At 33.4% G+C, this 52050-nt stretch overlaps 5 protein-coding genes and 2 non-coding genes across 7 annotated transcripts; 5 read left to right on the top strand and 2 right to left on the bottom strand.

The window, feature by feature from the left end:
• Positions 1-5709: 5709 nt before the first annotated feature.
• Positions 5710-8941, bottom strand: LOC134256744 (dynein light chain Tctex-type 5-like). Its single transcript, XM_062739420.1, has 4 exons — positions 8900-8941; positions 8291-8389; positions 8164-8199; positions 5710-6931 (listed from the first exon to the last, which is right to left on the bottom strand). Exons 1-4 carry the CDS (start codon positions 8939-8941, stop codon positions 6305-6307), a joined length of 804 nt encoding a protein of 267 aa, XP_062595404.1. The 3' UTR covers positions 5710-6304.
• Positions 8942-14168: 5227 nt separating this feature from the next.
• Positions 14169-27458, top strand: LOC134256746 (large ribosomal subunit protein uL13-like). The gene is made up of 7 exons (XM_062739422.1): positions 14169-14245; positions 14827-14899; positions 17223-17288; positions 17555-17656; positions 17923-18068; positions 26584-26706; positions 27353-27458. The coding sequence occupies exons 1-7, from the start codon at positions 14228-14230 to the stop codon at positions 27434-27436; spliced, it is 612 nt and encodes a 203-aa protein (XP_062595406.1). The 5' UTR covers positions 14169-14227; the 3' UTR covers positions 27437-27458.
• LOC134256748 (small nucleolar RNA SNORD34) lies at positions 16169-16245 on the top strand. Its single transcript, XR_009989778.1, has one exon. It is a non-coding gene; the product is annotated as a small nucleolar RNA SNORD34 (small nucleolar RNA).
• LOC134256749 (small nucleolar RNA SNORD34) lies at positions 17078-17151 on the top strand. The gene has a single exon (XR_009989779.1). It is a non-coding gene; the product is annotated as a small nucleolar RNA SNORD34 (small nucleolar RNA).
• A 7866-nt stretch (positions 27459-35324) lies between the features above and the next one.
• LOC134256739 (uncharacterized) lies at positions 35325-41494 on the top strand. The gene is made up of 7 exons (XM_062739414.1): positions 35325-35862; positions 36716-37387; positions 39650-40105; positions 40274-40441; positions 40540-40604; positions 40726-40968; positions 41127-41494. The coding sequence occupies exons 1-7, from the start codon at positions 35856-35858 to the stop codon at positions 41163-41165; spliced, it is 1650 nt and encodes a 549-aa protein (XP_062595398.1). The 5' UTR covers positions 35325-35855; the 3' UTR covers positions 41166-41494.
• A 4993-nt stretch (positions 41495-46487) lies between these two features.
• Positions 46488-50421, bottom strand: LOC134256747 (iron-sulfur cluster assembly scaffold protein IscU-like). The gene is made up of 5 exons (XM_062739423.1): positions 50265-50421; positions 50021-50134; positions 48153-48263; positions 47428-47506; positions 46488-46966 (listed from the first exon to the last, which is right to left on the bottom strand). The coding sequence occupies exons 1-5, from the start codon at positions 50349-50351 to the stop codon at positions 46884-46886; spliced, it is 474 nt and encodes a 157-aa protein (XP_062595407.1). The 5' UTR covers positions 50352-50421; the 3' UTR covers positions 46488-46883.
• A 129-nt stretch (positions 50422-50550) lies between these two features.
• Positions 50551-51934, top strand: LOC134256742 (uncharacterized; the record flags this gene model as incomplete). Its single annotated transcript, XM_062739418.1, has 3 exons — positions 50551-50989; positions 51320-51440; positions 51786-51934. Coding segments are annotated over exons 1-3 (450 nt in total), but the record flags the coding sequence as incomplete, so codon positions are not given.
• Between the last annotated feature and the right edge of the window lie 116 nt (positions 51935-52050).

Genomic DNA, 52050 nt, shown 5'->3' with positions numbered 1-52050 from the left:
TAAAATTGTTAACAAATAAATTGTTGCATGTTCCTTCTGAAATACGTTCTGAAATCCAGAAAAAGAAAATACGATTGATTTATTTTTTCAAGGTAAGTTGTCCAACAAAACTAGTCATTGTCGCTGTAAATATCAATATCTCGTACACCCGATTGTATATGTATAAAGATCATATAAGTGGGCTTCATTGTTTTCAGTGTATTACGTAAAATGAATAAAAACCAATGCCTTTATGTATATTTAGTGGTACATATTGCATAATACATGTTACAAGTTAATTACTCTGTTTATAAGTATAGAATGTAATTTAATTATAAAATTGGGGGGGGGGGGGGCATGCCCCTTAATTTTAGAGAACCGGTTTTTTTTTTAATTTTATTCTTTTTATACAATTTACCTGTATAATAATCTCAAATAATTCATCACGTAACATTTAGAAACCTAGTTTTTTGACTGATTCATAAACATGTTCTTGCAACAAAAAAAAATCTTAACCTACCCCCCCCCCTCCACCCTTCCCTTCCCGTGACAATTTGTATGTACCTTGTTTTTCCTTCTATAAACAATACTTGAACTGACTCCGCATTGTTGTTTTCCCCCATAAATTGCAACAAACTTGTAGGGGATTATATAAATGAGTTATAAATAAATAATATATATAAGTGCGTGCGAATAAACAGATGAGTAATATTCAATTTCTGGCTTGCACTTGCATTTTGTCTTATTACGATTTGCTTTCCTTATTTTACTCCAGCAATTGCATTTTAGTGTCATTGTTCAAAAAAGTTGTGTAAAATCGGATTCGGAACTTTCTTTCGTCGACTTGAAAACAGATAGCGGTAAATAAGTAAATACAATTGAATTTCAATTGACGACATTATAAGTAAATGCATGCTGCATAAAAGGTGTCTTCTATAAATCTTTTCAAGAACAATTGGACAAGTAAATGAAGTATATTCTGACCTTGACTGGGGGTATCTACACCCGTCCAAAACACTATACGTAGTTTTGATTTTTATGCTTGTCAAATTTACCGGGAATTAAATAAAATGGTCTCTAAACATCTTGGAAAAGCTCATTTTGTCATACAGCGGTTTAAAAGTAAATAATCTAAAAATTGGCGACCCCTACCGTATATTAAAATAATGGCCGTCCCTTAATTAATAACCAGGAGTTCAGTTTTATTGATATTGACTTATATTCTGTTTTGATATATATTACATGTACATATATCAAATATGGCAGATTGTTAAAAATGTTAAATAAAGATATTTTTTTGTATTAAACTTGATAAAAAGACATTAGTTTTAGCTATGCTACGAAGATATTAATTGTACGGAACGGTTTTCATGTCTCAGAAATATAGTGTTTTGGGGGTGGCGTGGGGGGGGGGGGGTATGTAATGGGGGTGTTCTCTTCTATGATGTGACCTTGTTACATAGTTTCCCAAGAAGACTCTAAGAAGTTCTGAATACACACAACAAACTTACAATTGACTATATGTGCAGTTGCATGCACAAAGTTGTGGGTTATAAATGTAGAGCTGCGAGAATGTTTTGTAGCATGGTGGGGTCTATCACATATTTAAATGTTCTTTTCACAGTTTCTCTTTTCCGCGATTCGACACAACTTTTCCGCGAAAAAAATCTTGCGTTTTCAAAACAAGTTTTACTGCTTTTCCGCGATTATATTTTTTATTTTCCGCCACTTATATTTTACCATGTACCTCTTAATTCAAAGAGCTAAGTTAAACCTGTTTCTCCTTGATCACCACTGTCTTAAGTCATTTTCACATTTTTTAGATGTTTATTATTTTGTTTCAATTGCAGCAATCTCTTTTACACCGGTTTTTATTGATCGGTAAGACACATCGACATTCCTTAAATTATTGAACTTTCTGAAAATAAATGCATCATACATTATGTCTTGTACGTGTATGCATTTATACACATGTAAGGAGGGAAATGCATGTAAATGCAGGTATATTTTGGCAACCGTTTGATGATAAGTGCTTACCGTACATGTATAACTATTTAAAGTCGCGGAAATTCACAAAATTGATGGAAGCGTTAATTGTGACTCTGCTGTTTGGCGACTTTGCTTCAGGCAGTCTTAGAGCTAGCATCCAGAAGCTCTAAAGTTAGGACTTTGTGTCCAGGTACAGAGTTTGTATTCGTGGACGACATTATATGCCGGTACTGAAGAGGTCCAGACACTCAGAGAGAACTCATGCTAAGCTTAGGGTCGGGAGGGGGGGGGGGCTGTAGCGGACAGTACACTGTATATATGCAACTTATACTGCCTCGATAGTGAGTCAGGTTTTCAGCAACGGCGAGCCTGTTTAACCCTTGGATGGATGACCGCTTCACGTCACAATTATTAATACATGTGCAATGTATATTATTATAGAAGCATGATAACAGACCCGACTACCACAAATACTAAATACAGATTATGTGTGATTGTCAAAAGGACAGGGGATGACATTGCTGTCGTTGTTGGGAATATTTTCTCTTTCATACACTTAAGATGAAATATTTGTCTGTTCTTTGTTTTTAAAAAAATATGTAACGTTATTAAGCTTCATATCAATAATGAGTATATACTATTAAAAAGTACTATACTGTAGTAATAAAACCGAAACAAAGTAATGCATAGATAATGTCTTAGCTTAATCAAAAATAAATCTTAAATAGGAAAAAAAATTCAAGGAAAATGCTGGCATAAAATATGTGATAATTATGTTGCAGTCAAGATTTTATACGCAGTAAAAGCACATCTTGCGCTTTTAAGTGTACATACATAGAATTATGTATGTATATTCTCATACATGTATGGGTCAATATAAAAAAAAGCAGCTAAACGTGTCACTTCTTTGTAAAATCCTATTTCTTATTTTCTCCCTATTTTGGATTGTTGCTTTATAATCTATGTCATCTGTACTTTCTACTTACTTATAGAAATTTTCACATAATTAATTTCATTTAAGTCAATAGATGATTTTTATCATACCAATCAGCCAAATTCAGCTGTCAATGGAATTTTTCTCTTCAAATAAGGATAAATACGTCAAAAATTATATGAAATTTTTTCTGAAAAATCATGTATGCATAAAGTAAATGTTAAATAGAATATATATTGGAATAAAAAAATATGAACCCCATCTTCCATTTAACTGATACAGCATTAAATATGACTGTACAAGAAATTTGTGTCATTGGTGTTACTATTTTTGTTTTTGCTACAAAAGAGTTATCATTCCTGATAAGAGAATATAAACAGTCCTAAGTCATATTACATCACTTCTAACCAAAAACAACAGAAAAAGTTCTTTGATATTCATGATCAGAACATATTGATGGACTTCAGAAGTAAAAAAGTACACTAGTACAGACTTTTTTTGTCAGTGGTGTTTCCATCGTTATTTCAAAACGATTTTAGATATTCATTGGACTCTTTTACGTAAGATGTTCTTTAGGTGAAATGATAGCAATGTGGACAAAACTTTTACTTTATCCAGGGTAAATTAGAGATACCAGATCATTTTATGACTAATACGTCTTTGGTGTTACTGTCATTGGCATTACTTCCTAACGTTTAACACCAATGACAGGAATGGTTACACCATTGACAAAACAAGTACTTTTGAGACAAAATATATTCTTCTTATTTAGAAAAGTTATTTATTTGTATTCTACTTTGCAAACCTAATTTATGGTGTTTGAAAGTATTTTGATTTATTTTCCAATAGATATTTTTTCCCACTTACAGACGTTTCAAATATATGGTAATCCCAATGACAACTTCAGATCATATACATGTAACACCAATGACAAACATTTTTTTATGCTCAGAAAATATTTTTTCCCCTCTGAAAAATTCACAGGCCAAGTATGAATGTCAGAGGTTATCACCTAAGTAAAGTAAAATTAGTTAAGTTAAACTTAGTTTGTTTAAATCTCTCTACAAATAGTTACCTTTTTATGGTAACACCAATGACTAGTGAAGTAACACCAGTGACAAGAGATTTTGATTAATACATTTTAACCACTAGTACTTTAATGAAGAATATGGGATTTAAAACGTTATATCCGACACAGTTGAGATCCTTTTATCCTACCCACATTATTTTTTTTCAAACCAATGATAAACCAACACTGTATTTCTTTCAGCTTTTACCATGCACTTGTATACAGTATACATGTGGGGCTTTATTGAAGAAAAGTATAATAAAAAATTAACGTTTGCAACAGGGGGTTTTCTCCTTTATATTTTTTAAAGTTATCTACATATCTACATAAATCACATATTCTTTAAATGATTAAATGACAGTACACCTCATGTAGCTCTGTATTATTCTATGGTCACAATAGGATAAGTCTCAGTCACTGGTGTTACCAGATTTCTTTTTGTTGTTATAAGATCATTTTAAGTATGAAATCCCAGAAACTTATTTCATTTCTGTAAGTTAGTCATGCAGTGTATTCTGTCTTTCACATAAAATTTCATGTTGTATTATGTTAAATTGCTGGTTTTTAAGTGCTAAGTCATTGGTATTACTGATTTCAATCATTGGTGTTACAGTTGAGTAAGTGGAGTAACCAACCTAAAACGTGTTATTTTTCCCTTTTAATAAGTTTAAATGTAAAAAATAACTTTATATTACCTAATTTTACTCATTGAAAAAAATCATAAACTATTTTATTTTGATTTATACACACATGGCACCACATTTACAGCATAGTATAGCGTGTGTCTTTTTATTTTTGTCTCATGTCAATGTCCAAATATGATTGAAAACTTAATTTTCATCACTGGACAATGAAACTTTTGGACTTATCAGTCAACTTGAATAATCCTAATAAATGTTTATCATAGCTTGCATTCATAAGTTTTTCACTTGATTCTATACAACAAAATTTTATAAGGTAACACCAATGACAGAAAAACACAGTTTGATAATATTTACGAGAACATTCTGAAAAAAATAGCTTCCCTACTGTTTGCTAAATGTTGTTTTCCCAAAATATTGTGCAGCTTTATCAATTTAGATACAAAAAAGAAACGGAAATATTTAATTGTATTTCCAATTTTCACATGAACCATTTAGCTGCTTTTTTTTATATTGATCCGTATATACCTAAATAAGTATATAAAAGGTAAGCATGATTGTATGGTATACTGGTATTTCAAAATTTAATTCAGTATTTTAATTAATATCATGAATTTTAGGGAAATGGAGAGGGGAAAAATTCTGACAATATATACGCTTTCTTGGTGAAATAGTTTTTTCCCGAAAATTGTCACCTTAAATGACCCACGGTTATTGTAAATATCAATTTATATAAAGAAAAAAAACTGAAAGGTTTAGAATAGATTAAATAAAAAAGATATAAGTAAAATAGACTTAAATATGAATTTATTTCAGAGAATATATCTTTTTAGGTTGAGAAATGTACAACTCTTTACGCTGTACCGGAATCATTACGTCGAAATTTCAGAGCGCCATGTGAACGTCATGGCGTCGTCAGTGTTATTTTCTTAAGAAAGCATTGCATTTTTAGTGAGTTGTGCAGGGAAAACGGTTTGAGATATTTTCAAAAAATAAATTGATTTAAAACAGGGGTATCCAAGACACACTATTTAAATATTATCACCAGATTTTGGGACTAGGCGGATTTTGGTGCCTAACGTACCTTCTTTTTAGACATTGATCATGAAGTTTGACCTTTTTTATTAAATTAATTTTTTGGAATAATTTTTGAATGATTTAAGCTAGGGCTTTTATAACTTGCATGATAATTTTAAGACCACTGAACAATTATTGATTGGAAATATGCAGCTTAAGTCATTAGGAACCATTAGATGCGGACAAAATATTTTGAGACAGACAATGGAATCGGCGGTTACAATTACATATTAATTCAACTTGCAGATGATTGAAGATTATATTTTTATCTGGGGAATAATGGTGTATATACCTTAAAAGTACTCCAGGGAATTATTCCCATTTTGTGCTTGATTACAAGTTTTCGCTTTCAAAGACACCAAGTGCATTTGTTTCTTTAAAAAAAAAGGAGGGTTAAGATATAATTTATGCATGTTTCACTTCTAGACTTATACCTTTACCTTGAATATAATACAAATCTTTAATTTAAACACAGTCACTTATAATCAACTACTGATTAATATGCATATATTTTGTCACACGAAGTCTTTTTCAAGGAGCAATCAACAACCTTTTCACTCAAATACTCTGCAGCTGCTTTAATTTTCTAATATTACAAAATTCCGTTATGATAATTCATTCAAAATATACACAATGAACTGTAACCACTGCACACAGCGAGGTATTACTGTAGGTCACCTGACTAAAGCTGTCCGTCGTGGTATCCCACAAACATCGGCTGGCGGTCTGCATGCTCTGGCTATCCTTTTGGCTGATGATGACGTTGCAGATAATCTTATAGCGTGGAAGCCCTAGTTCTTTTACTTTGTTCTTTATCAAAATTGAGAGATCACATGCAAGCTTGCTACAGCTAGATGCCGAATATGTCTCCTTCTCTAAGAAATGATTTAAGATGGACTTCACCATAATCTCAATTTTGTTAGTGCTCACTTTTTTATCTTCGTCGGGTTTCATTTTGTAGGTATTTTCGTATCTTACTTTCGGTTTGGCGTCCTCTGGGTTACTGATACTCAGTCTGTATTTGCTCATTCTGCGTATGGAGAGGAAGGAATTTATTGAATTGGCCACTCCTTTAAATGTTGACCTTCGTCTGGTGGTTTTTTCCGGGACCTTTCCATCTTTTACAGTAGCCACGGCTTTTGAACCATCATCAGATGACTTCGCCAGAGAAACACGCCTCTGTTTCCAGCCCGCAAACACTTCGTCATCTTTCTCCTCGCTATTATCTCTATGGAACATAACCTTCAAAGTGGGAAGTAAATTATCAATTATATTAAAAGATTGTCGCATTTTAATTTTTCTAATGATAATGATAAAATATATCTTGCACAAAACCCAAATTGATTTTTTTTTTCAAAACGTGATTTGAGAAACGAACATGTGGTAGATGATCCAAATACTTTTCACTTTTTCAAAATCATAGATATAACAAATAAAAGCAATGTTTCATTAATATAATGAATAATTTTCATCACGTAGATTCAAGTGAAGAAGAAAATAGAGATTTATGAGAAGTGCAGCAAAAATGCAGAATTTCATTGCACGTCATAGAAAGTTCACAAATCCTAATTTACAAATAAATATATTCTCGTCATTTACAATCAAAACTGGTCCTTAAATATTTCCCAATCTAGGCATCCTATTTTTTTTTTTATCATCTTCCCTTAAATTTTAATTCTCTCTTAAATTCTCATTTGTGACTTTTAAAGTTAATAATATTATGTTAATTAAACACTCATGCAAATGAGAAGAATTAAAAGATTTAATTAATACATCTAACTACTTAAAAAATGGATTGCACAACAGTCATTTTTAAGGAATTAGAAAATTGTATGTACGATTCTTAAATGTTTCTACGACTTTTAAATCTGTTTTTACGATTTAGAAATATATTTAACAATTTGCACGGTTTTTAGAGCTTAGAAGTAATTGTGATTATCTCAGTTGAGTTGATACATGTATATAGTTTATTGAAATCCATGTCTCATATTTCCCTCTTTACAGCAGTTGGCTTTCTGAATCAAATTATATTTAAAATTTAACTGTTCTAAATAGAAATCTACATTAGACTCTTGTGCTTATTTTAAATTTTTAAATTATTGGTTAAATCATTGAAGTACGTTTTCCAGATTACCAGTTTATTAGTGAATATTTAGTCGAGATCAAAGCAAAATACATATACTACAACTGCATTCATGTAACAACATACTTGTATACATGCAAATTGAATAAATATATGATTTTTAAATGACATGATAAATATTTTATATATACATGTACGTTTAAACCATTCTGATTAAAACTTTACGATAGGTGAAGGGGGTTTGCTTTAAAAAGACTGTAGATACGTTCAATCAAGGATAATGTTTTTAAATGTATATTAGTATAAAAATGAGATCTACAATACATTAAGGAGTATAAAAATAAGTGAACATTTCAGCAAAAGAAATTGTAATGGTAATAGTAGCTCTCACCTTGGGGATGGTTGAAGTGGAGTCAAGGGTCAAAGCCTGCAAGTAAGAAAAAAATATGAAAATAGAAAGCAATTTTTACACCAAGTAAGTGTGGTATATAAATATCTGACGCGGATATAAACCTTACATTTATGTTGTGCCAATCACAAATAGCTTTGTAAACCGAGAGAGTGTCGGTTAATAATGAAGTTAGTTTACAGAAAAACTGATTCAGACATGCTTTTGTCTGATAAATAGAAAAAAAAACCTAATAAAAATTCCAGTTCATTCACTTGAATATATTCTGAATGTCATTTTGTGGAAAAGGCGTTAAAAGACGGAAATCGTTTTATTTAAAAGGACAATAGCAAAAAATAGCTTTACACCCCTGTGAGACTGTGCTTTATATTAACTGAGCCAGTTTTATATCCTTTGTGTGTAGCAAGAAAATTGAAATTAAATTAATCTATTTGCGGGGGTATTACTTTTTGCATTAAATCTGAAAATCGAACCTGGATATTTATTTCTTGCGTGTAAACTTGCTTTGAAACGTTTAATAATTTCATCTCGATGTATTATTCATAGACAAATCGATAGTAATGCTCCGATCAGACTTCAGGTTGAGCAGGTATTTTTAAAATAATATGTCCGTAAATTAAAAAAACAGACCTTCGAGAATTTGTGAAGTTTTTTTTATAATGAACTTTTTTTTAATTAAAGGAAGTGTGTTATTGCATTTAGCAGATATTTATCTCACCTGGTATTTTCTATTGAGAAGTTGGCAATTCATTAACGACATACGAGGGTTGATCCAAAAGTTCGTGGAATTTCTTTCTAAATTTTTATCGTGATTTGATGAAAGCAAACAACAGGCATATTCCTAATATAGAGTCATAATGCAACAATAATGAAAATTTTCACCAGTTTCCAATTGCCTGTAAGATTACACTAGCTTTCTGAAAATGGATAGTTGTGAAACCCGGGGGAGACTTCGATTGATTGATTGTATATTGTTTAACGTCCCTCTCGAGAATTTTTCACTCATATGGAGACGTCACCGTATGCCGGTGAAGGGCTTCAAATTTTGACCTTTACTCGGCACTTAGGGCCATTGAGCAGTGAGGGATCTTTATCGTGCCAACGCCTACCGCTGACACGGGGCCTCGGTTTTTAAGGTCTCATCCGAAGGACCCTGGGAGACTTCGACGTTACGTCAAATTAGATATGTAACGTCACGTTATAGAAGCATCTCGCCCTAATAAGGCTAATGTCCAATTCTAGCAAGTAATTCTACAAAATGCTGCCTTTTTCTCCATTTCTTTTCTCAAGAAAAACCTGCGTATCCTCTCGCATCAACTTATCTTCAATTTTTACTCATATTTCAAAATACTACCCATCTTTTCATATGATATTCCAATTTCAGTAGCAGTATCAAGGACAGTACGGCAGCCGACAACGCCCATTAACGCTTTTAATTTTCTAGGGGGATACACACTTAAAACAGAGCCTCAGAAAAGCAACCACACCTTTAATCAACGTCCATGGAAGTTCTATTTTTCTTATATTTTCTAACCAGTAACTAAATGAATTTGTCAATAATATACGCATTTAAGATAGAGTGATCCCGGGATTTTCACAAAACGTATGACTTGGCCGAAATTTTACGTTGTCTAACAACTTAAAGATGAACAATAAATCATAAACTCATAGACTAAATATCCAGTAAAATCAGTAAAACTCTCACACAAAGGTTTATAAAAGATCAAGAAATTGTAATAATGACATAATTTTTGTTTTATATACCACATGGGGCGGTTTAATTCTCATTTCACGTATTTAGAATTTAAATGATAACGAACGCGTTAATGTCTCCCCCGCATTTCCAAACAACCGTTTCTATGGCAACTGCCATAGAGTTACTTTTAAAGATATTTTAAAAAAATTTTAATTCAAATATTCATCAAGTTTCTATATTTTTATTTGTGATTTTCAACCGATTCTACTTTTTAAAAAATAGAATATGAAGAAATTCCACGAACTTTTGGATCAACCCTCGTATATAACGAGCTGTCAACTTTTCGATATAGAATAGTCGCTTGGTCTTACTCTTAGCCTTCAACAGGTTTATCTGACCAAAGTTTGATCTTTTTGTGCATTTTCTACAGTGCGATTATTGATTTTGAGAAGTTCTCTAGGTGATAATTATCAGATGGAACATATACATGATATACATGTACTGCAATGTATATGAAGTGTTGTTTTTCATTGCTTGGTGGATTAATTTAATCTTTAAGACTTTCATCTCTTATTATCTCGTCATTTTACATACAATAGTATTGGTAAAATCATCTTTAACACAGATGGGCTGAACAGAAAAAATATTTGTTATAAACAGTTAGTTTGTCTCTTAATTAAATGAGGCATCGAATAAATAATTTCGAATTCTGGTGTAACATTTATAAGTGTAACTTATGATAGTATAAATAGATCATTCTTATATTTTTACATGCACATGTAATTGCAATTGATTCGTTTAGGTACTGTAACAGTGTCTCTGCATTTCGACATTTTAATACCCCCCTCCCCCTTCCAAACCCGGTAGATAGATATTATAGTGTCTTTTAGTTTTCGGGTAAAGTCCCTTTTTTTATCTTTTCGAAAGGGATTTGGACAGATTAAAGTTAACAAAAAAATAGAAAAACTTTAATCCATCAACTTACCATGGCTCTTTATATTTCCGCAGGTGCTCTATCCCAAAGAGTTTTTTTTTTTAATTTGGGAATATCGGAAATTAATTATTCACATTTGTAAATCAGAAGAGAATCTGCCTCAAAACAGCACACATGTTTGTTTGTCCATTCGGTTCGTGTTGTCAATTCATTACTGTGTTGCTGGCAATTAATTATTCTCAAGGACTATATTAAATATATATCTTTATAGAGCACCTCGTATATTATTCAACGTATTTACACTTGCTGTGTTACCAACAATGGCAAGTAATAATAGGGACTACATTCAAAGGAGATTTATACTTCGATAGAGCCCTAATCTTAAGACTAAGCCGCGTCGTTTTATGTTTATTTACATTGCCTAGATTGCTAAATCATACGAATGTCAATTGTCAATTATTAAGAAAAATGATTTTTTTTTAATTTCTAAATTATATTGCTATATTCATAAAATCCATTTTAAGTAGTCCAAGAAATTTGCCAAAAGCTTTAATATCAATTTCTGCTCTCTATATTTTATGGTATATTGAAATTCGTGTTTATGTTTTCACAGTTGCAAATAATTTTTAAAAGTCTCAATATAGAAACATTTTCATTTAGTAAAATGAAGTTCATGTATATGTGGAAGCAATGTGGATCCATTTAAAAAACAATATTACTAGAAAACCTTAAAATATTATGTGCCCCATTTTTTTTTATTATTATTATTTACCTAATTTAAGTTGCATCTACATGTAGAGTTCTAGATAAATAACCAAAAAGAAAGAATGACATCAAAAAGAATTTACTTACAGAAACTGACATGGTTGTAGATAGTTTGTATCTTCTACAATTTATATGTACTGCAGCCTTGTGTGGAACAGTGTCCAGTGAAATTAAGACTAAGGCTCGTCATATATATATCAGACCCATTAAACATGTAATGTTGCGTAGCCATGTTGTTCTTTATTCGACTTATTCAATGGATTAGAGCTATTTAACCAGACTTCAACGATGTATACATTGTACAATGAATGTCTGACCATATTTGTAAATAACGCCCTCTCTCTCTCTCTCTCTCTCTCTCTCTCTCTCTCTCTCTCTGAAGGGTGTGGCAAAATAATTGAATAAATAACCATCTCTCTAGCCTGAACTTCCACATCGCTACTATTTACCTAGAACCTTTTAAAATAAATGTAACCTTTTCTGCTGGCATTTCATTTTATGAATAATATTCAACTGAAATCCCATCTTCCCAGGACATTGGTTTCTGAAGCAGATCAGACCAGAAACTTTTGACAAGGAAAGATCATGACAACCCCCCTTTCCATTTTTCCATCGTATGATATTGTGTTTATTTTTGCTCTATGAAATTAAAAGGCTGTCGGCAAAGTATTGATACTTACCCAGTGTAAGAATATTGTTTATTCGAGTACTTTATTTAGATACATGTAGATTTAAAAATATGGAATTAAATTGATTTAATATTTATTTATTTAATATATTTGTTTGTCTATTTTATCGTAGCACAAAAGTATTACAGTTGGTAGGTAATAAACACCAAGGAGTTATACAGAGCTAGAGCTCTTAGTATCAAAATATTTAGTCTGAACATACTTAAGCTTGTTCTACTATTTTGAGAGAACTAAATGGAGAATAAAGTAAGACTTATCAAAGTACAAATAGTATATCCTATAAACGACTATATTTTGAACACATTGTATGAGTTACCGGTATTATATATTACAGGAAATAAAATCGAATTTGTAATGATATACGGTTGGGTAAGTATTTACAATTAATCCTCTGCTCAAGAAAATCTTAAATGAAGCTTGCTAAAAGGGTTTACAAACTAATTCGTTAACGAACAGTATTAAAGCATCTTGTATCATACCTGTGATTAAAATTACCGAGATTGGATAGTTAAAGTTGTAGCATATATACAGTCAAGGTTAATTTGTTCTTTTGAAATGCAGGAGCTGTTCTGGACACTGAAAGTAATAAATAAAATGAAATACATTGAAAGAATGCAGAGAATTGATACTATAGTGTGTTTTAAATACTAGTATATATCATATGTATTTACCCCCAGCTTTAATAGTTCAAAATCGACATCATTGATACATATATGTATACCAGGGTCGCTCAATAATGAATACAAAAGGTAACCTAAAGAAAAGAAATTGCATAAAACAGATTCGAAATATACTTTTTCAAAGTGTCAAACCTTCAAAGTATTTGATCCTGTTACAGTTTATTTTCCACTTTTCTTTCAAATCTTAATGATATACTACCAGAAAACCCCAGCAATTTCTCATCTTTAGGGATATCCCAAAGACACTGATAGTAATGGAACTTCTGAAACTGTACATGTAACGTCTTCCTTTTATTGTTTTCATGCGATTGTTTATTATTGGGTGGGGGGTCTCATAATGGCTGAAATCTAGCGAATACGTGAGATGGAAAGATCTGCAAAATGTTCTTTCTCAAACAAATTATTTCTTTAGCTATATACGCACCGGCTTACATGTACTTGCAGGAGAGCTGATTTTAACAGGAAAATAATTAAATCTGGGAACAGTTACCGTATTTGGCTTCTTGGCATGTTCCTTAGTACAATTTAACATATTTAGTCACCGTTGATAGTGTTTCCTGTGGGTGTATGCGCACGTATAATTTTATTGGACATCTTTAAAAGACAAGAAAAAGATTAAAACATGTTTGGAGCCCTTTTCTCTCTTTAATAAATAGTACAACATTAGTTTTATTATCTCTGATTTCCTATTTCATAATAAAATTGATCAATTAATATCCTTTTAGAAAACTTTATGAAGTATTTATTTTTAAATGTAAATCACAGGCACCTAACGTTACTTATTTTTCTTTTAATAAAAAAAAAATATACCCGTACCTTATAATAAATATTAGGTATGGGTATATTTTTTTTTATTAAAAGAAAAATAAGTAACGTCAGGTGCCTTTGATGTAAATGTACCATTGACACATTTAACGCATATATACATTTCAGTTCTATTTGGGATTTGTAGGGTGTTTTTCTATTTAATTAAAAGGGAATAAATTTCTTTGCGATTGGGTTTTCTGTGATTAGGATCTGGAGTTCCAGGCACTTCCTAAATAGAAATTGTCAACTGTGAAAATCCACTTTTTAAAATTAGGCTAGTATTTTGTACCTGATTGGAAGAGATATATTTTTAAACGTACTACTGCTCCTAAATATTCTAATTAGGCTTTTTTTTTACCTTTAGTATAGTAAATATATATCCGGAATCTTGTTGCCCAGGTTTTTGTATTTAATCTCTTCCGGTTTCCCTCTGTAACGGAACACGTGGAACCCCATTGCACTTCCTTTTTCAACCATGGGTCTTCTAGCGAAGGTAGTGAAAGAAGGGGGGTTATGAATTTATGTTAATTCTGAATAAAATGTACCTCCAAATTAGAATATTTTGAACTAAAACATGAAGCAATGAACGAAATAGTTTTCCTTTAGTGAGAGCAAAAGTCAAAGAAGTTAAATAAAAGAGAAATGAGCTTTCTTTACCGTCTTTTCAACATGGCAGCCTACTGCAAAAAACGTGGTTGTAATGTTTATACTTTATATAGCACACGTAAACTAAACCAAAAGAATTTAACCCTTTAGACTAATTAATTAGTCCTGGTTTCCATAGACACATTTCTTTTCATGAACCTGTGTCCTTCCAGAACCAGGAAAATTAACATTCTTTGACTGAAAACAATATGAAGTAATCAACTATTCATATTGTGCTTATCAAAGTACATCTATAGCAATGAATTCTGGACAAGTTGATGGCAACTTCATTTATATTTATATTTATGGGGTTAACTAATTTGTTTAAATAATTTGGAATTATTAGTTCTGACATATTGATCACATACAGAACACAGGTGTTGTTGAGTCCATAAATGAAAATTGATCCTAACGTATGTTTTATTTCAGCCCTTGTTAATTGATGCCCGAGGGCATTTATTAGGAAGACTCGCAGCCATTGTGGCCAAGACCATTTTACAAGGTAATTTGTTGTATACCTCTTATTTAAACCAGCTTACTGTAATGTGAATAAATTTTTGAGTGCGTGATTAAGCAAATTATTGAAGAAATAAAAGAGAAACTTGAGAAAATAATTTCAGCAGAGTTTTGGCATATTGTTTCAAGCCACAATCTGGAGTCCTCAAATAGTTCTCTCCTACCCTTGGCTGCTTGATCAGAAAAAGTCTTACTCTTGAAGTATAACACCTCTAATCTGCCTGCATGTGCAGTGATTAGAGCGTCTGCTCTAGAATTGCGATGTTAGGAGTTGATCCTTACGTCCCAGGTTCGAATCCTACTTTGGATTGTTGAGACACAGAGACAGGTCCTCTGGATGAGACCATATAAACCAAGGTGCTGTATCGCAGTAGGTGTTGGTACGAAAAAGATCCCTCCCTGCTCAATAACCGTAAGTGCCAAATATTGGGGAAAATTTGCAACTCTCCAGTGGCAAGTGCTGGCATCTCCATATGAGTGAAAAATTCTTGAGAGGGACATTAAGCAAGCAAACAAACAAACAATGATCATTTTCAACACAACTTGAATTAAAAGATGACAAAATCATCAAAAGTAAACAATTACTGTTCCATAAAATGCGAATGAAAGTTCATTTTCTTGCTGCTTTATTCACAGTCAAGTAGGTAACAAAATATTCTCAAATATTTCCATTTCTAAATTTTTTCTCTATGATAAACCTTTGAAAGTAAGCGGAGTTGATTTCCTGATAATTCTGCTGGAATGTAAATTAGGCAGGTCGATAGATCAGGAGCTAAGGAGGCCTAGTACGCATGCAAATCTCATGTGCATCTGTCATGAGTCTGACGCTAAGGAGGCCAAATATGCATGAAAATTTCGTGCGGCTGCTGTCGTGTTTGATGTCAGTCGGCGAGGCCTATTGAAATTGGGATGGGAATCCTCGTGTAATTTAAATCTATGTCTGCATTTTTAAAGTCTAAATCTACAATTTTATTTCACAATGAAATGGAAATATAAGGAATCAATGTCTAGTTAGTATAGTATGCCAGGGACATCAACAATAGTGGGAAACATGGGATAATTTATGCATAACCGGCTTCGCCCGTTATGCATAAATTATCCCATGTTTCCCACTATTGTTGATGTCCTGGCATACTATACTAACTAGGCAGTGATTCCTTAAATCATTCACAGTATATTTTGTACACAAACATCCACTATATTCTATGCAACAACAAATATTTCAAAGAAATAGGAGAGGGGGGATTATCCATGCAGATTTTGATGATGATCCACTTTCTTACCTACATTGTATGAAAGAAAGATGATTGAATTTGATTGGCTGAAAAATCTGCTGTAAATATAGTTTTCTAGTTATCTTCCCAAGTTTTATGTTTTAATGGAAACATTTCTTTGAATGATGTCTGTTTGAAAAATGATTAGGAAAAAAAGATATTTAAAAGGTTCTTTTAGAATTCTGAAACAGAGAAATGACCAATGTCTTGGAAAAGGTAAAAAAAGTGGCTCTACCATTTCACTAACCGGACACTTTTAGTTTTCTATCATCAATATACCAAATCATTTTAATTTGAAGAATGTCTATGTCAGGGAAAGTAATCCTGTCGACAGTCCATTTTTTTTCACGTCTTTATATTTCAGTGATTGAGTAGTGTTAAAAATAACCTTTCGTGTATTTAACAAGGTATCATCTTCTTTCATAAAATATTCTTCACACCTTGTTACAGTTTGAACTTAAGTATGTTGAACACTAATACAGTAAAACACATTTAATACGAACACGGATATTGCGAATTTACAGATGAAGTGAAGTTATCTTGGATCCCCAGTTATATAAATTTAACAAATTCCTATATGGATATAGCGAAATAATTTTGTAGGTCCCGGTAACTTCGCCATAACCAAGGTTTTCTGTATCTTGAATACATTGTATTATGGAAATGTCAGTCCTATAGACTTATTCTTTCAGTATTTTGGATATCTTGAATAGATTATTTTTCTTAGTCCCATCAAGTTGAGACAATAGGATTTGGTTATATTTAAATAACGCTGTTAATTAATAGGTTATTCAAAGTCTGGATTGCCATTAACCTTAAAATATTTGAGGGATTTCTCATTCTGCAAGTGCACCTGCTCATGTTATACAAATAAGTAAAAATAAGAATGCAGATTTCTATGATGATTTATTTCTTACCTACATTGTCTGACAGATGTGATTAGAATTTCCTGTCTGAAAAATCTGCTAAAATGAAGAAAGGTTAAGTTTTCAATATGCTGTTATGTTGTTTTAATATGATAGTGATGGTTTGCAGGTCAAAGAGTTGTGGTTGTAAGATGTGAAGGAATCAACATCTCTGGAAACTTCTACAGGAACAAGTGTAAGTGCATGGAGTTAAGAAGAGTTATATAAGGCTTTTCTGGGATAGGGTCCCATTTCCATTTATTTGGAAATTTTATGCAATATTTTATGTTTTTGGAAGATATTTTTCATTTGGTACTTTGAAATCTCTTCTTAGGTCATCTAAATTTAAAAACAATTCATTAAAACAAAATAAAAAAAAAAAATCACATGATATACATTTATTTGTTAAAACTTGCTTTGTACAGTTTTCAACGGTTTAATGTGTCTTAATATATATCACAGTGAAGGTATTGAAATACCTGAGATTACGCTGCAATGTAAAGCCAACAAGAGGACCATTCCACTTCAGGGCTCCGAGCAAAATGTTCTACAAGGCTGTTAGAGGTATGTCCAAAGTAACAATAAAAATGATAGATTAGAAGATATTTGAAACAATCCCTTACAGTATGAAAATATAACTCTGGTTTTTATTTGGACTGAAATGATGAGAAAACCTTACCTACACTGATGTAATTCACTGAAGTAAAATAGATTCTGATCAGTTCAATGAAGCAAAAAATTACATTTTGAAGAATCCAACAAAAAAGAAAACCATTTAAAGCACACTATATAGTATTGGATGATTTTTACCTAATGCAGCTATATTGTAGGTATGGTCCCTCACAAGACAAGCCGTGGGGCTGAAGCTTTGGAGCGCCTGAAGGTGTTTGAAGGAATCCCACCCCCGTACGATAAACAGAAGAGGATGGTGGTTCCCTCAGCTCTCAGAGCAAACAGGCTCAATCAGTCAAGAAAGGTATGTCATACTGGGGCAGTTAGAACCTTTCCCATACCCTTGTGAAAAGTAAGAAAATGGTTTGGGTTTACTCTGTGGTTTGAACACATGAAAAACGCTGAGGGTTTACTATAGGGGTCACATGATCAAAAGGCCCTTGTGTTGAAGGCCTTTGCACAAAGTGCACAGCTTAGATTATATTTGAACAGGGATGTGCAATTAACATCGCCCGACGCCCGGGGCTACCACTTTTTGGGGTCGGGCTAGTGATTTTCTGCATGGAGGTAGCCCGTTGGGCTAGTAAAAATCATAACCACACACGCAATACATGAAAAGCACAACCTGAATTTTCACTCGTTTTTGCTATCTAATTCCCAACCAGTGAAAATTTTTCTGACAACATGCTCCTACTCTCAATAAATCTCCATAATCTTATCTATTTTGCAGCACTACTTGACTTATTTACTTCCAAAAACGATCGCTTTTTTCTTAATCCAAATTTCCTCTATTCTTTCATTATGGTAAATACATAGGGCTGGGTATTGGCCCAAGATTTTGTATTGCAATATATTGCGATATTTTTAACTGTATTGCGATATGTATTGCAATATTTTCATTGTAATTAAAGTGGCATTTTCTTACTATATTTACTTTAATTTACTTGCAGAATGTACATAACTATAGGCCTTTCAACTAATTTTTCAAGTTGCACATATGGTAAAAAACATTACATAGATAGATTTATAGGTACATAAAATTATCAAAAAAGATGATAACTTATGCATACTTTTCATTACATTATTAAAAGGTTTAATCATTTATAATTGACTTTTCCGATGTTGTGTTTAAGGACAGGTAATTCAGGTGTGAAAAATGACCAACTAAGTGCCGATTTATGAGTTATCGTTTATAGGAATGACATATAGGCTGCTTCAGCATTGGTATTGTTATATACACAAAAGGGTTCCTTACATTGTTTTGTACACAAAAAGTTTTGACCAAGAGAAAGAGAATGCCTTCACTCTACCTGAAATAACAGGGTCAAATGAATGGGGAACAGACTATATTCAATAGTTTTAACTCTCTTTGATGATTATTATGAAGAAGAAAATTTAATGTCATATTTTTTGTGTTCGCGCTTTTTCGCTTCCTGTGTAAATATATTTATTTTTACAAGTAAATGCAACAATTGATCATCTTATTTGTGTTACTAAGCACGAAGGGGAACGACCGAGCATAAAAATTTAAATAGGTTAGAACTGAGAAGGCGGGTAGATTTCACTTTTTATTTTAATTAAAAATTTTAATTACATGCAGTAAACCGGTGTCCGCAACTATACAGTAAATACGTGTAACATTGGTGCTAAATTTTAAAACCCCTGGATTCTACTGAGAGCAAAGAAACACTTGGGAAATGCTAAAAACTGTCTTGCGAGTAAACAGTTAGATACCCCGAGCCTGCTCTAAACAAGTTTCAGCAGTGAGTTATCGTTCTTAACACCGACCCCTAGCGGCAGTTGAAAGGCCTAATAACTATGATAAGTAACCAACACAGAAAAAAAATCTTGTTGATTTCATTTAAGTTATGCTCTGAAATACATCCATAAAACAGCTTCTGTCTTACTGTTTGGCTTAATAACAAACCTTTCATAAGTCCATTTTTATATTTAATGACAAAATTCCTTAATCTAAGCATATTGCCAATATATCAATATTACAAAATTGTATTGCAATACGGTATTTTTTGTCATTGTATTGCAATATAGTGAAATATCAATATTTTTGCCCAGCCCTATAAATACATGCAGATATCTCATTAAATTATTTACGATCACTCAATCAACTAAAAGATAAGTGTTTTATGTTTCACATAAAATATATTTCTAGTGTATTTAAAGATATGTATGCCGTGTTAAACAGTATTTTTCCACAGCTGAAACCGAACAAAAATTTCTGAAGTATGATAAGCTATCAAAAATGAAGCATTCTTGCTAATTCGACGAAATATTATTCGGTATAAACAAAGTACTGGTCGGGAAAAGAACACGATATTTTCATGCATATTTATGAAGGACTGACGTTTATCCTGGATCTGCGCATGTGCGCGGGAAAAGCATCACGAGAATCCCATCAGGTCGAGGAAAATATTTTTTGTGACGTCTGTTCAGTGAGGAACACAAATCCACCAATCAGCTCAATGAGTTGCATTTAATGCATTTATGGGTTACTACATAAAATACTACTGTGTAAAATAATACTGTGTTATTCGAAAAGGCTAGTTTTTAAAAAATGATCTCGGAAAGACTTGATGCATTTTCTCAAGCATTTATGTACATTATTATCTACTAATCCCATGTTCATATTTGCACACAAATGATTAACAATGAAAAAATTGAAGTTTTCCCCACTCCATTATACAGGTCCTTTTGTTTAGAGTTTCCCCGTGTTGTACTGCTAGTGGACATTTTCGGTTAGGTGAGCATTTACAAAATAGCGACTACGGATCTTCAGTATGGAGCGCATTATGGGCAAATATATTTTAAGTCATATATAAATGTAGATGAAACTTACATACCATACAATCTTTCCTTCTTAGAAAATATAGTTGGGCTATAATTAAATAAAATTGGGCCAGGAATTCCAGGCTCCTAAAAACTATTCCAGTTTGAGGGCACAACCAAGCATTTTGGTGAACACCATTAAGAAAAATTAATTCAGGTAGGTAGCATCGTTTCTTTCAAGTGGGCGGGGGGGGGGGAGAACAGTTAGAATAAAAATCGACTAACAAGTAAAATAGGTTCCAATATCTTTCACTACTAAATTTTATTCATCCACTACAACATTACCCTATTTAACTATACTGCAACAAAAATTGGGAAGGGGGGGGGGCAACCGGGCAAATGTTCAACGAACATTTTCAACAGTAATTTTTTTTTACATTTGGGGAACAGGTCCCTTAGCCCACTGATGCTACGTGTATGTTCCTTCACAGGCTAAAAAAGGTCATCAGATGTACTTATATGGGGGGGGGGTCCATAAAGTAGCTTCTTCTGTAGTTAAATATATATTGAATGATTACTAGTATATATAAGGGGGGCGCCACTGCCCTCGTTTAAAACCATGAATTTCAGATGTCATTCTTAACAATTCATTCCTAAAATCTCGAAAGTTTTATGGAATGCGTTCCCAGTATTTCATTTGTCAGAGAAAAGCTCACTCCAGCTTTCAGCATCACACGTGTTATTTACTCGTAAGTTTTAAAACCTACATATCGATCATGTACTGATTTCAAACTTATAATTCAGAATTTGAAGCCAGGATTTATAATCAAAGATTATTTAGAGCCAAACTCCAAATTTCACTTTCGAATTTGCCCAAGCCAATGCTAATATACTACTTGCAAGATTTTTTGTATTATTTCAAGGGGTCAGAAATAATGTGGTTCATATGTAAAGAATATATTTATATTTATTAGTAGTATTCTGGTTTTGGCATTTGGTATTTTGTGCAGATGTAAACATGATATACTGTGGAATACATTTTTGTCTCGCCTGCGACGAATGTCGCGAAGCGAGACATAGCGACCATAGATTCCGTCGTCGTCGTCGTCGTCGTCGGCGTCCAACTTTTGGTTAACCCAAATGTCAAAGTTTTATAAACTGCAATAACTTTCTCAAATTTTATTCAGTCTTCTTGAAATTTGGACACAATATTCAGTATGGATAAAAATTTATATCCCAAGTATGATTTTGAAAAAAAAAATTCAAATTTTTCCGTATTTTTTCCTTAAGCTGGACTTAGTTTTTTCATGATAATTTATGGTGAAGACCTATATTCCAGCAACTATAAGTTATAGGGATATGATAATTAGTCAGTGGATACATCATGGGTAACCACAAACGTCAGTACCAGAATTAGGTCATCTTGACCTACATTTTTCTGCATGAGTGACTTTGGTTAAATTTTTGGTGGAGGTCCATATCTCAGCATCTATAACTTATAATGGCATGATGATTTGTCATTGTACAGGTTATAAGTAACCAACAACATCAGTACCAGAATTAGGTCATTTTGACCTACATTTTTCTGCATGAATGACTTTGGTTAAATTGATAATGGAGGTTCATATTTCAGCAACTATAACTTATAGTGGCATGATAGTTAGTCAGTGGATACATCATGGGTAACCACAAACGCCTGTACCAGAATTAGGTCATCTTGACCTACATTTTTCCGCATGAGTGACTTTGCATAAATTTATGGTGGAGGTCCATATCTCAGCAACTATAACTTATAGTGGCATGATAATTTGTCAGTGGATACATCATGGGTAACCACAAACGCCTGTACCAGAATTAGGTCATCTTGACCTACATTTTTCCGCATGAGTGACTTTGCATAAATTTATGGTGGAGGTCCATATCTCAGCAACTATAACTTATAGTGGCATGATAATTTGTCAGTCTACACATCATGGGTAACCAACAATATCAGTACCATAATTAGGTAATCTTCACCTACATTTTCTGCATGAATGACTTGATACATATACAGTGGATTTGATTTCAAAATGCAAGTTCAAATTATTGCGACTCATAACACGTTGCAATATTCGCAATAATAAAAACATCACAATAATTTGTGAATTTACAGGGTATATGTATATATATATAAATGCCAATATAATCGCCAAGGGATTAGATATTAAGTCAGCTGTTCCATTTCTTTATTATTGTATTTTTGAGTTATTCCTTCTGAAATGTCAATAAATGCTTCAGTTTATCAGACAATCATTTCTTACTAACCACAGCGACAGCAGGCGAGACACAGGGTTGCGGGCAACCCTTACGTACTTTTTTTTTGTTTTGAATCATTAAAAAATGCAGAATCGATTGTATCTAATCACCATGTTGATTGATCAGATTGCTAGTATATCATTTGTTTGTATTAGTTATTTCATTTTGGCACAACATGGTTTCCACACTTCTTTATCCATAGTCGCTGACAGCTGTTGAAGTTCACCCAACCGAAAATGTCCAGTGAAAAGACACTTGCACATGATTATTCCTTGGTACAAAAAGCAACCAACTCTGAGGTGTGCTCACGTATTGACGATCCCTAACTCACGTGTTTGTAGTAAAAACGTAGTAGACCATCATGCTTTTCGGTTCATTCACGAGATTGGACCATTGTTTGCTGTGAGCATGTGAGACCACGTGATCATGAATATTTCAATTAGAGGCGGTTTATTATCCGATTCGGAGAGAAAATAATTTTTACCAAATAATATTTCATAACTTTTAAAAGTGATGGAGTGGAATTGTCTTATTTGCAGAAAGTATATAACTTATGTAACTTGATGAGACACCACATATATTTATTCATTTAAAAATAAAACACTAATACGGCATATATAGCTTTAATGATTTATAATGAAAACAAAATGAATTAAATTTCATTCTAAATGAGCTAAGTGCAATGTTCAGAAAAAAGGGAAGATAATTTATTTGAATTCGCTGAATTTCATTTTAATCTTCTTTCATTATAATTTATACATGATTTAATTTCAGAGTGAGAATTAAACTTTAATTTTAAAAAGAATGACTTCAGTACCCTGACTTTTTCAAATATTAATTTCTTTTCAACATATAGTTTTTATTTTAATTTTTGCCCCTATATTTGGGCTAGTAACTTTTCACTTGGGGCTAGTAACTTTATGCTGCCCGTGGGCTAGTAATTGATTTTTCTAATTGCAAACCCCTGTTGAAATCAATTTTGGATAAAATTTTCTGGAAGTTTACAAAATATTGAAAGCAAGACCCAATTTCAGTTAGGGTATTTGTGTTAGGAAATGTTAACACCTCTACTTGGAAAGAATACTCGATTAGACAGTCGACATGGAGACAGTTTTTTTCCAACCTTTTGATTTTCAAGGAACTTTACCTCACCTTTTAGGAGTGCACATTCTAGGTAGCATTTTGAATTCTAAATACTTTTTAAACCAAATATTGCAGAAACATATGCAGTTACACTTGAGAATGAAATTTTAACTTTAGTTGTTGACCTGTTGATGATGATTTACATAATCACCGAATGATTTGATATGTAAAGTATATGTAACCAGAACATGTACCACCAGCTGAAACAGGTCTTGTACAGCCAATGAAAATATGCTAGAAATCAGACCATTTCTGGTATTTGAATATAAATACTGTAATTTACAGTTTTGTGAAGGAATGGCAAATGGACTTGATATTAATTGTTGATAAGTATGCCTATTGCAAGGTAGTCCCTAAGAAAAGAAAAAAAAGTCGGGTATATTAAAAAAGTAGAAGGGGATCAGGTAATAGGGGTTTAAGGGGGAATAACGGAATAACTGGGGGATTTCAACGTAATAGGAAAATCCCCAGACTCCTGGGTCTTAGGGACAACCCTCCTATTGTTAACCTCTCATTTTCGCTCTCGAAACCTAAAGATCTGATATTTTATTTGGTTTGAGTTTGTCTAGTATTATAATGAAGAAAATTAGTTCATAAAAGTAAGAGGTACAAAATTTTATATATTAAGAGTTAGTCTCTTATAATACTCACCAACAAATTGACAAATAACTGTTTTGTGATCTCTTTTGAAAGAGAAAAGTATCTGGGTGCATGATCTAAGAAAGGCTATTTCTCTCCCCCCATTTTCATCTTCAGGACCAAATTTTAATTAGGGCATTATGTTACGATATGTCTATGGATTGCACATGAGCAGATCATTCAATTACCATGTAAACAACTTATTATCTTTTTAACCAAAAGTAACAGAATATTGTGCAGTTGCAATATCTGTGACCAAAATTATGAAGAAAACCTGTTGATGATGATTTACATAATCACCGAATGATTTGATATGTAAAGTATATGTAACCAGAACATGTACCACCAGCTGAAACAGGTCTTGTACAGCAATTTATAATTCTCTAAATATTCAGACCATGATAGTGTCATAATATGGTTGTATGAGACTTTTATGGAAGGGATAAGATGTCAAAATTTGATTTTGTTAATTATTGATATGTATGAAATAATGTTGAATGGCATCGTCTTAGTTTGCCTTTTGTAGCATAGAAGTTCTGATATTTTGTTTGTTTGAGATTTGATATTATAAGGAAAATTAGTTCCTAAAAGGGAAAAAGACCCAACATTTTATTTTCATATTCACTAACCTATCCACATACCAATATGCTGTTATCTCCATTTAAAGGTTAAAGCATTAGAAAGGCCATTTTTCATCCTAACCCCCCCCCCCCCCCCTTTTTCAGTCTAAGTTGGTCATTTCTTTCTTCAATCTCTCATTCTTCTTCCCCTACAGATCAATATCTTGAAATTCAGTGCTCATTTCCATTCATTCCAAGTTGGGTATTTTCCCTTGTTGTGTTGAATGATGACACATTTTAGGTTAGAGTCCCTGACAACAAGATCTAACATAACTTGTTGTGTGACGATTGTTTTATCACCTGACAACACAACATTGTAGACAAGACTTAATGATAACAACAATTTCATAGTCCATCCCATGTCAGTAAAGAAGTAAACAATTTTTCACACTGCATGTACAAGTTTATCTAGCATTGTAATTGTATGTATCAGTGTTTTATCTTCAAAATTGTCAAAGACATTGAAAGTTTAACCTTGATCAAATATGTTTTTATCCATGTGCATTATTATGTGAGAATATGATCATTTCTGTCGTAAGAGTTATTTCCCTTCCCCTTTCCTTTCCTTTTGTTATTTAGAAATTCTTTGGTAGTACCATGGAAAGATGTAAATTGTACTGTAAATCACTTTTTATTCACGAGAACTTGATTTTCGCGTAATTACGCGAGACTGTGTGCTCGCAAAAATTTCATTCTCGTGTATTTTAGTATTCCTTAAGATTACCTAGGACAATTGCTACAATTTATGAAAATTTTGTCTCGCTTATAAAGTCTTACTGATTCCCTCGCGAAAATAAGGTGTCGCGAAAATTAAGTGATCTACAGTATGATAAAACAATCTACCTTCAATCATAGTACTAATTTATTCATAAGCCTTGGACAAAAAAAATAGCTTTTTTTAGGTCAGGGTAGATTTGTTTTACTGGAATATCCCATATTTACAACTTAATACAACAGTGATTTAGCTTTTCTAAAATGCTGTATGAACACATGTATTTCCAAGTATGGTAGCAAAATAATCACATTGTATTTCTTTGTCTGCTTGTGTTGAATGATGACACATTTTAGGTTAGAGTCCCTGACAACAAGATCTAACATAACTTGTTGTGTGACGATTGTTTTATCACCTGACAACACAAAGCAGAACAATCACACTTTAACTTTGAAAAAAAATAAGAAAAATCTTGAGACGAGATGATTTGTACTTAACTCTAAACAAAACATGGCAGATTTGTTAAGAAATAGGTGTTTGCTTGTAATTTTGAATGTAACTCTGCTGTAAAAAAAAATCTAAAATTTTTTTCACTTGATGAGGTTTCTGCTGTTTATTTTTTCCAGTACTGTGATTTAAACAGACTTGCACATGAGGTTGGCTGGAAATACCAGAAAGTCATCTCTACACTGGAAACCAAGAGGAAGGTCAAATCCAAGAATCACTTTGAAAGGAAGAAGTTCTTACTGGTAAGTTTCCTATAGGGTCAGTGACACTGTCCTATACAAAGATCACTAATGTAGGAGGGAGAGAAATGTTTATGTTGAAAAGCAAGCATTCTGAGTGTTCCATAAGTAGAACTTGTCCCTGCTGACAAGTGTAATCTTGTGCCCAAATAAACAGCCATGTAATGGCAGTAACTTCATTCGAAAATGATAAAATGAGGACAAAGTATTCTGTTACTCTAATACCAAAAGTTGGCTTAATTTGCAAGTGTGTAGAGAAAATGTTTGGAAACCAAGCAGGACAAACAGAAATAATGACAGATGGACAGACACACAGGTAGACAAATCTTCTTTGGTTTCACTGGGGGAGTCTTAATAACGTCTATTGGTCCTGCTAGGTCCATTTCAAGATCCAATATATTTCATGAAACCTTAAGAAGTACCTTTATTTTCTATCTTCACAGAAACAATCATTGCATTTATACTTTAAATGGTTAGAAGGAATCTGTCGATGATGATTTACTTATAATCACCGAATCTGACACTGTCTTATGATTCACTGTGATATCAAGCATGTACCACCAACTGAGACAGATTCTATATTGTAAAGGTGTACCATTCAAATCAATGTAGACTCGGTTCTAATGCCTTTTGTTTGTTGTCTTTACAGGCTCTCAGAGAAAAAGCTAAACAGAATGCTGCCAAGAAGATTGCTCCATACCAGAAAGTTATTGAAGGTTATGGATTTAACTAAATAAAGACGATGTTGAATGTAATCATTGTTGTGTTGTGTTGCAGTAGATCATGGCTATGTGGATATTGCAGAGTATAGCGAAACATTTGATTTGATAAAAGATTTAAGAAACAGTTGGTAAAAGAGACGAGATATATTTGTGAAATACTGATGCCCCTATATTGCAGCTTATGGCGAGGGTTGAAGTTTCTCAAATGCAAGTCAGATTCCAAGTTTCTCGAATGCAAGTCAGATTTCAAGGTTTAAAGGTCAAAATAGTTGATCAAAAAAAAGGTCCTGTCATAAGTAATAAATCTGCAACAATAAAGCACCAAGTATTGACGGTTCTTGAAAAAGTTATATCAGTAGCTAAGGTTAAAGTTTTTAACTCACCTGAGCCAAAGGCTCAAGTGAGCTTCTTGTTGTTGTCATTGTAAACTTTTCATATTTTCATCTTATCAAGAATCACTAGGTAGATTTCAACCAAACTTGTGTAAAGGGGATTCAAGATTGTTCAAGTAGAAGGCCATATCATCTTCCAAAGGGAAATAGTTGGCATCTTAGGGTGGGCGACAATGGGCGATCAAAGTTTTGCATACATCTAGGAATACCCGGGGTATATAGGGAAATTCTTTTAAAATCTTTTCAAGAGCATTAAAGCCATGATTGATCATAGATTTAGGGAAGCATCATCAGGTACATGTAGTGTAGATTCAACATGTTCAAGTTTGTTCAGGCTCACAGGGGTAGGTTGGGGCCACATTGGGCAATCAAAGTTTAACAGGAATAAATAGGGTAAAATCTTCTCAAGATCAGCAAAGCCATTATAGGTCATATTTATATGGAAGCATCTTCGGGCAGTGTAGATGTTTGTTCAAATCATGACCTCCGGGGGTAGAGTGGGACCACAATGGACGATCAAAATTTTACTTGGGAATATTTTAATTGGGAAAATCTCGAGAACTGAACAACAAAGCCATGATTGGTCATATTTATATGGAAGCATCCTCAGGTATAGTGTAGATTCAATTTTGTTCAAATCATTTATTTTCTCCCTCGTTTCACTCCTCCGCAAATAAATATTTTCTTGACTAATTTATTGAAAAACAAAGAAAAAGAATATACTGTAGGATTGTTGCGTTCGTTACAAATCGCATTTTTATTCAAAACATACAAATCAAACTACATGTAATAAATTTTACACGATAAACAATGCAAGGGCTGGGAGGGCAGGGAAAACCAAAGACACAAAACAACCTGCGATTCTTTGTAACGAACGTCGCATTAATCGAACATTCCCTGGTTAAAGTATTTATAGTGAGCGCTAAATCGCTCGTGCATGAAAAACCAGTTTCTTAAGAAACGAAGTTTCACGGAGAATACCGAAGTAAAAACGTAAAGAAATAAATTTATTTTCTCCCTCGTTTCACTCCTCCGCAAATAAATATTTTCTTGACTAATTTATTGAAAAACAAAGAAAAAGAATATACTGTAGGATTGTTGCGTTCGTTACAAATCGCATTAAACAAAGGACAGTAGGTGCAATAAATTAAAATAAATTTATAATCCAAGATTCATTGAAACCAGAATTTTATGTTCAAGATTGGCTTTTATATAACCGTCTTTGGCTTTATCCGTGACCCACCGACCATGTATTTTAAGCAATCGAACAGACACATTATCATTAGCAGCGGCTGTAACTCCGCCGCTACGTAAACTGTGTAAAGAATATTTAGAAATGTCAAGGCCAATTTCATTTAAAGAAGACAACAATATTTTCCTAGCTCTTGTATATGACAGAGGTTTGAGTTAATTTGAAACTTTGCATTTATTGAGGGATTTACAAAATTTACATCTGTAAACATGTAATCATTGGAAGACTTATCCATCTCAGACATGACGATGTTTAACCAAAACACAGGACACAAATCGTTTCCCGTTTTTGCGTATATCACCGAATTTCCTCTCCTGTAGAAATCCGTTTTGCTTCTGGGAATATCAGTTTCGATGTGAGCACTTTCCCAATTGGTATCACATAATCGAATATTTCATACCAGAAAAACACAATAAACACATCACAAAGGAACTTATCCTCACATGGGTACAAGTTTGAAGAAAATTCATGAGTCCGACTTATACTGTAGAAATACGCTTCCAGAAACGACGTTGATACCCTCTGTTGCACCAAACCTCCCACAAAAAGAGCGACAGTAGACACTGATGCAGGAGGAGGCGTAAATGAATGCTTCGAACACCAGTCTCTGAATTTAGAGAAATATATGTCGTAGATCTTGTTCGTTGACTGAGATTTTGTATTTCTCACGATATGCGGCAAAGACTCCACTATGTAGCTAAAAGGAAAATCGACTTTAAACTTGTCAATATTTATCCATTGGCCTTGATAATTCTCCAATGTCTGAAATATATATTAACATGAAAGCACATTAAAATTCAAACCAAATTTGTACAGTAACCAATAATAGCCACGATATTATATCACACATATTTACAAGCAACTTTTTCATCAAAATCATAAATTGGAGAGGAGTCCTCCATGATTAAAAATCAGTCATCAAAATACTAGTATATGATTTTCAGAACCAGCATGTTAGATTATAATCTTATATTAGTATTGCAATCATTCAAATCTAGGAGAGCAGTCCTCCTTATTGGATAACAGTCATCCAATCATTTCATTTCAGTATGCATGCATATTGTACACTGGTTAACAGTCAACCTTTGTGTACTATTCTGTTCATATTTCACGATCAAAGCATGCAAATGAACATATAAATATAGTGTTCAACATCATAAATAGGAGAGCAGTCCTCCATGATTAAAAATCAGTCGTCAAAATACTAGTATATGATTTTCAGAACCAAAATGTTAGATTATAATCTTACATTAGTATTGCAATCATTCAAATCTAGGAGAGCAGTCCTCCTTATTGGATAACAGTCATCCAGTCATTTCATTTCAGTATGCATGCACATTGTACACTGGTTAACAGTCAACCTTTGTGTACTATTCTGTCCATATTTCACGATCAAAGCATGCAAATGAACATATCAATATAGTGTTAAAGTGACTTAATTACGAAGCATCCAATCCCAGTGCTATAGCATTACTGATTAATTTGTAAATACTCTTACTCCTTATTGGATAGCAGTTATCCAATCATTTCATTTCAGTATGCAATATTGCATGCACATTGTACACTGGTTAGCTGGTTAGCTGTCAACCTTTGTGTACTATTATGTCCATATTTCACTATCAAAACATGCAAATGAACATATACATACATCTGTATGGTGTTACAATGACTTAATTACGAAGCATCCAGTTGCGGTGCTATAAAATTACTAAATGTTAGCAGCAAATACGTTATTTTTATCAGAACATGAACTTTTTTTTTTTTTTTAAATTTTTTTTTTTTTTTTTTTTTTTAATATCTTTCACAAACCACAAGAACTTTCATTTTTTGTCGATCAAAGACGACCAAAAAGCTGCTGAATTCCATTTCGGAACGAATAAGGCGCCATATACACTGTAGAACCGTAATTTAATACATGTAAATGTTTTAGTGACCTCCCTATCAAATTAATAAATGGGAGGAACAATCCAAATCCTGTGACCAGTCGAAAGAAAATGCGTCGAATGCGCTTGTTCCATGGATCCTAAACAAAGAAAAAATTGTTTATTTACTTATTTTTTATTTTATTTTATTATTTTTTTTTTTGGACATTTTTTCAATTCGCAAAGAGATATCGCAAATATAACGTCCCCAAACCTTATTGAAAAATGCAACAATATAATTGCTTATGCGCCAAGCGACAAAGTTTGCTTCCACTTTTTGCTCTCGTGAAACCCAACCTACAGAAAAAGTGAATATAGTAAAAACAAAAGATAATAAATCCGAATTCATTGTGCCGATCTGCGAAATTCTACATGTAACATGTTTTGATTGTGTATATGTAGTTTTACAAGTTTTATCTAAAAAAAACCCAAAAATTTTCACGAACATTTCAACAGGTTGGGACCAATCGCCCAAATGGGATATAATAGTCCGTTTGGGATATAATATCCCAAACGGACTATAAATTTACAGTGCAAAAATTGAAAAATTTTATTTTGGCAATAAATATCATAAATCCGCATCAGGACATTTAAAAAGGAATAACTTTTGGTAAGCAAGTTTTTCTGCAACCCTACCGTTTGTTAGATTGATCCCCAAGAAGTTGAGGAACTTCCGAGGGATCAATCTCCTAAATAATGGGCATACAGGAAAACTTGTCAACCAAAAGTTGTTCCTTTTTAAGTGTCCTGATGCGGATTTGTGATATTTATAGCCAAAATAAAATTTTTCAATTTTTGCACTGTAAATTTATAGTCCGTTTGGGATATTATATCCCAAACGGACTATTATATCCCATTTGGGCAATTGGTCCCAACCTGTTCAACTGTTTTATTAAGTTCTCTAAAAGTTGAACTTCGAACTCTCTCTGGTTCGGCCCACATAACATGCAAAACTTTCTTAGTCGAATCTAACATCACTCCACCCCCATCAAAATCACTAGCATCAGTAAAAACAATGCGTTCCGTATGCGATACCGTGGGGAAATAACCCTGGCGGGAATATATATAGGCTCTAGCTCACACTTTACGAGCAGTGGAATTCTAATATTTTCATCCCAACATGATGCATTAGCAATAAACATTGACAGTTTGTTTGTTTGTTTTTTAATATCATTATCTTGCTATACAAAACTTTCTTATTTATGTCGAGGGATACCAATAAAACCGACTTCTTAAATCCACTCAAAACTGAACCATTCTAACTTTGCATAGGACTCTTACTTGTAGCATCAATAATAAGAAAACCGGCATGCAACAAATCTTTCTGAATATTCTGTAAAAATAAAATACAGTTTTGTTTGGAATCGCAATCCCAGCCATCGTCTAAATACATTAAAACTCCATATGCTTTAGCTCTCCAATACAATTCTAGTGGTCTAAATACTTTAGTAAAATATAACCAGCACTATTGAGACCGAAGGGTAGGACTGTGAATACGAAATAACGCTTTGAGCCATTGAAGTTCCAGGTTAAATTTACATGATGTTAAACACTTGTTAAATAAAATTTGATCATGAATAAACCTTTTTGGCAAAATTGAGATCCTCTGAAGACCCCTCGAATTTGAAAATTTCTCTTTAAAACGCATGCATTCACTTGTCAAAAATCAACAATCAACCTTTGCTTTTTATTCAATGGCGCCGAAACGGTCAGTGGATTAACAAAATTGGCGGTTCAATTCATTCGATGGCTAACTCTTCTCATCAATTCTAAAATGTACATGTACGTTTCAATAACGGGGGAGGGGGCGCTCTGCAATATTGATTTATACAACTTTAGAATATGATATAAATTCTATACTCTAACCAAATTTGATAACATTTAAAATATTATTGTTTTGTTTTATAGCATTCTTATAATTCAAGAGATTTTTTTTTTTTTAAAACGATCTTAAACTGAAACAATTGAATTTTCAGCAGACACTGTCAAAGTCAGATTTATAGTCTTATAAATGACTATTATACTCAACTTCATTCTGAACCTCGCAATCTCTCCTCGTTGAGCTGAAACTGCTGTTTAATAAACTGACAGCGTCAATGACATCAAAATCCTGTCCAGAATTGAAGCTTGTCTCTGTACGTTGTTTTTAAGGAATATCTCTTTTAGAAGTTGAACTTGAAAATAAAACTCTGTAATCTAAACATGCCAAAGACACAAAACAACCTGCGATTCTTTGTAACGAACGTCGCATTAATCGAACATTCCCTGGTTAAAGTATTTATAGTGAGCGCTAAATCGCTCGTGCATGAAAAACCAGTTTCTTAAGAAACGAAGTTTCACGGAGAATACCGAAGTAAAAACGTAAAGAAATAAATGACCTCCCGGGGGGTAAGGTGGGGCCACAATCGGTAATCAAAATTTAACATAGGAATACGTAGGGAAATCTTTAAAAATCTTCTCCAGGACAGCAAAGCCATGATTGGTCATATTATTTGTAAGTATCTTCAAGTAGTGTAAATTCAACTTTGTACTGTACATGTGAAAAATCTTCAAAATTCTTTTTTTTTTCCCAGAATAGCAAATCTATGATTTGTCATTTTCATAATATGGAAGCATTTTCATTAGCTGTAGATATAAGTTCTTTCTAATCATGACCCCGTGGTGTAGGATAGGGCCACAATGGACAAGCAAAGTTTAAAATAGGAGTATATAGGAAAAATCTCAAAAGATATTCTTCTCAAGAATAGCAAAGCCATGGTTGGTAATATTTATATGGAAGCATCCTCAGATAATGTAGATTGAGGTTCGTTCAAATCATGACCCTCATGGGTAGGGTGGGACCACAATGAAAGTTTAAACTTGTAGGGAAAAAAGTAAAAAAAAAAATTGTAAGCATCCTTAATGTAGTTTTAATTTTTTTCAAGTCATGTATGGGACCACTTTTGCATTATAGCTTAATTTTTAATAAACTGATTTTTGCTTTTTCCTAGCCACAATGCTCTTGTGAGCGATGCGGCCTTTGGATCTCTTGTTTAAAAGTAGGTCAAACTCTAAAGCCAAGGTCAAATTTGGTGGTACCGAATGAAAGATCTCGTCCAAATTAATACACATGTGAGGGCCCTAGCATTAACTATTCATAAGTTATGGCCAGAGTCAAAGTTCGGTACTTTTGTGAAAGTTGGTCAAACTCGAAGGTCAAGGCTAAGAGGTTAAATTTGGTGGTGCAGAAAGGAAGGTCTTCTCACAAGGAATGCGTCCTGAAATATGAAAGCCATAACCCCAAACACTCAAAAAGTATGGCAGTGTTAACGTTTTCGCGGATAAACAGACAAACGAACGACCAGGACAAAATCTAAACACCCCTGAGTCTTCGATTACGTGGGCATGAAAATTGGTAAAACGAAAACAATGCTGAATAAAATCAACTACGTATGCTTTATTTATTTATTTATTGACAACTAATAAAATATTTAGATTAATTTAGTACAGTGTACTTGCAATTTATTGTTATCATGACGAATAGACCACTGCGGTTTCCTCGCCGTATCTATCAGAGTTATTAATACATAGGGTGTTAACATTTTCACGTATTTACATATGTTCATTCAAAATTGTCTCAAGAACACTTAAACATTGTTTGGTTAATATGAAGTAATTTATGTCTTAACATAGGACAATGATTTGAGAGGGAAATGCATAATTCAATTTCAATTAATTTTTATAAATTTTTTCAGAGCATAATCGTTTCATCCCACTTTTTAGTAACGAGGAGGAATAGATATTTCAGAGGATATATTATTTTTTTAACATATATCGTTTTTTTTTTTTTTAGGGTAACGAATCTTTAAAAGGGCTGGGGGTTGTGTCCATTTTAAGAGCTCCATATAAAGATATAACAAAATGATCAAATCTTAAAACAAAAGGTGTGGAATTTTTCTCTGCCAAATGATAGTTGACAGCTTTAGATATTTCTAGAAAATTAAGTTATAACTGATGGTTAATTTGTTGACCCCCGTCTCCTTACCTGAAGACATATCTTGAAATTTGATTTCAACATAAAGAGACTGATATTACATATAGCTCCTATAGTTACTCACAAATGATATAATATATTTTCTATTTTCAGGGAAAAAGTAAAGAGTTGTATTATTTGCAAAAAAGATGCTTTAGCGTTAGAAATATTGAAATAGGAATTCTTTTTGAGAAATATTAAACATCGTGTATTGCAGTTCGATCATTTTGACTGCATGGCTGCATTTAATTTTAACATCCGCTCCTGTAGTGGACATTGCACTTTCAAGTTGACCCTTCCAGGGACATATTCCTGACTTTCTATCCTGAATGTATCACCGCAACATTAAATATTTGGCGTGTTATCAATTTCATTATCTTAATTATTAATTGAACAGCACTTCCCATTCCAGTCAAAAACACACCGGGTGGTGACAAAACCCTTAAAATATGCAAGGATTAATTTTAATATCAATGGATTATATCATGTGGAATTCTTTCCTGGTCTATTAATGTTTTGATATCTATTTTTAACATGCCACCCTAGGTACGTACCCTGTCGTCATTTGAGGAAATTTTTATAAATATACCCGATAAAGAGCTGGCGATTTGATAAACTTGTGTTTTTATTTTGAGAGATCGCCCCAGTTTAAAGACAGCAAGTGATGTCAGGCGAGGAATTCACCTGAGTCACAATCTTTTATCTCACCTGTGGAAATACTAAAAGCAGAACGAGAGAGAATTTATTATTCAGACCTATACACCATCAAGTAAAAGTATATTCTGTACAGTGCCATGTTTTATGGGAAGATAGAAGATAGCTGAGAAAAGGAGATTTCTGTTTCGAAACCCAATGCCAGGTATACTATGACGTAAATTGAATTTTAAAGGAATAGAATGACTAACGTTTAAAAATAATTAAAGGGGTATTTACAATATTGGGTAACGTTGGTTCCATTGATATCATGTTAGAGGTAAATTTCATTTGCTTTTATATTATTATACATTTCATATTCAGTTTACTATGAACTAAGACCAGAGATCTCTCGTTGTTCAATAAATCACCAATTTTAAATAATTTGCTGGAGTGTAATTTTAACCTATATTGTAAACCCCCGATATAAATAAGAGATCAAAAAATATTTGAGATTGGGTTAAATTAAATCAGTACATGTTATAAACATTGACTATTTTATTATTCAAAAAAAGATAGAGTTGGCCTGTTATTTTAGATCTTCATTATTTTGTTAAATGATCAAATAATCATTATGGTTGCATGTAAAATGACGCCATGTTTTTTCGTCATGGTCCAGTAGAGCTCAATGTCAACATTGGCTAGCATTACCTGTACAATGACTCAAGACTTTAACTATATAAATATATCCTTGTGCAATTCCAAAGCAAGATATTAAAACCAAGTTTTTTCAGATTACTTCATTTCAAAATGTACCATGATACATGTAACTTCGAATTACTGTCTAAGTTGGTAAAAGAAATTGTATATGTAAAGTAAATTTTGAAAAGCGTTCTATTTATATACACATAGTCTTCTGCACTTATAACCTTTACTTAGTTTTTGACTTGAAAAATTGTTATTTATATTATATAAAGTTTATATATAGCAGGGATAAGAGGTCAGGAAGTGATATTTTACAGAAAGAATTTCAAACATTTTACAATTACTTTACATGTATTTACTTTTTTCCTCCTTAGAAAACACAATGCCACAGCGAATTGTACAGAGACGACCTACTATACCAATGAGGAAAGAGGACGAAAAAAGACTGCCTGAAATAGAAAAGCTAGTCCCTCTACCAAAAATGGCCGAATCCCCCGGAAGTGACGGACGCGCAGACTATACTCTAAAGCGATCAGACAGCTACAAAAGAGCCATATCAAAAGAAAATAGAATATCTGTGTTATTTGGACAAGATAGTGACTTTCACAAGAAAGATTACGATAAAGAGAAATACAGGACACTTCCCTCTCAGATTGGGACTGTTAGACTGACCAGCCGGACTACTTCCGGTCATCGACGAAATTCGTCATTGTCGCACGTGATCTTTCGCCAAGAGTCCGGAATTCTGCCGTCCCCCGACACGGACGAAGATCAAAGAAGTTCTGGATCCACCAGAAAGAGAAAGAGTCGTTTTCAACAAGCCAAAGAGCGAATTTTTCACAGCTTTCAGAAGCAGACGATCACCGACGAGGAACGGCGCCAAAAGAGAAAAGAGAAGCAAGACAAGCAGAAGAAAGCGAAAATCAGAAAAAAGAAAATGAAGTCTTCTTCTCTCGAAGTTATTCAGGAACATTTTGTTGAACCTATTCCCAAAAGTCGGCTAAAACGTATATTTTCCTTTCGGAAATCTCACAAAGTATACGATGGTAAGTCTGTTTTATGTACTTTTAAGATTTAATATTCTTTGTTCTTACAGTGTTTTGGTGTAAAATATTTTAATATTAGACTTTAACATTCCCTTTATAACTTCTCTACAAAGATGAAATTGTCTCCATAGAATTTTTCAAATATTGCAATTGGAAATATGATTGATATACTTTTTGGAACCCTTTTTTGGATTCTTTCTGAAAAGAAAACAAAGATAACATATTTTAAAAAATCGACATTGGTTCTGAATCTCACAGGGCTTTGAAAGTGAAGCATACCCAACATTGTCATTTTTTTTTAAAAAAGTTGATTCCTTATCTTTGACATAGAGATGCTGTAAAAAAAAAGTTATTTCTCCAGCATCCTAAACCTGACAGGCATATACCTCATTTAAGAAAAAATAGTTAAATATGAAAAAACAAAAAAACCCCAAAAAAAACTGTATTTTCTTTTCAAAAATTTTGCGGGATGTTGTAATAGTTTTCTGAACTCCTATTGATATTTTTAAACATAAAAACCCAGCACACATACAAGGCATTTTTATATAGAAATGGCCAGTGCATGATTCGACTGATTTTTTGAACACCACCTGCTACTAGTATAGTCGACATCAATTATTTTTCTTACATTCTAGAATAAATATTTCAGCTCCAGTAATTTTAGTTATTGTAATTAAGCGAAGAAAAAAGAAGCACATGTATATCGATTTCATATTTTATTATTTGATGCTGATCTGATATAACTATTCACAAAATCGGAATAGAATGGTGATTCCCTGAAAATTTTACAGCTGATGATTCATTTGGCACAATATATATACAACCGAATTACTATATTGATGTTAGTCGGACACAGTAAGGTGTCGTCCATTGATCGAAGTACATTATTCATAAAATAATCGGATGAGCTACTAAACTGTGCACCGATTATAATGGGATTAACACCGAAAAAAATCTCTTAACAATACCCCTGACTCTAATTTATAATCTCGTTATTTAAGTTGACAACAATCACTTTATGACGAATAACTTTTTTCCTCCCCAGAGAAAACATTAATGACATCAGCTTTTAATTCTGAGTTGGTTGTATACTGCGAAGTGTTTTATGTACTCATTGTTGTCATCTCTTATGCACATGTTACCGTCAGTGCACTTTAGGCGTTTGCGGTTTTAGAATTACCGGTTTTTATGATCCTGCAGAACATATTGCAACATAGAACGAAACGAAGGGTCATTCGTGGTCACTTATAGATTAACAACACCGTGTTAGATTGTTGAACATGTTTTAAATTTTATTGACCACAGGAAAATCTGTGGCATCTATTATTAAAAATTTGTAATTGTGTTTACAAACTGTATAGTGTTTGTTTTGGTCAGTCTTCGTTTTTAAATATAACACTTGTTTTTCAATTAGATTTTCAAAGATAATGAATCTAGAATAAATAGACCGTCTTTCAAAGAGGTACTAGTATATGACGTATTTTAGAGCTTTATTTTATTTAAATTTTTTAAAGTAAATAAAAAAACATTCTTGTTTTGGATTCTTTAAATCAGACTTTTATGTAAATTAATACCAAGGTATATATTTCATAAAATGTTGAACATTTTATGACCGTAAGTCCATTTTGTAGATCATAGTGTCAAGCCCCCTGACCTATCATTCCCTCAAAAAAATTGTTCTCATGAATTCAATACAGTCCTATAGCTGATCAGGATTAATTGCATTAGCATAGTTTACGGTCGTATATCGCGGTTTCTTCATCACTGATTTCCCCGACAGCCGCTGAATCCGTTAAGTTACTGACTTAACATCGATCTGTTGAGAGCAATGTCCTCTATTCTGCTGGCCAAGAAACGTTCTACTCACTTCTGATGTGCCCGTTAGCACTATACGTTATTGATTTCGTATGTATAGAAATGTAATCCGCGCGGTCACTCAACTTTTACATGTCCTACATATTAGCTAGTAATTAATTGGTCGAAGACGTAGGCTGACATGCGCGAGCATGCATACACTGTAAGCTTATATATATAATCTAAATACAACTCATTTGCATCAGACTGTCGCTTGACAGCCGACTGGTTTTTCTACTTTCACTTCTTTCATATCAGAAGTGATAAAGTCATTATTTGTATATATACGTGCGCTATCGTGTACTTAAATTAGTTATAGATAGCTATCCATACTGTCATATTGTACAGTCATGAAGGCCAGGAAACTACGTGTATTTACTCAAAAAATTTATTTATTTTTCCATAAAGGTGAAAAGGATCTCAGAGTTGGTGAAACAGTGAACAAAAAGGCTATCAAACACAGCGAGGAAAAGCCTAGAATTCGGGAATCTGTTCAAGGACCTTCTCCAAGTCACTCTCATGATCATGTCGATGGACACACGAAACCTGTGGATGCAGTGTTTAAATCTCTGATTTTTGGTGAACTTCCAAATGATTCTTCTGTGAAACGTGAAAAGGACGCATATATACATGGAAGTAACAGGGCTGGTAATAGGAACAATCTCTCTTTGGACTTAACGCATACGGGAGGGAGAAGGGTTGTGCGAAGGTACTCATCCAAAAAAGAAGAGAAAGTTACCACCGGAAATGGATGGTCTCAGCATACAAGATACGTCCGCCAGGTGTCAGTGTACAGTGACATTGAGATTGATGGCCATGGAGACGAAATTGATTCCCCCAAAACGACAGACAACCACAAAAAAGGTGAGCGGTGTCCCAAAGCACTTTCCTAATTTGAAACTTCAAACTTACTGATTTAAACTGAGAAACATATCTATATAGTGATTACTAGTACTTGCATCGTTCTTGAATTGACAAAGATCAAAGGTTTAATTTGTAGTAACACAACTGCATATCCTTAAAATTTTGTAGATGACCGTCCGTTTGAAGAGCTTTCAGCAGAGGAAAGAGAACATAGAATATCAGAGGTTGCAGACCGACTTAAGTTTATTGGGGACAAGGCAGTAGAAAGGTATAACACCGAGAGTTCGTCATCAGCAGTGGAATCACCCCAGGCGGAGGCCGGAGGTCACAGCGCAAGTAAGTCCTCTATATAGCTGCATTTCTTCAGAATTTAACTAAATTAAAAGGCTTGGAGAATTTTTTCTTAAGTTACTGAAAACATTCTTAATTTTCAGATGATCAACTTGTGCAACAACTCATTGCAGAATTTCGCCGAGAAGGAGATCGATTCTCCCGAGATGTAAGTTTTGGAGATTTTCTACTAGTATAGATTTTGACTTTCACTTGTAATGTTTCTGCATTTATTGAATTGTAACCCTAATTTAACAGTTTAAAAACTTACCGTCATTGACCTTTTTCAGTTCAACCTTGGCTCACTCACTCCTGTTGTGCTAGACATTGCCAGACAGCACACCTACACACAGTTCAAAAAGGTCATTCATTCGTCCCTACACAACACCATTGGCTGGGATCAGATCGCGCTCTATTTTTATCTGACCAGGACGGCGGTCCACGTGGCCAAGGGAAGTGTTGGTCTTGCTCAGATGGCTTACGACTACTTCAAGGAGACGTACTCCGGCTGGGTAGAGGATCGGGGTGGATGGGTAAGTCTGGTTAAAATGCTATTGGACATATCTTTATTTTAGTTTCTCTTTTAAAAAAATCTTGAAGATATAGATCATCCTCTATTTATGTTTTCTGTATATGAGTCTACGCAAAAGGAATTTTCCCCCCAAACTTTAAGCGTCATTCTTTTTTGTAGGAAACGATGTTGGAAGAAACAGACTGCGAACTGGATTAGTTTTTTTTTCGTGATGACGTCATAGCTGAAGAAAAACCTAGCTAGTTACAGTGTATGTGATACCGGGCAAACATCGACATTCCGTCCTTTAAGGACTTGTGAAATCCATTTTCATTTCATATTTTTCTTATTGATCTCATTTTCTTTTATATTATGGGTAAATCCAGAACATGCCAGTGCCAAAAGTCGATCATGTGATGGTTAAAATTAGTCACGTGACCTGCTTTAGAGAGAAAATATGTTGTATCCTGGTGCAATATTTATGTTTTTTGTTTGTTTTCATTGTACATGTGTTCTTCTTTACAATAAAATTGGTACAATAACCCATTCAGATTATGTTTTATTTATAGAAATCTATTCTAAACATTTTATTGGAGTTGGTCGAGCTTCCGGTCAGGTATTCATAAACCCTAGGCCTGGAACAATGAAAACTTGATTTTTGTTTTTGCCTTTTGGACGCTTATTCTGATTACCGCGTGGTGCAGTGGTAAAGGGTTAACTCTAGAGAGTAAATGGCTGTGGGATAGGAGACTGGTCTTAAAATGAGACCGTATAAACCAAGGTCTAGTGTCATAGTAACTGTTGGCACGAAAAAGATCCCTCCCTGCTCAATGGCCCTAATTGCCGAGTATAGGACAAAATTTGCAGCTCTCCACCGGCAAATGGTGACGTCTCAATATTAGGGAAAATTCTCGAGAGGGACATTAAACAACAGACAAAAAAAAAAACTTATCATCCTAACTTATATGTATTCTGCAAATTGCATGCCGATTTGAATCTATAGATAAATGATCATGTTTTATACTGTACATGTATATTATTTATGTAACATATGCAGATAACTAACAGTATTCAAGATCAAAAGTCCATAAAACAAAATACAAAACAAGAGCAGAGCAAACGCAGACCTCAGTCCAAAAACATCAGAGGTGGAATCAGGTGCCATGGAGGAGTTAGCATCCCCTACCGACCGGTCACATCCGCCGTGTGCTCCTTTTCATGATCGGGAAATAACAGAGAAAAATCCGTTCTGTGTATAAATAATGGACTAACAGTTAGTATGAAAAACGTCGGCCAGCATTTGACTCAATGATAAATCATAGACTTTGTATTTGCTGACAAGGTCATTGTATCGACCATAGAACTTACGAAATGATGACTTTAAACGAGAGTGCCGATATTCTTATTTCATCAACTTGTTTGTCAATAATTTACCTCATTTTAGAAACTGTTCATATGTAGAGCGTGCTCTTGCGAATTTAATCTGCTGAGCATGGTATATTGCTGCATAAGTAAGGGAAGTTGACAATTGAAAAGTTCAAATCATCATGTTTATCATTAAGCTTGATTGTTAGATTACAATTAACGTCTTTTTCAAGTAAAATATCCAAAATATGGTATAGATGTGTCAGACACACAAGCTGACAGCACCGTTTTAAAAAAAGATTTCTGTGAAAATAAAAAAAGTAATATACATGTTAATGATGCATGCGCAATAATTCTTTTTTTAAATTTAAACACTTTGTCTAAAATCTTTCGACGGCGTTGGGTGAAAAAGACTTCTCCAACTTTTCGGTTATATTTTTTTTTTGTTTTTGGGAAATCTTCAGTGATTAACTTGACCGGGGGAAGGGTTCTTTGAAAAACTTTTCATGTTTTGATCTAAAATTACAACAAATAACATAACTAGGAAAATTTTGGGGCATCCCCTAGCCCCCTGTGCTTTCGTACCCATTATAACAGAAAATGAAAATAAAATACGTTTTGTTGAACATTTATAATTACCGTATAGAAAATCCGTAATCGGTAAGTTCCTATTTATATTTTTTGGCACATTGCCACTGTCTTTTATAATGAAATGTATATTATATACATCACGTTTGATAAGGGTGTCCGCAATTAAACACCTGTCATTTGCAATCTTAGTAGTACATGTACTACCTTTAAACGCTATGCACAACGCAGGTTTTGAGATCCAAATTTCCCCAATAATATTTAACTTTTTTTCCACCTCTGATGTTTATTCGCTTTGCTCCTGTATGGTGTCCGGATAGGGCCATTTGCGTTCGCGCGAGATCGCTTTCAGATAAACGCGCCGTCGCGCTAACACACAAAACGCCGTCGCGCTAACACAACTTTGCACAACGCGCCGTCGCGCTAACACACAACACGCCGTCGCGCTAACGCAACTTTGCACAACGCGCCGTCGCGCTAACACACAACACGCCAACACAACTTTGCACAACGCGCCGTCGCGCTAACACACAACACGCCGTCGCGCTAACGCAACTTTGCACAACGCACCGTCGCGCTAACGCAACTTTGCACAACGCGCCGTCGCGCTAACACACAACACGCCGTCGCGCTAACACAACTTTGCACAACACGCCGTCGCGCTAACGTAACTCTGCAAGTTTCACAGTCTAGTAGAAAGTCGTGTACGGAAATATAAGACTGCGCATGCTACGGAAGCGTATTTGGGCCGCAGCAGTATTTTTACAAAATTTGTTATAATAAATTATTAATTTGTTAAAATAAATTAGTAATTTGTTAAAACAAATTATCAAGTTGTTAAAATAAATTAGTAATTTGTTAAAACAAATTAGTAATTTGTTAAATTAAATTAGTAATTTGTTAAAACAAATTATCAATTTGTTCAAACAAATTATCAATTTGTTAAAACAAATTATCAGTTTGTTTAAACAAATTAATAATTTTTTATAACAAATAAAAAAAAAATACTGCTGCGGCCCTAATACGCTTCCGTACCTTTAAGATTCCCAAGACCAATCTCATCCAGAATTTCATCCATTGTATGGTTAAGCATGCGCAATCTTATATTTCCGGACACGAGTTCCTACTAGACTGTGAAACTTGCAAAGTTGCGTTTGCGCAACGGCGTGTTGTGCAAAGTTGTGTTAGTGCGACGGCGTGTTGTGCGTAAGGGTGACGGCGCGTTGTGTGTTAGCGCGACGACGCATTGTGCAAAGTTGTGTTAGCGTGACAGCATGTTGTGCAAAGTTGTGTTAGCGCGACGGCGTGTTGTGTGTTAGCGCGACAGCGCGTTGTGCAAAGTTATGTTAGCGTGACGGCGTGTTGTGCAAAGATGCGTTGGCGCGATGGCGTGTTGTGCAAAGTTGCGTTAGCGCGACAGCGTGTTGTGTGTTAGCACGATGTCTCGTTTATCTGAAAGCGATGTCGCGCTAACGCAAATGGCCCTATCCGGACACCATACTCCTGACTTTTATTGCTTCAATGGACCGTTCACGAACATGGTTACAGTGTATATATCATATGTATTTTTATCTCATTTTATTTTGCCTCGTTCTCCATCTTAAATTGGGGAGAAAATCGAAACTTAAAGGGGCATGGACAGTTTCCACAGATTTTTTTTTTTCAATTTTAATGTTTACAATTAAGGTAATTTTTGGAGGGTTCTAAACTACAGTAAGAAAAATAGCAACATTCATGTCTGGTGCATTATCTTTCTACAGTGAAATGGTTTTGATTGACTGTATGTTATTTACCGTCCCTCTCAAGAATTTTTCACTCATATGGAGACACCACCAAGTTTCAAGTCACTTTTAAAAGTATTTAGATGTATGTGTAGTCACTCTCTAACAATGCCAAGTATAACTTAGTGAGTTTGCTTACAGTACCACTAGTCATAAACTTATTACAAACAGGATACTACAATGTATACTTGAGGAATTTATTATATCGAAATTTTCTGAGAAGTAACCTTTCTCCATGTAAAATCTCTTGTTCAAGCTTCAATGTCCAATAATAAAATGCATTTTTAAATTAAGAGTTAACAAGAGATGTTTGTAAAACACTTATGCCCCCCTCCCCCACAAATTGGAATTTTTCCAAGTCCGAAAGGGCATAACTCAGTCAATTATGGTGCAATCACACCCAAAACAGAACTTGACCAAGATATTCATCTGACTAATCTGTATACTAAATTCCATTTCAATATGTGCAACCGCTCCGAAGAAAATGAACGGAAACTGCAAATAATTGGAATTTTTCTATGTGCAAGGGGCATAAATCGGTCAAAAATGGTGCGATCATACCCAAAACAGAACTTGACCTAGATATTCATATGACTAATCAGTATACTAAATTCCATTTCAATATGTGCAACCTCTTCAAAGAAAATGAATGGAAACTGCAAATAATTGGAATTTTCTAAGTCCAAGGGGCATAACTCTGTCAATTATGGTGCGATCGTACCCAAAACAGAACTTGACCTAGATATTCATCTGACTAATCTGTATACTAAATTCCATTTCAATGTGTGCAATCTCTCCAAAGAAAATGAACAGAAACTGCAAATAATTAGAATTTTCTGAGTCCAAGGGGCATAACTCTATCAATTATGGTGCGATCGTACCCAAAACAGAACTTGACCTAGATATTCATCTGACTTATCTGTATACTAAATTCCATTTCAATATGTGCAACCGCTCCGAAGAAAATGAACGGAAACTGCAAATAATTGGAATTTTTCTATGTGCAAGGGGCATAAATCGGTCAAAAATGGTGCGATCATACCCAAAACAGAACTTGACCTAGATATTCATATGACTAATCTGTATACTAAATTCCATTTCAATATGTGCAACCTCTTCAAAGAAAATGAATGGAAACTGCAAATATTTGGAATTTTCTAAGTCCAAGGGGCATAACTCTGTCAATTATGGTGCGATCGTACCCAAAACAGAACTTGACCTAGATATTCATATGACTAATCTGTATACTAAATTCCATTTCAATGTGTGCAATCTCTCCAAAGAAAATGAACAGAAACTGCAAGTAATTAGAATTTTCTGAGTCCAAGGGGCATAACTCTATCAATTATGGTGCTGACTTGATCTCTGTATACTAAATTCCATTTCAATGTGTGCAATCTCTCCAAAGAAAATGAACGGAAACTGCAAATGGTTGGAATTTTTCTAAGTCCAAGAGGCATAACTCTGTCAATTTTGGTGCGATCATATCCAAGACAGAACTTGACCTAGATATTCATCTGATATGCCTGTATACCAAATTTCATTTCAGTATGTGCAACTGTTGTGAAGAAAATGAACGGAAACTAAATGGACCGACAGACAGCAGCAAAGTAATATGCCCTCCCTTCTTCGAAGGGGGGCATAAAAATATGGAAATAAAAAAGGTAACATTCAATGTCTGACTTCAACATAAATGAAAATTTACTTAAATAATTGTATGCAGTAATTTTGTCTTCATGCAGTAAGTTTAATGCCGGACTAATATCGAGGTCTGAAAATACCTTAATAGTACTGACAAACAACCATATAAAAATCAACAATTTATTTACAAAATGCATGATATACTCAATAAGTTTACTTTTACTGGTAGAAAAATTTCCTTTTAATTTATTAATTTGTTAATACTGAGCTGATTAATGTTTAACTTAATAGGCTGGTGCATTTACATCAGATTTGCAAACAAAAAAAAAATCCACTTGTCCAAAGGGTAATTTTACCAGAATATAATTCAAACGATCCAAAATTTAGAGGCAATATATTTCTCACATATTAAATGTACTTATACATGAAAAAAAAGAATAGCATTCAAATAATATCAAACATGTGGAAAAGTGTTAATTCAACAACAATTATAAATGCCAGCATTCCATATAATCTTTCCCTTCGCAGTCTTTCCTTGTTGTAACCGTTGTTGCCTTGGTAACTAGGCAGTTGCAGTCGCCTGGTCACCTTGGTTTTTCAGCTTGTAATCATTTAACGCTGCTTTGATGGCATCCTCTGCCAACACTAAAACAGAAATATATGTATTGCATGACGGTGTAAACTTAATTCACTTAACAAGAAACATAACTCCTCCTAATGATTTTCAGTTCAGCATATTCAATACTTTGCTTTAAAGTAAAATTACATAATGCTATGTTATTCTTTGATATTTAGAATTAGCAAAAACGTGTAAACTTGGGTCAAACATTATAAAATGGAAATAACATTCTTTTCCTTTGAATTCCTTATCTTAAATTATACTGATGTTCAGGAAATGTTCAATCCATTATAATTTATAAATTAATATGCATATTATTTCCTGGTTTTTCATAAAGCAGGAAACGGAATACATTCAAAGAAATTTCTTTTTTTAACAAGAGTAGTTTTGTATTAAGCAGCGGTGTTCAAAAGTTAAAAATTTAAAAAAAAAAAGGAAAAAGAAAAGACTGAATGCATATTTAAATAAATTTCAGGAAAAAACCTACTAGAGCAGTGAAGCTTCACAGGTGGTAAGCACAGCTCTTTAGCAATATCAGTGTTTTTGATCTTGACTGCATCATCCAGCTGTTAAAATAAAAAAAAAATCCATGACAATGTATCAATCTTAAAATATATGTTAATATCATATTTATATCATCAATAGTAAGTTTAACTTACAGATGAATTCAATAGTGTTTTTGATTTTTCAACCCATAATTCAGACTGATGTTTCACATAATTATACATGTATATTAATGGACATGCAAACTTGCCCTTGCATTGAAACAAAGTTTCACAAAGATACCGACTCTTGCATGAAACTTTAAAGATATACAAAGAAGGAAGTACAAGAGACCAGACCACAACAAAAACCATGCCCCCTGTATCGCTAGTCAGGTGTTCTACTGAGCTGTCTGGCTGACAATGACTGAATTTTTAACTGTATTTACAACATGTCATGACTTTAAAGTAAAATGACAGCTTGTCAAATTGACAATTAAATTGAATACAAATGTCTTCAGACATATACATTTAATAGGTAAACAATGCTTTGTAAATTAGGACTTCATACATGTACTGCAAGCCGTCATGTCATGAAGTATACATGTAAAATTTTTCTATGTGCTGAGGACAGATTACGTTTTTGTAACTATTCATGCTCAAGTCAACTGGGGCTTACCTCCAGGTTACGGATTTGTGATTTATGAAATCATTTCACAAAAAATCATACCTTTTTCCCTTTGATCCATTCTGTAGCTAATGAGCTGGAGGCAATTGCTGATCCACATCCAAAGGTTTTAAATTTGGCATCAACGATTTTACCATTTTCATCAACTTTAATCTATAATTGTAAACAATCTTATATAAAAACACCATATAAACATGGTATTGATACTTACGGAATACACAAGTATGTTTAGATCTGTATCATAGATCTGTATAAATGGTATAGAGAAATTATGGTCGAAGGTCCTAAATTCGACAGGGTCCGAATTTCGACGGTTTTGTTATTTTGTTTATATTTGGTTCGTTCTCGCGAGATCAGGCTGGTCTGTGTAAACATAGTACCCCAGTAGACTTGCGATCATATTACCTACATCATGGATGAAAATGCATTTCAGACAGGAAAGTATTCATTTCATATAGTTTTAGACGAAAAAAATGTCTGCCTTGCCTAAAATCACTTTTTGATACAAATATGAAATCTGATTGCTGGTTTTTGATTGCTACAAATAACTTGACAAAATGCCGTCTGCATAGACTGACAATTCAGTAATGAAATTCACGCGACAAACTTTTGGAAAACAAGGCCAAGCCAATTTTATTTTGAAGTTATCAGAACTATATTTTTTAAAAAGAAAATAATGAATTAATCATATTTTGAATTAAAATCACAGTGATTAAGTGTGTTGTTATACTTAAATTTTAATGATTTGTTGGTAATCATTTGCAATTTCCTGAAAGTTAATGTATATTTTTCTTTTTTTGAAAATACTTTTTTCCCTTTTTATACTAAAAGCACTACACTGAATCTTTACACAGGAAATATTTCAGTGCTTAGAATATTATGGGTTTTTTTTTCTTTTAAAATTTTCCACCATTTCTACTTTTTGAAACAAAATTCTTTCATTCTCTACTTACATTAAAAAGTACAAAAAATAATATTTAATAATGGTATTATATGAAAAAAAAAAAATAATAAAATTAAAAAAATAAATAAATAAAAAAATAATAAGATGCTGTTTGTTTTAGCTTAACTATTATTTATATTTGTTGGCTGGACCTATAAAAAGACATCAAAGAACATTTTGTTCACGCCTATTGGTGTGTATATTGGAAGTTTACGCCACAAGAAATTTTCAACAGTGACATAATTATATTCACAACATGGGCCCAGTATGATGGAACGAAGAATAGGGTGCCTTGTCAATATTGAGTCACCTGAAATACTGTTGCAGCACACAAGTTCTCTACCTACTATGACTACTGAGTAATTTCTCTGTCCTAATTGCATTGAGTATTGATAAAATGATGAAATTAAATGTTAGATTTACAACTATTGCCATTAATTAACATTATATTGCAAAAAAAATAATCGAATTTTATTTCTACTAAAAATTTGTTTTGCTTGGCCTTCCTGATTGCTTGCATATCAATCGATGACGTAACCGTCGAAATTAGGACCCGGTAATGGCTGCGCCCATTGTTTATATGTCACTTTTGAACTCATCACCAATAGAAGTAGAGAAGACGAATTGGATAAATCTTTACACAGGAAAGAATACAATTTGAATGATGAATTTACTGCTCAATTTATTTCAATGGATTCTTGTTTACATAAAATAAAATATTGCAACACATTGAAAGACTGTCGAAATATGGGCACACGAGGGTACATTTAAAACATTGTGTTAAAGCCAGTGTTACAGGTTACTATCTTTCCTCATGTTTACAGAAACAAGAATACACAACAGCCAACATTTTCCACAACAGATGATAACAAAGGTATCGAGTAAATGTTGACCATTCAATATCATGAATATATATCCTTTTACTGAAACCAGGTGTACAGTTACGTAACATTCATTTTTCTCTTACTTGAAGCTTCATTACATCACCACATGCGGGAGCCCCGACAAGACCAGTGCCAACATTTTTATCTTTCTTGTCCATGGAACCAACATTCCTAGGATTTTCATAATGATCGATCACCTAGATCAGTAAATAAAAATAAAATCTTAACACTGCTGAGAAAATTCGAAAGTAAACAGTGTTTTGTGAAACGGAATTAACAAAATGCGTAATAGGGCCTAGATCAAGCTTAAATTTTAACATGACTTACATTCTTGTGATACAGGGAAACAGACGATGCAATATTTGCCTCGAAAGACGGCTTCAAAAGCCTTGTTGTTGCACGAAATAACGCCATTTCACATGTTTTGATTATGACCTTGGAACTCAAAAAATAAGCCTCTTACGCAAATGTATAGTGCATCATTTTTGAACCAAAATGAGAAATCTTGTTACAATTTAACTTTAAAAAGATTTATTTGAAGTAATACAACTCAAAAACTGAAAAAAAATAAAATATATTCATTCTTTAATGAAACCTAATCTTCAAGTGCGTAGTAATATTCATAGAAACTGAAAGTAGGCTAAAAACAAATGAAGTGCTCTCTTACGATTCCAGTTTGACGATTTTTCTTCAGCGATGTAACAAATCGATTTTGTCTGATTTTTATCTTTTAGTGGGAAATGGAAGAACATAACGGCATTCGTTTTATTCAAGATACAATGACATAAATAGACTCCAGTCATCAATCATGCATTGTCATAAAAAATAACACTGTGTAAAATGAAAGTAGATAAAACAATTCGGTTCTTTAGATGGCAAAAATACAAGTAAATATAAAATTTAGCTCATCCTCATCGTGTCCATTAGAAGTAAGCAGAGATTCATCAGTCAGAGAAATAAAGAGTTGTATAAGTGACAAGACAGGGATTCCTAAATCAGATCTTCGCCTGATTTTGGCAGGAAAACTTCTGCAGGATGGACAATCTGTCAGTGTAAGTCACACAATAAAGGTGTCATTCTGAAAAAATCATGAAGAGTTTACATTTTTTTTTATTACTGAAATATAGTTTTTCCCCAATTTTTATCAAGATACCAAATTATATAAATTTATATATGGTGTCAGTGCATGGGAAAGTTGGAAAGGGGTTGGGGTAGGGGATAATCTTGCTTATAAATCTAACAATTGGTTGATTAATTTGCATTAACTCTGGTCCAGGTAGACAACATGCATGTATATCGGATAATGTATTGGAATTATTTATTTTACCTGTTTTACTTATAGTGCATGTTTATATATGTACATTTACACTTTCTTGCATTAGGAGCTAGGTCTTGGAAACCACACAACATTACATGCGTTTCAACAAAAACAGGCCCCACTGCTAGAAGTTAGAACTGGCAGTGGACTGAATCAGTTCAGGTCTCAGGCTACAGCTGAGTCAGGTACATGTAAGTATGATGTTAAACATGTTAATTGTGTTAAAAGTTTTATGAGTTTATAAGATGACATGATGTACATGAAGTCAATATATTGTATGATTAATCTGCAGTAATTACCTTTTAAGATTCTTTGTATTAAGGGCTTGTTGTATGGTAAATTAGCACCATGATGTCAAATCACATTTCTCAAACTAATTCGAAATTGTCAAAATAGTTGATTAAATACAGACCAAAGGGAAATGAATTTATAAAAAATAATACATGGCTGTGTAGATCTCCATTTTAATGAACTGATAAGTTTTAGTAAAATGTAGATTAATTATATGCATGCAACATTAATTTTTCCAGCACACCCATACCAGTTCTATGTATACTGTAAGAAATGTACTGCCCTTCAACCAGGAAAGTTAAGAGTGGTGTGTGGAAAATGTCTCCAAGGCAATATTATCCTCCATCAGGTCAGTCACAGAGAAATTGTGTACCCTTCCTCAATTCAAGTCTCATTTTTTTCATCACACAAAATATGCGTTCACCGATTCCCCCTCCTTTTGTTTACTGGGACAAGTAATATTTACTCTAGACACAAATATTTGTGGGGATCAAATTTCGTCAA

This window comes from Saccostrea cucullata, unplaced genomic scaffold (assembly GCF_032062105.1).
Source record: "Saccostrea cucullata isolate Sc308-1 unplaced genomic scaffold, CSIRO_AGI_Scuc_v1 ctg908, whole genome shotgun sequence".
NCBI classification, from domain to species: domain Eukaryota; kingdom Metazoa; phylum Mollusca; class Bivalvia; order Ostreida; family Ostreidae; genus Saccostrea; species Saccostrea cuccullata.
The sequence above is the reverse complement of the archived record's forward strand: the minus strand, read 5'-3'. Positions and strand labels throughout refer to the sequence as shown.

Excerpts from the sequence above, each read along its gene's own strand:
- LOC134256746 (XM_062739422.1), top strand. Across the intron at positions 17,289-17,554 it reads AAACTTCTACAGGAACAAGT|TGAAGGTATTGAAATACCTG; the intron begins GTAAGTGCATGG and ends TATATATCACAG. Across the intron at positions 26,707-27,352 it reads AAAGGAAGAAGTTCTTACTG|GCTCTCAGAGAAAAAGCTAA; the intron begins GTAAGTTTCCTA and ends TTGTCTTTACAG.
- LOC134256739 (XM_062739414.1), top strand. Across the intron at positions 37,388-39,649 it reads ATCTCACAAAGTATACGATG|GTGAAAAGGATCTCAGAGTT; the intron begins GTAAGTCTGTTT and ends TTTTCCATAAAG. Across the intron at positions 40,442-40,539 it reads GGCCGGAGGTCACAGCGCAA|ATGATCAACTTGTGCAACAA; the intron begins GTAAGTCCTCTA and ends CTTAATTTTCAG.
- LOC134256747 (XM_062739423.1), bottom strand. The coding sequence starts at position 50,351 with ATGGCGTTATTTCGTGCAACAACAAGGCTTTTGAAGCCGTCTTTCGAG. Across the intron at positions 50,135-50,264 it reads TTTCCCTGTATCACAAGAAT|GTGATCGATCATTATGAAAA; the intron begins GTAAGTCATGTT and ends TTACTGATCTAG. Across the intron at positions 47,507-48,152 it reads AATGGATCAAAGGGAAAAAG|CTGGATGATGCAGTCAAGAT; the intron begins GTATGATTTTTT and ends TTATTTTAACAG.
- LOC134256744 (XM_062739420.1), bottom strand. The coding sequence starts at position 8,941 with ATGTCGTTAATGAATTGCCAACTTCTCAATAGAAAATACCAG. Across the intron at positions 8,390-8,899 it reads TTCTCAATAGAAAATACCAG|ACAAAAGCATGTCTGAATCA; the intron begins GTGAGATAAATA and ends TCTATTTATCAG. Across the intron at positions 6,932-8,163 it reads CCACTTCAACCATCCCCAAG|GTTATGTTCCATAGAGATAA; the intron begins GTGAGAGCTACT and ends CCCACTTTGAAG.